At 39.2% G+C, this 72,089-nt stretch overlaps 1 protein-coding gene across 1 annotated transcript; it reads left to right on the top strand.

The window, feature by feature from the left end:
- The first annotated feature begins 25,357 nt into the window (after window positions 1-25,357).
- On the top strand, window positions 25,358-71,127 carry TAF1B (TATA-box binding protein associated factor, RNA polymerase I subunit B). The gene is made up of 15 exons (XM_041421995.1): window positions 25,358-25,398; window positions 26,115-26,213; window positions 26,689-26,776; window positions 28,606-28,703; window positions 29,000-29,095; window positions 29,697-29,829; window positions 33,203-33,359; window positions 39,534-39,633; window positions 59,249-59,396; window positions 61,462-61,639; window positions 61,939-61,985; window positions 64,736-64,826; window positions 65,271-65,341; window positions 67,238-67,463; window positions 70,503-71,127. The coding sequence occupies exons 1-15, from the start codon at window positions 25,381-25,383 to the stop codon at window positions 70,693-70,695; spliced, it is 1,743 nt and encodes a 580-aa protein (XP_041277929.1). The 5' UTR covers window positions 25,358-25,380; the 3' UTR covers window positions 70,696-71,127.
- The last annotated feature ends 962 nt before the right edge of the window (window positions 71,128-72,089 follow it).

Raw genomic sequence — 72,089 nt, 5'->3', positions numbered from 1 at the left:
CACAGAGGCTGCCGGGCAGATGGAATGATACATTGCTTGACTGGGCTGATGATCACATGGGTCATCAGCGTCTTTGAAAGCAGGTGAAACCCCACTTCACACGGCTGTGGGTCTAATTCAGCAACCCCCTGCGTTGTGACCACCTCCAATGTCCCCGGTGAGTCCTCCTGTGCCAAAGAAGTACAAGCAGGGACTTGTACACCTCATTGTGCTTTTTTGTGACAGAAAGTGGCCAGCAGGTTTAGAAACCTTTTCCCTCCTCCCCTGATCACCCTCCCGGCTCAGAGAATTGCTGGGAATTTCTGTTGGCTCCTCCTGCAGCAGTGTGCCTGCCCCGGGCTGCCTCTGTGCGCCGCGCTGCAGGGATGAGCACCTCCAGAGGGAGCGTTCGCCCCATCTTAAAACACCATCCGCACACGGGCAGCTGCTGGAAAACACGTGAAATGCTCTCACCAGAGCTTGTAAGTGCCAGGGCCCTGGCTGACTTTTGCATGTCACAGCGTGTAGAATTGGGGGTGAGAAATTGCTCTTTCCATGACGCCAGAAGGTAAAGCAGCCCAGGAGGGACTGTAGACACCTGGGTGCATTTACAGGTGGGTGACAGGAGTCCCCTCCCTGCTCACCAGTGACAGATTTCTCACTGTGTAACACATGAGTGGAGTTTTGAGCAGCAGCCGAGTCCTGAGGCAGAGTGTGAAACACCTGATACTTGGTTCTGTTGAGTGGGTGCTGAAGCACTTACAGACTTGAGATTTGCAGGTCCAAGAGGCAAAGCAATCCCTCCAGAGGAGGCACAGAGCTGCTCCACATAATTTCTTGGCATTTTGGGGCGACCTGCAGCTGGATTGCAGACAACCAGAACCCTGAGAGGTACCAGCAGGAGGGCAGAGCAGTTCTGCCACGTGTGAAAGCAGCTCCTCCTCAGCTGGCAGAAACTTGTTTGTATGTGGTGCTCACTTAGTCCCTCATACCACTGACACACTGTTATGTTTACAATGGTGCCTTACAGAGCTGTAAAACATGAACTTCAGCTTCTCACTTCAGATTGATTTACGTTCCAGGCATTTTGTACTTTAAGGCAAGCACATCAGGAAATTGTGATTCATGATTTTACTGTTTGGTCTCCGGTTGATATCATATCTTATTTTTGTACCTTTCTATATGGGGGAAAAAAGGAAGACAAGACTGAGATTGAGGTCTTCTGCAGCAGGTGAGCTGGAATTCTGCAATTGTCTTTGTAGCAAATTTCGTCTTTCAGCAAATTAAATTAAACTAGTGCAAGGGCAGGAGCATTCACTTCTAAAAGAGGAGAAAGTTCAATGTGATGCAGTAAATCATCCTTTGCTTTTCAATAATTGAGATCATATGTCCAGAAGAACAAAAAACACCAAAACTTTTATTGGTTTTCCCAAATTCATAAAGAAATTGTGCTATACTTTTAAATGTGACAGGGAAAATATAAGATTTTTGGACTGTTTTTTTTTTTTTTTTTCAAAAAAACAGGAAAGCCTTAATAAAACCTGAAGACCCACAATTTTGGTGATACACAACTAGTTCTACATCACTGAATTCCTTGATTAAACAAGACAGAAGATTCAAATAAAGTCTTTTCCCGTGTGGCATTTCCCTCTGCTCAACATTCACTCTTCAGAGATATCTACAAAATGTGAGACCATGCTAACTGTCAAACAGGTATGAAACAGAAGTGTAAAACCTTCTGGAAGTACATAGGCTAAAACTGAGTCATTGCAACACCCTCTAGTCTTATCCAATGTTGTCCCTTCGCTGCTGCCATCACTTTTGGGGTCAGGCAAGAAGTTACCCTATGGTGGTTTCTCTGTCTGCTTGCTGAAGAACAGAATGTTTCTGAATAGAAAGGCTTGCTGAGATGAAGGCCTGGGAATGTCAGATCTCTGGCTGCATTTATTTGCAAAGTAGCTAACAGCAATGAACAAAGTAGCCAGATTCTGATGATCCTTCTCCAACCCAACAAGAATTTTCAGGCTGGATCCTGCCGCCCCCATCCAGGGTCCAAAAAAGAGAAATCCAAACACAAGATTTCACCAATAGTTTTATTCTGGGGTAAGAAGTTGATTCCCTGCAAACTGAGGGGGATGGTGGCTGCTAAAGGTCTCATTTTGGACAGAAATTCTGGGGGAATGAGAGGCAGAGGAGCTGGGCAGGGAGTGCTCAGTGGCACCTTGATTCCTGGTAGGAAGAGAGAGCGTGGAGGAGGGTGATGGGGGATACAAAGCCCAGGTGCCCCAGGGTGTGGAGGGGAAGAAGGGAGTGACCAAAGCCAAAGATGTCTCCAGGCACAGAGGAAAGAGGCAGGGCTGGGATCTGCACAGTGAGCTCCAGCTCCCACAAGGGCAAAGGAGGAGTGGGACCTCACGGGGCATCCCTGTCACTCAAAGCTTCTGCTGCAAAGGAGCTGGGGGCAGTGGGGGCATCTGGCTTGCTTGCTTGCTTTCCTCTGGGACCCATCTCTTCCCCTGTGAAAGACAGAACCACAAGGTGATTTACTGGGTTTAGGAATCCCTGGAACATGAGAGCTGGGCACCTGCACAGGGCAGCATCACACCTCTCATAAGGGCTCTGTGAAACTCCTCAGGAGAAATGCATTAAAACATCCCTGGGGTATTGCCACAGAACTAATAGCACCCCCCCTTCTTTTCCCCATCATCTGCCCATCCACAAACCTTCCCTGATATTATTAAAAGAAGATAGGTCCTCCTTACAGTTTCAGATTAGGTTTTATAATTTAATTGGAAGTAATATCCTTCTACTAATAGAATCTGTTATAGCAGCCTTGTTCAAAAATATCAACCCCAAAAATGTGCTGTAGGAATTTCTATAAAAGTTCTGAGGTTTCTTCAATTACTTTTTAAAGAAATCCTGAAGTTCTCGTGGAGTGGGCACTTCCAGACAATTATGGAAAAATAATCACAATCTTGTAATTGAAAGTCAAAAAGCTCAGAGATGCTCATGAAACCCTCAGTTCTGCCTCTACAAATGGTGTGATTTCAGAGAACTTGAGAAGAAGCAAGTAAGATAGTCCTTATAGCAGAGTAGGAGCAGGAAATATTTAACTTTGGAAATTTATCAATTAACTTCCATTTTTACAAAAACTGGCCCTGATCATGTTGATAGTCTTTTTTAATGCCATACTAATGTATCAGATAATATTGATTTCCCAGCAGATTTGACCACATGTCCACTACACAGACATGTAAGTAAATCATAACCTACTTTCCCATCAACTCTGCTTCTACTTAGATTACTTCCTTCTCACCCATGCTGCACACAATAATTTTCAAAACAAAGTGAATAAACTAGCATAAGCATTTAAGTGCATTTCCACTGATTCCCATACTTAAATTAAACATGCAAATGCAAACATTAGAAGGAATGACTTATTCATGTTCTTAGGCAAAGCATACATATTAAATTAATGTATGTGTATCAAAGAAGACACTAAGTGCTGACTCTTGGAAAGCCTGTGTAAGAAACTGTACTACAGACTGTTCATTTAATATTTTTTATTGCTTAATATGAAACTTAGAAAGACTGACCGTATTGATTCTATCTTAAATATTTGTCAATATTTTCTCATTTAGACCAACCTCCTCATTTCCAAATACATATTTAATGAAGCATTATCGTAGTCTAAACCATTTTAAGAGTATATTTCACATTAACATCTATACAAGGGAACAACTTTGCTCTAGTATGTCAGATGGGAAGTTATCAGTAATACAAAGCAGCTAGGTAGGATTGCATGTACAAAGCCTCACCAATACAAAACCCCATATTTTTAAGAATGACAGAGGTTGGTTAATTTTTACTTTTTCTTTGAATCTTGTTTTTATTTGTTGCTCTAGGGAAAATTCCATGTACGTGCATTTTCAGATCTCTTAATGCCATAAGAGAAAACTGGGAGGGGAAATCATCCAGTGATGTTTTTTGTGAAGTTACTTCTTTTGTCTGCCAAAGAGGTGAAGGCTTAAGTGATCTGCAGTTTAAGTCTCAGAGTTCCTAGTTCCTAGCAAGAAAAGGTGAAAGCTTTTCAAGCTTATAAAACCAACAAACAGCTCAAGGACAGAGCAGGAAAGGATGGTTTTGGCACATTAAATTATTGGAAAGCTTTCACAGGAGGAAAATTGTCTTCAGTGAACTGAACTGCCTTTGTACATGGAGAATTAAAGTGCCAAGGTTAAGGCTGGAACAGACTCAAGTTATCTCACCCAGGTTAATAGGTAGGAAACACAAAATGGAATAAGTGAAGAAGAAGGAAAAAACCAACATAGCTAAGATAGGAATCTGCAGAGCAAGGAGAAAACACAAAGCTGTATTCACAAGATGGGTGGCCAGGTAAGAAAAAGGCAGTGGATCAACTTCACTTGCAAGGAAATTGAGAGAGGTTGGGGTGCAAGAGCTGATTGCCTGGACACTGTGCAATGAGCCCATGCAGCGAGGTGCAGGACAGAAACCAGGAATTTACAACACAGTGGGAAGTTCCTTCTGGCTGGACTACAGTATTGAGAGCAAGGCAGAACTCAGGTAGGGGTGACAGAAAAGCACTGTACATTACTGATGTGGTAGTGTGTGCAGAAGGAAAAGCATGATATAATAAAATTAATCAAGGTCAATTGGCTTCTTGAAAAGCACTATAAATCGTCATGCGACTACAGCAGTAGCAAAAATCCACTAAATCCTCTAGACAAAATGTGGCTGTGGTTATGGGACAGTGGAATGGTATTAGACAGTCAACAGAACTGTGGGAGACCTCCTGCTCCTGGAGATATATCAAAGCAGAATGATATCAATAATAAAACTGAGGCTACAGGTGATGACAGCTCCATTCTTCCCGATTCTGGGCTGCTGGCAGACATTTTTAAAAACATATTTCTTGAGTCAGTGCAAGTTCAAACAGAGCAAGGATGTTATTGAAGAGGTGGCTGTAGAAAATAGACCAGATGAAGCAGATCACAGCCCTTTCTGAACGGAAAGACAAAAACCCTGCGCTTTTCTGCCTTCTTGTGCTTGGCTTCTTTTAGTCTCAGAGGAGTGATGGAACACTGAGACTTGGCTGCAAAGGAGATCCTTGAAGTCAAAGATATATAACTGTGTCTGCATTTTGGGAAGGAGAAAAAACTCATGAAGAACTCCAGACCCAACTGGTGACAATCCAACCAGAAAGGGATATGAGGAGCAGGCAAAGAGCCTACAAGAAATGGGAAAAAAACAGGGCTGACTAACATGGAAAATTGTATCTTATAGCTCAGAAAGTGAGGGGGGAAAGAGAGAGCTGTCAAAAGCAGGGGTGTGTTACACCTTGCAAAGGAAATTAAAACACGTTGTAAATATCCTTAGTCATATAAACAAATAAAGCGCAAAAAGAGGAATTTGAGGCAGTTAAGCAGTAAAAATTGGGGGTTGGACTAAAAGATAAACCTAAATATGGGCCAAAAAATGAAATGAAAAAAAACTTTGCTTCAGTTTTCAATCAGCACAGTGACATGTCAAGATGGTGTGACTCAGGTGAATGAGAGAGCATCTGGAGCAGAAAAAAATCCAAGGGTTTGATATTTTTGGACGAAGAAATCCCACCTCTATCCAAAACCCTGGCACAACCAACACAGGAACCTGCCCAAACTAGTAAATCGATATGTTACCTCAGGAACAGATGTTGGGAGAAAAACAAGAGTATCTTCTATATTTTAGAAAGCATGAAAAGTTTTGATCTAGCTAGACACCAACTGTTATTTTCATTTCAACAGCTGGCAGAGATAGACAAAAGAATATAGTTTAGCACAGCTTAATCCAAGGTAGGTCTCTAACCTGCTCTATCTGTAATAAGCTTAATGGATTCTTAGCAGAGAAAATTCCCACTGTTTTTCTCATCCTAAGTAAAGTATTTCATACGGTGTCGCCTTAGAAACAACTAAATGAGGAATATATCAAAGGTAGGTGAAGAAATGGCTAGTATAGAAATAGGAGCTAAAAAACTATTGGGATAGAAGACAACTATTTAGGGTGCTACTAAAAAACTGATCTTGGAATCAACCTTTTTGTTTATTACTGAGCTCAGCAAAAACATGGCAATGCTAATGACAGTTGTCACTGACAAAGAGAGAAGAATCAAAATACAGCTCAGAAAAGCCTGAAGGGCTTTCAGAGTTAAAAGAATAAGTAAATGATGGAGTTTCAAGGACAGAGCCATACACAAAATTTTTTTTTTTTTTTTTTTTTTTTTTTTTTTGTGATTCTGCTGTAAGCTTGAAATTAATCTATTGCTGGGCAAGAAACTTTAATGGATTAGTTGACCACTGATGCCTTTAAGCCAGGTAACTATGGTGAGGAAAAATGCAAACTTGGCATTTGCGACCTTAGATTTCCCTAACAGCCAGTGACAAGAAATGAGACACTGCGACTTCCTATTATAAAATGAGAATGAACTGTGTAAGGAACTTACCTTAAACTAAGACTACAAAGTTTGAGTGTCTAAAGTTAGATTAGATGAACATCCCTGAGAAATATTTGGCATGAAAGTCCTGCTTCATGCAGTATTTCATCCTGTGTGGTATTGTTGACTTTTTCTTGAAGCGATTCATGGGAGGTAAGCAAGGCTGCAAAAGCCAGACACCTAAAGTTTCAATTATTTTTTAAAGGATTGAGTGTCTCAACCCTGTCTTTGAAACACTTCTGCTGTCTGCCTTTTGAAACCAGTGGTGGGGCTGGTGGTGAGCTCAGCCCCAGCAAAGTGCTGCTGTGGGTGGGGGCCCTCCTACAGTAACTTCCCCTGGGTGACAGTGATGGATTCGTGCCATGAACAGCAGCTGAATGCTCAGCAGAGACGTGGAGCCACACCACCAAGGTTGGGAGTCATGTTTTTTCTGCAGTTGGTGACCCCTATTGATGGCTGGATTGCAGAGATGAAGGTGCTGGACTTAGCTGAAGTCCAAGGAGGTGGGTCGGACACAAGCATAAATGGTCTCCATTTATTTTGTATCCTCTTTTTCCTAGAGAAAACTGAGGCAAAGAGGACACAAAATGGAGGTGATGCCAGCCTTCCTTATCCAATGCAATGGGCCCACTGGGTGTTGGGAGGTCATTTTGGGTTGCAGGAAAAACTGGGGTACATCATCCTCCTCTGCCATTAGCAAAGATTCTGGAGCTACAAGAGGAAAGGTCTGGGCACTACTGCAAAACAAAAAAAAATTGTTTCCAGGAGAAGGTTTATGGATGAGGAGGAAACAACCAGCATCCTCCAGTGGAAAGCAAGCATATGGGACGGCAAGTCAGCCACAGCTACTAGACTGAGAAGACAGAAAAGCTGTTTGGCATATACCACAGAGACTTGGGAATAAAGTCACCCTGCACCAAATTCCCCTGGCACAGTGCAAATCCCTCCTGCAGATTGTTTTGGGAGAGCCTGGCTCTCCACTGCGGTGCTGCGGCTGCTCTTGGAGCACCTGCCCTCGTGATTAGGTGCTAAATTCTGCCTTGAGATCTCTCATCAGCCCAACTGCGACCAACAGGGGTAATTAAATGCCGGAGGAAAAGATAAGGATCACTAATCAACTTGCAAATCGTCTAATCAAACCACGCTGTTCACATCCCACTGTTCCAGTGGATTTATAACTATAATTATCCTATTTTAATTTTTTTCCCAATCAATTTTACATGAGTATTTATTTTTGTGCACTAAACATATTGTCCTCCATAGACTCAAGGAGTTTTTTATAGTCGTGTTTCTTCAACAGCCACCTTGCGTGGCAACACTTAACCTTGATGCATATATAGACAGAGACAAAAAGCATTTCTAGGGTATGGCTCCTTGCAAAACTGAAGCATTTTTTGGTGTGTGTATATATATATATGTCTTTTATATTAATTATAATTAATATATATATTTACTTTTACTTAAATATGTATTTACTTTTCATAAGGGATTTGGGGGGAAATATGAATATTAGTAGATAATTTAGCTGCACTATAAGATATGACAGATTAAAAGATATATTATAAAAGATTGCACGAATTTTTTTTTAGAATGCCTTGATTTTCAGAACAACTATAACCCTCACATACTCAGTGGTTTAGTTAAATGCTGTGCAGGTCTTCCCTTTTCACATCAGCTAGACCTAATATATTGCAAGAACAGTGTTAATGAGGAGACCATTGGCATATACTTAGGTCACCTAATATTTTATATTTTAAGGTTTTTAAAAGAACTTTTGGAAAAGCTCTTTGTTTTTAATGTGGAACATCTCCAACAACATTGCAGCAGTTATGTGAGGTCTCTCTTAGACCTCTGAAAAATCTCTTTTGACCTGAAGATGCTGAAAAAAATCAAGGACCCTTTCCTGTTTTGTGTTCCCCAGGGCAGAGCCTTTTCTAGTCTCAGAGATGCCATTTCAGGTGGATGCTGTCAGGTGGGATAGTTAAAAATGGAGCTCCTTCCTTGTCACTTCCACTCTCCAGCTGTGAGAGCATCTTGGATTTGCAGAGAAAGTGAGGCAGGTATAGGCTTGGGCCCATATGTCTGCTGACTGACTCTTACAGCAGCGTGGTTTAATGACTTTTGATAGGATCTTGCAGATTACATGAGCTGTTGAATCCTGGCATGAGTTTTTTAGGTAAGCACTGAAATTCTTGGCAAGAAATTAAGAAGATTCAGTCAAAAATGGGATGGAAGCCAGTGAGTTTGTGAATTATCCTTGTAGAAAAATGTAGTCCTGTCCATTGTACTGAGCCAATGTGCTAAGGACAAAAATAGAATGAGAATTATTTCTATATTTATAGCTTGTCCAAAATAATATTAATGACAGAACATTTATCAGGCTTGCATTGTGTGTAAAGGCATGGAAAATTTTATTTGTTCTAAGCATATAGGTTTGGAGCAAAGGAAGGGAACTACTTTCCACAGCTATAAATGAGTCTTCACCTTTATGGAGCACTATTCGACCTGCTCTGACAATTCCCCCCATGAAAACCCTTGTATTGACCTAAGAGCTTCAACACCCAGCTAAGGCTTCTTCATTGCAATAAGCAAAGCAAGGGTCATCATTACAAATATCTGACACTCAGGAAATTACAGAGCTTTAGTAAAAAGAAAATAAATCCCATTTTTTAAATCAAGAAGCTTTTGTGATCGTTTGTGTTTCCATATGTGCCGATACTGTACACTGAGCCAAAAACATCTTTACATCCTCAATCTTAAAGCTGAAGAGGTAGCTGTAACACATCAAGCACAGCTCCGTGTTGCTACTGGAATAAAAGCTTCACCAAGCTGCCAAAAATAAAAATAAAATTAACCTCCACTCTAAAATATATTTCTGTATTCCAAATGGTAGTTAGAGATGACAAATAGCTGGCAAAGGCAGCAATTCATTCAATCAATAGATAAACTACACAAATTCCAGCAGAAGCCTGGATAATGCCATTATGGAAAAATAAAGCACAGTCACTGAGGCACCTCCTGCAGTCAATCATACCAACATATTTAAGGCAATTCTGCTCTTCATAAGTTCAAGGAACGTTGACTAGAAATAAAAGAATAAGTGGAAGACATACAAAACAGCAGCCTCTGCAATCCAGATTTTAGGACTTGACCGAGGGTTAACCCAGATCAGAGCTTATGGAACAGAGTTTCATGGCTGGGCTCCTCTGCTGCAGCTTTACAAGCAGTAAATTCAGAAACACAAAATAAATGTGGAGACTGTGCAGCCCATAGCTCCCTATCTGACTCACAGCCAGCAGAGATCCTGCTCCATGGGATTTACCATGTCTGGATTCAGCTGCCAGAGGAAGCTGAATATGTATGGAAAATGGGAGCAGGTAAACCTCCCCAGGGACCCTGGGAACCCCCAGGACTGGCTGCCAGGGTGCTGGGCACACTTGTACTGGCAGCTAAATCACACCAAGCTCCCAGATGGATAATGGGATTTTTAAATCTGCTCAAACAATAACAGTATGTAGCCCTGGACAGATTTAAAAGAAATATTTGTTTCTCTCTCTGCTTAGAAAGGAGTCTTCCAAGCTACCTAGTTTGGCAAAGTTTTTTTCCCTAGGAGAATGATCATAGTCCTTCCTTCATGTTTGCCTCAAGAAAACTATGTGTAAACTGGAAACCATCAAAAATCCTTACACTTCCAAACTCACAAAGCAAACCAGTGCAATAAGTAGAAATCTCAGACTGATAAAAACACTGGAAAGCCAAATATATTAAAGAAGTGGCTGCTTACAGTCCAGCATTGAAACAGCAGATACATGCCCACAGTATTTAAAATGTGTGACAAATTATCTACGGTCAGTCACTGCAGTACAATCCAGATAAACCAATGATGTGACATTGGGACAGTGGCATGAAAGCAATATTGGAATTCAACTAAAGAAAAAATTAAAAATTACAGTAGAGGATTGCATTTCCATTGATACTTCATTCATCAGTGACTGGGACAGCTACCTGCACCCCAGCAGGCAGCTATTTATGTGCCAGAAAGCTATTTTTATGCTAGAAAGCTGAACCCTTAGAAACACATAATTTGAAACCCCTGTTCCTACAGAAAGGTCTTTGTTAAGGACAAGCTATGAGATTTTCCAGAATGGGCATGTAAAGCTATACACACACCTCAAGAGAATTCTAAAATGTTTGGTCAAGTGCAAGTAACAAATTATCTGAGTACAACGAGACAAACAGGGTGCTCTGAAGACAGTGGCATTGCATCAGGTAGGAATTCAACCCAGTTTTGTTATTTAGAAATATGGATAATAGTTGATTACTCTAACCATTTGCTTAGGGGCTCAATTAATAAATATTTCTGCAGCTGTTTCTACTGAGTGTGGTTTATCGGTAGAATGTCAGTGGGTATGAATGATTTAATTTAAAATCATTATATATTTAATGGTGTATTCGAGGACAAATTAACCTGTATCCTGCAATATATGTTACTAATGTGATTTGTTGATTTTTTACTAGGAGGCATCCAGATACATACATTTACTGGAAATGCAAGAATTTGTTTATTTGATTTAACTGCCTCAGAATAAAAAGCAGAATTAATTTGAAAAGGCTTTGAAGAACACATCAGTACTTTGTGATCTATTAGGTGTACAATTTGATGTGAAAAAGATATTTTTAAAAACAATATGCCAAAAGCATATTTATTTGCATTGCTTGGATGTAACACAGGGTCATTTTCTATTGAAGAGTGTTCTGGGAGACCTCAGCTTGCATCTCTCTTGCCAGGTGCAGCTTCCATCTCCAGAAGAGGTTCACTTAGCAAATAACCCCTATGCCATAGCCCCCACAATGTCCTGGGATCTCTCTAAGGAGGTGATTCTAGCAGAAAGAAGGACATTGCCTTTGCCATTCCCATTGGCTAAGATTCTGGAAAAGATTTTGGCAAGACCTGGAAAGGAACTGGACTGTGTTTCAAGCAGTCTGGTTCCCTTGCCATCCTTACTACTTGAACCAACCAAAGGCAGCTGTGAAGGGAAGAACTGAAGCTCTCCTCCTGATTGAAATCTTGCATATTTTCTCCAAATGCTGCTTCTGCTCATCAGCCTATATTCCCCTGCTGAATGCTGTAATCTTACCTTAAGGAGACAGCATGATTTTTTTCTACCTAATTCATTGTCTCACCATAATACCAAGGTGCTTGTCTGCAGACTGGATCCATGTGAGATGACACAGCTCCAACCAGCAGTAAATGCAGGAGCTGTTGCATGCACATGGTTTAGTCACTCTACCAGTATTTCAGAAGTATGTGTATTTCTCCTCAGTGCTAAAATGCAAAGGTTCCACCACTGCTAATAATCCTAGGGCTGCACCTTTTTTTCCCAGCATGGAGAGTAATTTATGCATCTTATATTGCTTGTGGGAGTGAAACTAGAAGCAGGTGCCCAATACAGATCCTTCCTCACTGCTTCTCATTCTCTGAATTATTTTTTATTTTTCTTATTTTTTATAAGGCAAGGTCTCTGATATCTACTAAGCTTTTGCTTCAAGAGTATCACCAGCACTCCCACAGCTGCTATTTATCAAGGACACAGAAAACACTTGTATTTACAGCTCTCATGGCCACCAGCCAGCCTTGCAGCTCCACTCCATGGCTGGGCACAACCGCACAAGTTCTGCAAACCAGGGCTACATTTGAAAGCCTGAAAACTCCTTTGCACTATTTGTATTTGTTTCACCATATTTATTGTTTCTAACTTGGCAACCAACTATGTAAATGTGTAGAAGTATCGACTTTATTGGCTGGCAATCTGTGTTAAACAAGGCAACATAATGATACCAGCCTCGCTGCAATGCAGCAGCCAGACCTGACTTCTGTCACAGCATAGAGAGCTCCCCAGCTGCTTTATTCTTGAGAAACATTGAGAGGTGCTTTAAAAGTGTACAGTGTGTATCCATATTGATGCTTTATAAACTGTAATATGAGAAAAAGAACTACCAGTGTAGGGGATGGGAAAGGGGAACAGGGTTTCCTTGGGACAGGTTTGACAGCAGCTACTGCAGCAAGGGAAGGTGCATCAGCAATACCCTGTGCTGTAGCAAACCTCCACAGAATCTTCTAAGGGTGCTTAGAAAAGGAAATGGGAACTGATACGAAAATCTTTTCCACTTTTTCAGACAGGGAACTGCAAACTGTAGTTGTTTTTTGAACTGTCATAGGCCCTACACCATACACATGAATGCACACAATTATGGGGGTATGGGTATAGTGTTTCAGTGGCTCCTATCACTTTGGGAGTAAGGCAGATTTGTTTATCCCACTGCTCACTTCAGTGACCCAAATCAGTGGGCATGTAACCCAAATACAATCCAAATTATTGAAATTAGGAGCTTTATTATAGATGTTCCTAATAAGCTGAAACTAGAGGACTGGAATGTACTTCCTGCGTGGGTGCTATTGGCACCAAAGCCTACACTGCAGAAGCCCGAGTACAAGTGAATTTGGATAGAGCTATATCACAGAATAATAGAATGTCCTGAGTTGGAAGGCACCCCCAAGGGTCATTGAAGTCCAACTCCTGGTCCTGCAAAGGACAATCCAAGAGTCTCATCACATGCCCAAGTGCATTGTCCAAATAGTTCTTGAGCTCTGTTGGGCTTGGTGCTGTGACCACTTCCTTGGGGAGCCTGTTCCAGTGCCCAGCCACCCTGTAGGTGAAGAACATTTTCCTGATATCCAACCTAAGCCTCCCCTGACACAACTTCCTGCTGCTAATCGTGTGAGATCCTAAATACACCTGACACCTCAACACAGCTGGACAGATGCCTCCTGCCTCAGCAGCCTCCATGCCAGAGCACCCACCAGGTCTTCCCCAGCTCTGGGATACTGGTGGCTGTCACTGTTGCTTCTCAGCCACTAATTGCTTTTCCATTCAGCAGTACCTGAGATTAGATAAGAGATAAGGGTAAGAAGGAAACTGCAAAGCTGTTCTCAGAGGGTTCTGTAGCGAAAATCCTCAGTTAAGATATTGCCTCCTTCAGGTGCTTCACTCTGTATGTCTGGGGTTAAAAGGCTACTGATAAAACAGACTAGGACACAAAAGGAGTTAACACTCCTGAGAAGGGCAGGGAAGGTGAATGGAAAAGAAGACCCAGCTTGTCATATACATTCTGTAAACAACAGTTTCCTGCCTGATCATTGTGAACTGACCACAGCGACCACATCTCCAATGAACCTCATGCTCTGCTGATGATAAGCATCCCAGACAGAAAGAACGTGACATACCCTGCGGTTCAGTGACAATCAAATTGTGATTCATAAATTGAGAGTTTCAAAAAGAAGTAACAAACATGATTTTTTTATGTAGCTTTCTGCCTCAGAAAAAGACTGAAAAACATATTCTGTCTTTCCTGGTTCTAGTGGGAATGTTCCTCATGATACTATTCTGAGCTAGGCCCAGAGAATGTTTAAACTACATATAAACCCATCCTCAAGGACTGCTTCTTAATACAAGACATCCCCTCAATGTGATGTTTGAGTGGAGAGCTGTGACAATTGCAGCTACATATTAAATACTGAGATATATAAATAGTTGATTTTACTCCTTTTCACTCTCCTCATGTATTACTTTACCTTCCTTAATGATGAAATCTTTGGAGCCAGGAGTGCATAGCAGCATTTATGTGGAAAGCACTGGGCAAACCCAGGGAGAAGCAATGTAGTGGCTGTGCCAGCCTGGCAGACCCCAGCAGCATCTCCCCAGACACTGGGGAGTGCTCTGCTTTAGCTGGTCAGCACCTGCATGGGACACCCAGACCATTGATATCAGGGGGTGCTGTAAAGACCTGGATCATATTTTCCACCTTGTTTTTTTTTCATTAGCCAGAACGTGTATAAATTTTTGCTGTTCTTTCTCTTGGTGGTTACACTCTGCCCAAGGAGTGCTGGAGACACAAGGATGGAGAGTCCAAACATGAGTGCAGGACTCTGATCTGTGTGCCAGGTTGGAAGCTCTCTGCTACCCAGCAGAGAGCACTTTTTCCTTCACAAGGATAATTCTGGGCTAGACTGTTTTGTTTCCCTGTGTGCTACAGAGCCACTCCGCCATGTATGTTCTCCTGTGTGGGTGGAGATAATCTCTGTGCCGTTGCCAGCACATTCCTAACTCTTTTGAAGCTAAGGGTCACAAAAGAGCACTTTCTGTCATTGTCAGCCCATGCTTCAAAGTTATTTCAGATTTGCTTTGTGAATGGATTATTTTAACATACTTTACTATATAATTTTGTTGAAAGGACCTTCCTGCAAGCTTAGAAATAACAAAGCAAGCTAGTAAACCATGTGTTGTTTTTTCTCATGGGTTTGAGAATGAATAAGTGTGGAAAGTGGGCAGATTTTCACTTCAGATGTTATTTCTGCACCAGTTTCATGTATTCACCTTGCATATGCAGATCTTTTGTTTGACAGGGAAAAGGTTGCACTGGGCTGCAGTAGAGCCTAAAATATAAACAATTTCTCACTACCTTGGCAAAGTTTGAGGTATCTCAAAGACCGTCACCCAGGAATTTCAAAGGTCATGTGCCAGGCCCTAAGTATCAGGGAACTATCTCAAATTTCTTTGGAGAAGATTACGTCAATTTTGAAGATGTTTCCAAGACATTTTTGGGTGTAGATAAGGGAAAACTGTGGTAGCCCCTCATTTGGAATGTAGCTGCTGATACAGAAGTTCTCATCCTATGTCTATTTTCCTTTTCCATTCCCCTTTCATTTCCTTACCCCAGCACTGCCCAACACACCCATCCAGCCCCATGTGTGCTCCTTGGCCTGATCAGGGAGACCACAAAACTCCAGAGACGGGGGAAGAGAACACAGGCTCCCTTATTCCACCCTGCCAGGTCTGCGTTTGCACAGAAAGACAAGGAAGACAGTCAAAGGCAGCCTGAAACAGATGGGCTCTTCCAACTGAGCTCCTGTACCTGGGAGGTTTACCAAGCTGTGGCTCAGTGGGACTGACAGCCAGTGCAGCCTCCAGTATCCAGGCCAGCAGCACCACACAGGATGAGCCATTACCTAAAACTGAATGTTTTCACAGGAAAGTGAAAAATATTGAAATGTGTATGAGCTAGGGAAAAACATTTTGACAATTTGACATGTTTACAATTTTGAGCCAGACAACTATTTCACTGTGGATTAAAAAAAAAATTCCACAAAAGCTTTTATTACCTTTTTTTGTCACCATTTCCATTGTCCAGCAGAAGAAAATTTATGAAAAAGAGAAAAACATTTCCCTGTCACATCCCCCAATTTATGTTTTTCAACCTTTAGGTATCTACTTTGGCCTTATCTCTCTTTTCCCCATTTTCCTGCCTCTTGAGACAGAAATGCTGATCAGATGGGGTTTCCCTTCCAGACTGAGCCTTGTAGGACTTCTCCCATTTCAAAGATCAGCTCTAGTTCCAGCTAAATGCTATAAGCTACAGGGAAAAAAACCCAACCAGCTAACAAATGTTGGCGAGACCACAAAATACAGATTGTGTCTGTAGGAGGAATATATTCCCATGCTGGGGAAATACTGAATTTTCACAACACTGAAGCAGATAATCTGGAGGAGGATGGAATTTTTTTCCCTAGCACTCCCTTATACAAATAAACACCGCTGAGAAAACAAACTTGTTTAGGTGAGAGAGGTTGAATTAAACAGCGGTATCCATTTGTGGTCACCTAAAGCTGCTTCTATGCAGATTGCTTATCTGTGTTTACTGCTCTAAATTGCCTAAATGGTGTGAGCAATTCTGGGGATGGGTGGATGTTGTTTATGCAGTTGTTTAGGTTTGTTTGCCCTTGTCTTATGGATAAGGGATAGACGAAAATAAGATTCCTGGTCTGACTTTGAGATCTCCTTTTTCTTCCTTTCGGATAATTGTGAAGGATACTTAGAGTACATTAGAATTTTGAAATCAGTAAATTATCCCTTCCCCATCTTGTGTATACTCTTGAATTAGCATGCAGTGCCTTATGTGTGTGGCTAAAAAGTAGAAACAAAATAAAGATGGTGAAGGCACCAGTAATTTGGGCACGTGGCCTTTTTACCACACATTATATTCATGTGAGAAAGAAAATATCTCTTTAGCTACCATTAAAAAAAAATCCCTGAGTAAAATCAAGACCCAAATCCCTACTCCATGAGGCCACGTGATTCCCCACGCTACCTTCAGACTGTGAGCAGACCACTAAGCAAAGGTGACTTTATTACACAGAAATGTGCTGGATTTTCCTCTGGGCAAGGATGGGATTCCCAGAGCACTCTGTATGTTTGGGGATTTGCATCGCACCTTCCTGTTTTCAAAGTATCTTCTGAGTAAAACTCATTTAAATAGGTGCTGTAGGTAGGCAGCAGGGATAGGAAAAGAGAATTACTGCTTTTTAAAAGCTATATAGCCAAAGTAAAATGTTTTCTGTGTGTGGACTGAACCAAGAAGGGGAGGCTGTAAGGGAATTATTACTTAAAAGTTCTTCACCTACCAGGAGCAGAAAAGCAGGTATAAATAAATAAAAAATAAATAAGTAAACAAATAACAAAGACATGACAGGGAGCGAAATCCCTGATGCAATAGTAAGCTATGGCTCCAGAATAACGTGCTCCCGGGTTATGGCTGATCTGACTAAGACAACTCGTGGTGTGCAGATCTACAGATCCATCTCCAAGTGGTGACAGTGATACCTCTATTTCCCAAGGGTGAGCAAAGGCTAAATACAATCTTCTGGGATAATTGCTGCTGTATGCACTCACACACCTAACCTAGGTCAGTGTCCAAGCAGACATGAGCAAAACTCCATTGAAATGGGTGAGAAAATTTCCACTGTCTTTTTACAAGTTTTGTGTGGATCTTGAAACTTATACTTTAATGAAGAGCCAAACAGCTTTATGATTAAAAACAGAAAAACAACCACTGCAGGAAGACAATCAGTACTTTTAATGGCATTAAAAGGTCACCAGATGGACAACTTTCAATCACAATTAAACTGCTGTCCTCAAGTAGAAACAACACTGTTCAAAAACCATTAAGTTTTAAGATGAAACATAAAAAGCTGAAAATAACATGACTCATCCCTAGCTTTCTTCTTATTGCACAAAAGCACTTAAAATTTGGCTTCAGCACTTTTCTCCTAATTATAATGCATGGTCCCTTTGTCACTGTGAAATGCACCCGCTTAAGCTAAAAATTTCCTAGAACTGTACTGATAAAACAGGGCTGAAACACAATTTGCAGTACTCTAACAGATTCTCACAGAGTCTCAGGTGCATCCTGACTTTCTGCACTTTTGATGTCCCCATCATATAATTAATAATTAAAACAAAGATGTGCAGAAATAGATTTAGATTAGAAATTAGGATGAAATTCTTTCCTGTGAGGGTGTTGAGACACTGGAACAGGTTGCCCAGACAACCTGTGGATGTTGCATGACTAAAAGTGTTCATGGCCAGGTTAGATGGGGCTCTGAGCAAACTGACTTGGTGAAAGGTGTCCCTGCCCATAGCAGGGGGTTGGAACTGGATGGCCTTTAAAGTCTGTTCCAACCCAAACCATTCTGTGATTCTGTAATGATTCTATGATTCATCATTGAAAGGACAAAGCTTTCCTCTGTGACCTTTCTGTGTACCTACAGAAAAAAGTTGTTTTAAGTCTATTATGTAGTGGTGAGACAAAAAAAAAGAAAAAAAAGAACCATCACAGCTCTGTCCCTCAGTCATTAAGGTCTATTTAGTAACACCAGCATGACAAATACCCCACTGCACTGGTGAGCACAAAACAGCACTGAGCCTTGCTGAGACACAATATGTTCTAGGTCCCATAGCAAGCTGTAACTTACAGACTTAATCAAGTTTTGAATAGGGATGGTGACCTTTCCTTTCTTCAGAAAGAAAGGGACAGAAAAATAGATGGTGAGAAATAGAGGGCAAAAACCATTGGGGAAACGAGATTGTAAATCAAAGCATAGCTATGCCTCAACTTTAGTATATTTTCATTTTTATTAATAGCACCCACTACTATGTTTTATAGCCTACCCTTTAAAAATAGTTCACAAATTACAGGGGGTCCTATAAATTTAATTGCAATTTTTTTTAATATTGTAGTTAGAACAGAAAATTTATTTTTCTAAACTCTGCTCTTAAACTCCATGAACCTGCATATGTATTTACAATAAAAACGATCATAAAAGCTGTGTATTGTGGGTGGGGAATAGAAATTGAGAAACAATATTCTATTATTTATTTTAAGGGTGTATTAAATACTATTCTTGGTTTAATTTTCTTCACAGAAAATTCACTTTGCCAGAACCATGTCTAGTTTAGAAGAGCATTTATCAAACATCCTTTGTACCCTTGAATGTGCGTGTCGGTTTTGAAGAGTACAGCACCCTGGCTAGGGTGATCCTACTGGTTCTTCTGGATTCTCCTGAATGCTGTGATGTTCCCTTCTTGACAGAGACAACTTGAAAAGTGCAGGCTTGAGACGAAAGCTTGGGAACATTCTGAAAACAGGGACTGCATTCTACTTATTTCTATTTCTTCTAGATTTGGCTCCCCTTCACCTCTACTTATTATAATGTGGATTAATCTATCATAGTTTTTTTTGAACAAACATTGAAAACCTGCTCCCAGTGCTCCATGCATCCACGTACCATGGCCTCTTGGAAGCATGATGGAATGAAGTATGACAGGAAAAGTTGCAGACTTTTTTTGAGATTTCCATAGTTTTGAAACCAGAAGTTGTTGACTCCTTGCCATAGCCTTGTGGTGTCTTTTTATGAATTTTCTCCTACTACCACATGTCATCTTATAAGTGGTTACATTTAAATTACTGGGGAAAAAATTAATCCAGTCTGAAGCAACCATTAATGATACCCATAGATATCTCTTATTTACCAAAACAACATTTGAACAAAGGGGAAAACTGAACTCTATTAAGCATAAAGGATATGTTAGCTTTGTCTGTTAAGACTTGGTCTAAAAAGAATGACCTCTCAGGTTGCTTTCACATTCTACTTGCTTTGTACCGTGCTTTGGGATATTAGTCACTGTCTGGCTAACAGAGATTTTGAAAGTAGTATCCGTTCTGAAATTTAACTTAACTTCAAGCTCTACTGGTATGTAACTAATTTTAAAAGCTTCTGGAACCTAAAATTCACTCAGCAAAAAATGAGTAAAGCATGTAGGACAGTTGTATCATGATTCAATAACCAGAATGATTATCAGTAGACTACCAACCAATTGCCTCAGCACTGGCTTCTCTAGCACCTGGAGAATGACTTGAGCATAGAGTCCTGTTTTGTTTTGGTTTTGGGTGGGTTTTTTTTGTTTTTGTGGGTTGGTTTTGGCTTTGTTTTGAGTTTCTTCAGATACTTAAGGTCTACTACTCAGAGAGACTTTGAAAAATTTGTCCTTACATAAAATACATTTTTAAGTTATCATCTAATTAATGTGCTGAGGATAAAGTTGGTGCTTCATAAAGGTCTTGGAAAAGACCAAGAACATTTGAAAAGAAAAGCAAATACTTTTTTCTTGGGCAAGATTATATGCTGGTATCCACATATCAGTACTGACAAGCAGCTCAGAGTCTACCATGAGGAGTGATGGGAAAGAAATGGTAAATGAAACATTTCATAGTCCCTGCAGCAGACTGAGAGACTGAGAAGTAAAGACAACTCTACTTCTGTGAAGAAGTAAGTCTCACATAAGTTATCCCATTTTTGCTACTTCTCTAGTTATGGAGTATTCGAACTCTGGCAATCCTAATTCTCTATGTTAATAAATGACTGCAAAGGAAAATAAACCTGTGACAGAAATCTACACATAATTATTCCAAAAGTTATCAGCATTTTTGAGGGTTTAATTAATTATATGGTGAAAAATACCCTGTGAGCAACATCCCCCACACACCAAGGCTGTGTAGGTCATAGTGAGTACCTTACTTTGCTTCCCTGATTCTGCTGCTTTCTGCATTTTTCTGACAGTTTTACACTCCTACCTGCCACTGCCCACAAATACATTTCTTTGCCACTCAGTCTTAGTCAGCAGGGGAGTTCTGTGATGCACTGTGCACTAAATATGCACAGACATGTGCATGGTGCATGTTTCCCAGACTGACAATCTCCAGGATCACACTGGATCTGAATTTCTAACACTGAGCAGCTGTTCCCAGCCAAATAATTTGGAACCCCTTTGTGAATGCCAGCTCCACAAGGTGGCTCTCGATTCCTTTAAAAATACCACTGCTTTTGTGGATTAAATGTATCCCAGGATGATCTTAAGAACAATCATCATGGCTCTATGGATGCACAACGCCACAGTGGAAGCCAAGATCCCCCTTAGTATGTGGCATGTTTTTTCTTTCAGTAAAGCTGAAAAGTAGACAAAGTCTGACACTTCTGAAGTATTATAATTTGAAGGAAGGTTTCATGTCAATTGCTCAATAAAATCTGAAAAACAAGAAAATAAAAGTATTATAGATGCCTTTGTGAAATGGGACATTCAAATGCTCACTGCCTGCTGTGTTCCTGTGTGGCTTCTCTCCTAAAAGTGTCCTTCCCCCACTCCATACCTCCATAGGATCAGGTTAACATGGTCACCAGGTACTCAGGGGTACAGTCTCTGAGCATGGACAGCAGGATGGCAGTGTGCTGCTCCTCAGGAAAGACACCTTGCCTTTGAAGGCCAGGACACGCTATGAGGTATTTACTTGACTCCAGCCAGGACTTCAGCATCCCCAAGCTCCCAAATCCCTCTGTGGCTGGCCATGTGCTAGCATGGCCTCCCAGAGGTTTGCCTGCTAGAGCATCTCACCTGAATGAGAGGTCCTGCCCTGAGGTGTGTGTCTCCAAAGCCCCTGGCTGGGTGACCACACAGTTGATCACCAGCTCTCTGTGGCAGGGAGAGCCACAGCTGAAACTGGGGTGGGTCTGCGGCACCACTGTGAGGCGGGCTGGACTGCAGCACGTGTGCAAAGCACAGGCTGATGGTGTGAACCCCAAACTTAGTGCCCAAGACTGGATCAGTTTGCCCTCCCTCTTGGCTGCAATATTGCTGCTTTTGGTAATCAAGAATTCAAATTCCTGTTGCTTACATCCTAGGAAAATGTTAAGAAAACCTGAGTAAACTTTAGGAAAAAAGATTATTTACTTTCTGGTGATTTGTATGTTTGAGATCATATTTTCAGGTTTTCCGCAACGGGGATAGAAATTTATTTAAGTAATAAAAATTGAAAGCTGAAGCAGCATAACAAACACTATTGCAAGGCAATGCTGGGTGTGTCTGAGCTATAACGTTAAATTCATTCTTCTTGTCGCTTCCTTCAAAGCTGTGCTGAGCTCAGCCCCTCCCTGGTTATCCTTCCCTGCCGAGCTTGCTGTAACCCCCACGCCTTGCTGCTGTTCCCACCTTTGTCCTTGCACAACTTGCTGCACCTCCACTGCTGGCCCAGCTTCTCCCCCTGAGCCCTTCCACAGCGCGGTCTCTGAAGATCAGTTAGAGTGATCTGCTTCTCATTCTCCTAATTTCCCTCCTGTTTTCTGTCTGCCTTTAAACATGCGTTCTTCCACGGAGAGATGGTGCAAAGATGAAATTTTGCGTGTTAATAACTGCGTGTATTTTCTATAAACTTGAATCTGGTAGATCTGCCCCGTGTTCATGTGCACAATCTCTGGAGCAGCTGAGGCTGCTGTTCTGCTCTCTTTGTAGTAGGTGTCTGACAATGGGTAAAGACTCTAGGGAGAATCTCTGCTACAGAAGTTTGTATCCTGGAGCCAGCAATTCAATTGAACAATTTCATGAACAATAACCCAAAGGACAGGCCAAGGGACATGTCTTTCAGTTCAATATGTATTTTTTACATTTTCACATGCAGAAAGTCTGCAGTCAAGAACCAGAAATGTGAGAGCAGCAATGGAACTCAGTTCATTAAAAATTCAAATCAATGGAAACAACAGGACGTGTTATTTATCTAAGCCTTGAATCAATCTGACTACTATGCATAATGATCTTAATTAGAAAAGTGAGCCGAAGCAGGAAGACAGTCTGTCTCCTGGCTTTGAAATTATCATACCCCTATCAGTATGCTTGGGTAACTTGTAATTAGGGACAAAGGTTACACATAATTTTATATGCTGAAAAACCGGTTTTATACATGTCATTTCAAAAAATATTTAAGAAATAGTTATAAGACTTGGTAACCCTGTTATACTTAGATTTTTTTCTACCACATTAGTAGTCTGCACTAATTAATTGATGGACTTCAGAAATATCAATAGAAACTTTGCATTTATAGGGAGCCTGGACACTAATAAATAACTAGCACTATCAGCATCAGTCTTTGTAGAAGTTCCTTTCCAAAATTTGGTACATTTTCACATCTGTTTCACCTGCATGGAAAATGCAGCTTAGTGAAGCAGTGTGGGCTGTCCAGCAGTAGAGAGTAAGGACTTTCCTGTTCAAAAACTGCCATGTTGCACCAGTATGGCTACAATTATACCTACACAGCTCCTTGTGCAGTCCCCCACATCCTTCTTCTCTTCTTGCTTATCTTCAACTACTGCTGTTAAATAAGAAGTGATCAGGTTTTGACAAACTGGCAGTCCTGTGATGACATTTCCTTTAATATTTTATGGACCAGCTGTAAATAGAAAACAGAAGACCTAACTCTGAGGTCCTGCCTCATCAAAGCAGTCAGTTCCACACTCTATTTAAACAAATTCTTCAACTTAGTTAAATCCACTGGGCAGGCCCACTGCCTGCTCACAGTGTCGAGTCACACACGAGCACTGCTCTCAGCAGGAGCAATGCCTTATCATCTGCATTGGAACACACCTCTTCCTCTCTTATCACAGATACTGATGTGATTTTTTTTTAAGGTAGTATTTAATCTTAGAAATACATCAGAAAAAGATCAAACCCTCCCTGTCACACAAAATGGCCTTGCTTTCCCAGAACAGTATTTCCACAAACAAAAAATATGGAAATTAAAAACACAAGTAGGATCTGTTTCATCAAAGTATTAGCTACATTTCTGTGAGGTTGACAATCACCTTTTTAACATGGCAGGAATTACATGCGTAATTCTCTTTAATGGGTGTTACAAATGTTCAGCCCACACTGAAAAAAGATCACAGTTGGTATGAGTAATAACTTTTTTCTTAAACATAAACAGTTCCCCTCTAGCTCTCTACATATCCTCCAACATCAATGTAACCACAGCTGTCAAGGCAGCCTCACCTCTTTCTATGTATATTTTAACTTTAATTTTTTCCCATGCTTTTGCTTAGTGGACCTTTTTTTTTTTTTTTTTTTTTAAGGGCCTAAACCTGTTCTCCAATTTTGTGGGCAAATTCACTGCAATAACAGATCTTGGTGTTTAGACATCTTTAAACATTATTATTAGCATGCAAGAAATTAGAGACCTACATCAAGATCTGGAGGTTTGGGTGTTTTTTTTTAATTGAAAGTGGATTTCAGGTTGTAAGTTCCCTCATTCAAGGATCTCCGAACACTTTTACATAGTTAAATGAGTTTTTGTGGCCTTCTTTACAGGCAGCAGCAGCCCCCTTCTCACAGCTTTGGCACAGCCTTGGTGGTTGCCAGCTGGGGCCAGCGAGGCGATGCGAGGATGAGGATGCAGGAGCTCTGTGGAGAGGATGGCGACGGGCTGAGGCTCAGAGGGCACACATAGTCCTAGCCTTAAGCTTCACGTGTAGTCATAGTCCTAAGATGTGCCAGGGGAGGTTTAGCTTGGACATCAGGAAGAATTTATTCACAGAAGTGGTGATTAGGCTTTGGAATGGGCTGCCCAGGGATGTGGCAGTGTCACCATCCTTGGAGGTCTCTGAGAAGGACTGGACAAACACTGAGTGCCATGGTCTAGGTGACATGGTGGTGGAATTGATGATCTCAGGAGGTCCTCTCCCACCCAACTGATTCTGTGATGGAAAGTACCCTCCAGTCCTTGGGACACCCCACACCCCCTTGAAGCTGCTGTGTCCCCTCCGTGGCTGAAGCACAGAAGTCACAGAACGATGGAATATTAAAGGGTGGGAAGGGATCCCCCGATCACCGAGCCCAGCCCCCCTGCCATGGGCAGAGACACCCCCACCAGACCAGGCTGCCCAGGGCCCCCTCTGATGCCTTAAGTTCTAGCTTTCCTGTTTTCCAGATTCTGTACTTCACTAGTGTGTAACTCTGAACTTCATATAAAGTGTTAGCAAGTTCTCCTCACAGCTTAGTCAGACAAAACAATCCTTTTCCAGCATGAGAACCCATTGCAGCTTCGGGCCTGAAAGTTTAAACACGAGAGAATTGAGGAGAGCAAACTGGGAGGATGGGACTGCATAACCTGAAGCTGTAACTGGACAATTAACCCCAATATGTAAATGGACCAAAACTTATAAAAGTGTGATAACTTGTGACTTGGAGTCCATCTTGGGTCCATCGTGGGTGGAGCCATGGCCCAGCTCTTGTACTGCCCAGGGTGTATCCTTTGAAGGCCTTTTTAATAAATCCCTACTTTATTCCTTTAACACAGTCGAGTTTCTGTTCAGGGAGCCTCTCAAGGCATCAATCCATCAAGCCGGCCTTGAACACTTCCAAAGGTGCGGCATCTACAACCTCCCTGAGGAACCTGCTGCAGGGACTCACCACCCTCGCAGGAAGGAATTTCTTCCACCTATGTAATGTCTAACAGCTGGATCAGTGTCCCCTCAGTGAAGCACGCAATGACCCCTCAAAGCGCCCGTGCTCTCGGGTGCCCCGCTGTGCCCCCGAGGCCCGCGGCGGCCCGGAACGCAATCGCCGGGGCCGCGGTTTCCAGGCGGGCCGCGGTGCCGCCCGGCGCGGTTGCCATGGTGCGTTCCCGGCGCGGCCGCCATGGACGAGGAGGACACGGTGGGGCCTGCGGGCTTGGCTGGGCCGGGGGCGCTTCCCCGCCGGGCGGGCAGCGGGCTGCGGGGGGAGAGGGGGAGGAGTCGGCGGGCGCTGCCTGCCCCGGCCCGGTCCTGCCTTGCCCACACCGGGGCCCGGCGGCGGCGGGCGAGGCCGTGCCCGGCCCCTCGGCCCCGGCCGGGGATGTGCCGCCGGCCGCCCCTCAGCCGGGCCTGGCGGAGCTGCCTCTCCCCAGCACGCACGTGGGCGTTTCTGGAAACCACTCGGTTTTAATCTGTCGGTTTCCCTCTTCTCTCTCCCTCTCCGGTTTCTCCGGGAAGCACCGGCTCCTGCGGGCCTTCTCTCACCGCGTGTGTTTCGTTGCAGTTCTAGAAATTGATTTTTCTTTTCGCCTCCCACTCGAGTTTGTGTCTCCTTTTCAATTTCTGACGGGTGGCTTTATTTAAAGCCCTGCCACGTGCGTGCGAGGCGTGGGTCACCATTGCTGTCGTTCTGACGCTCACACGCGGAGCTGGCGCTTTCCAGCTGCAATTACGGGCTCAGAGCTACCTGCGGCTGATGGCAAGTGCGATCATCACTTGTTACCAGCCAGAGCTAACACAAAGGGTGTTAATCCTCTCCTCTATAAATAATCTCAGAAGCTGTGCAGTAGCTTAGCAATAATGCTATTTGTTTTACTTAAGCAATTGTGAAAATCTTCTGGCTTTTCTTTCTTTCAGAGAGATTTTAATGAGCGCTGTGCTCAGTGTTCAGAAGTGAACTGGGGTCTCACTGATGGAGGCAGATTTTATTGTAGATCTTGCCACAACGTTACTGAGGTAAAAAGATGAGTTACTGCCTTGGAAAAGGTTTATTCTGATGGTTTCTTGACTTTATATAAGACAAGTACTGAGTTTTCTTGTTGGCATTGAGGGCATTTCCTTTTTCATGCTTTAGCTGACACTATTTAAAACTAATGTTCCTTGAAATCACAACATTTAGAATGAGCCATCTTGGCCTGCTGTGTTCCTGTAGCAGTGGTGTCAGTATGCTCTCTAGGTGCCTTAGAAGCATTTTCTGGGTGTTGCTGCCTTTTGTGGAGTCCAAATCTAGGCAAACCCTGATGCATGTCACCTGTGTGTCCATGACAGTAATTGTCTATTTTTGAAATTTCTGAATGAAAAGTTCAGACTGTCTGATCTCCTGTTAGTTTAGGAAATTTGAGTGAATTCCTCCATTATGTTTTATGATGGGACCATCTGTGCAAGTTAGACCTGACTCTTTTTTTTGCTAAGTTGTATTCCTCTTTTGCAGAGAACTAGAGAAGTTGTAAACACTGATTTTATTACTAATTCAAGAGTCCAAACAATCTCCAAAGGTTTAAAAAAGCAGGAGAAAACCGGTATGTATGAGTTTCTGTCTGCATTTTGCAAAAGGGTGGCTGTTCAGCTGCTGTTCACCTAGGCCATTATGTCTTTGGTGGAGAATGAAAGCAGATAGGCAAGAAAGACTGTAGGAGTGGGAACAAAATGCACCTCCCTGATGCTGTCACAGCCTTCACAGATCACACTTGGTGGCTTCCTGAGCCACAGATGACCTCTGGTGAGCCCAGAGGTGGGAGTTTTTTGATTGAATGGAGCTATGTGCTGCTGCTGCTTTGACTTCTGGAGCAAATACTCACTGAAGCTACTGGAGGCACGAGTTTTTTGATTGAATGGAGCTATGTGCTGCTGCTGCTTTGACTTCTGGAGCAAATACTGAAGCTACTGGAGGCACACATGCAGTTGTGGTGATCCTTTGTTCCTTCCCTGTGATGGCTATCACAAAACCAGAGAGGTTGTTTTTCTTGGCAGGTGAGATGTGATGGAGGTCCAGCTCTAGATGTCAGTCTGGTCTGTGTTACAGGCACTTGGCCCTGCAGCTTACACACAAACTGCACAGAAGAGGTTTCATGCAGGCCCAGTAGCTGAACCAGTGCTGCATCTTTCATCCAGAGTCACTTTTTTACTTTTAATTTCATGAATATTCAGAACAGTGGTCATTACGTAGGAGGATCTGGGCCATAAGGATGTAGTGGTAAAGCTGCTGCTAGGGATGTGTGTATGCTGTGTTGGCTGGATACATCTCTTACTGTTGTGGCCACTTTCAGAAAACAAAACTGCATTAAAATGCCAAATAAAGCAAGGGGTTGTGTTTCTCTCTGATAAGCTCGTCTACCTTTGCTCTGCTGCAGAGGCAGTGGATTGCTACATTCCTTGGAAAAGAGCAATTGTGTGAAAGTGAAGGGAGGTGTGAAAAGGACCCTTCCACTTATCCTGTATTGCTTCCAAAGTCTGGACCACTCATGCTTTTCATTTATCCTGTTGAGAAGATCATTAACCAACCCCAGGCTTCTTAAGAAAGAAATCCTTGTCTTCACAATGCAGTCATGTTACACTGTATTCCATGGATGTTTAGGAGTAAGCTGTGTCTATTAGCTCACTGTTATCAGTTAAGAGCAGCATCATTAAATCAGGGCAGAAGCTTTGGGCAGATAACGTCAAAGACGGTGAGATGCAAGATGTGTTTCGGAACAAAAGCAGTGAAGAACAGGTGTGCAAGGAATGAAAAGGGAGTTGAGAAATGCAGAGACAATTTCTAAAACCAACTGCCTGTATAGAAAAGGTTACTAGTGAATGTAGAGAGGTAAGGGTGAAAAGTAATTGTAATGCAGCATGAAGAAATAGTGAGTAGATTGAAGCAGGCCCACTCCCTGTGAAATTCATGTTGTGCTAGGATTTGTTAGAAGTTGGGATATTCTTTTATTTAAACATGTATGATTCTGTGGGAGAGAATGGTAAAGCACCAAAGTGGTATTGGTTGTTTTTTGCCTGACTCACTAGTGTAATGTTCCAGTTTTCTGTGTCAGGGGTGGGAAAAGAATGTTCATATTTCATTTTTAATGGCAGGTTCTTGGTTATTTTTAAACTGGTAATTTTTGCTCCACTCAATTACAAATGCCACGCTAGACATTATAATGAATTATATTATTCTTGGGAAATGTGTGAAGTTCTTGCTCAGTAACTTCTTGTTTAAGGCTGTGAATAAATGGAAGTTAATGGAGTGTTCAGTGTAGCTGGTTTATGCACTAGGGTCTGAAATTATTAAATAGAAATATAGGGATAAGTGTGCATAAGGTTAAAGAAACCCAAAATAGTACAAACAAATGTAGCCCCTTTTTTCCCCCCTTAGATGGAGGCTGTGAATGGTATATTTGTGAAGGCTTTCAGCTTGTACTCAAGAAACAAGTGGAAGCTCTAGAAGCATTAGGAGTATGTCCACAAATGAAGGTATGTAGATGTCAGTGTGAATTGCACACTCTGTGTGTGTGTGTGTTACAAAAAATGGGATTTTAAAAGATCTTAATTTTTTAAGTGAATCACACAAGTCCCTGTTTAAAATCATTGAGCATATGAAATAAAAATTTGTTTCTCTGGTAATTTTAAAACCTATTTGATAAATCACAGTTAATAAAATTAGAGATGGAATATTATTCAGATTCCTGTGTTAGAAATTACGCTCTGTTCTCTCAGCAATTAATGATCTTGTAAACATTGTACCATTTGCCATCCTTTTTTTTTGTCAGGATGAAATTCTGTGCAATTTTTGGAGGTGTTACCTTCAGAAGAGCAAACAGGCATATTGCAAGAGACCAGCTGGGGAAACTGTCAAAGCATTATCAGTAAGTGAAAGCTCAAATTCTTGAGATGTTTGGTATCTTTTTAAAAGCAACAACAGAAATCTTCTTTGTTTAGGCGACATATCTTGCTGGTAATAATGTCACCTCAGTATGAAGGAGATCATATAGACAGGCTTGCACATGTCCATTTTATTGTTTTTTGGAGTTTTTTTGGAGTCTGTTTCAAGAGATTAATATTTCTGTGACTATTTGAAACTGCTTATTTAAAAGTTTTGCTTTGTCTTGACATAGATAATCAGTAAATACAAATGGCAGTGCCAAATGTATCATCAGCTGCCATCCTTTCCTGCCTGCTCTCTTGAAGTTACTCATGTGATCACGCTTTGATTCTGTGTTGCCAACTTTCTGGTCATTGTAGCAGATAGAAATGTAGTCACTAGAAGTTTTTTTATGCTGAGAAATCCTTGAAAAATACTTACTTTTTTTTTCCCCCCCACTTACTGGTAATTGGTGGAGTAAAATGTGAACAGTTTGGGTTTTAACTTCTGCTGTTAATTTTGCATCTGTCATGCTTTATGTGGCTTATTACGATCAAAACTGTAACTATGAGTAGCTAATACAAACATTTATTTACAAACCCCAGGTATGTGAGAGCAGTACTGATGTGGACAGTGATCCAGAGCGACCCAGCCTTCTGCACTTGCTGTCTCTCTCTGAAAGTGAGGGGGATCTGCAGACCGACTGCAGTTTTGCCTCATCAGTGAGCAAGGTCTCAGGTAGGAGCAGTGAGCTGAACTATCTGAAAACCAGTTTTTCTGTAGTTTTAAAATAGAAATAGATTTAAAGTGGATTTGTTTACAGTGAATTGGAGGAACTGGTTGGAAGTTGTAAAGTTTTCAGTCTTGTTTGACACTGTACTACTTTATATTCTGCCAGAAATAGAAGACTTCCTCCTCCAACCCCCACCCAAGGAGATAAAAGTTGAACAGGACCTGGAAATACAGTGGGAAATGCAGGAGGAAGTTCTGGTTTATAGCAAGTTTGCTCCATGTCTCCTGTTTGGAGTGGGAAAAAATTGCTGTTGTATCTGCCAAGCTAGATGTTCACAAACACAGCAGCTTTGAACCATATTTAACCAATTTTTTTGAGCTGTATTGAACCAATAGCAGATCTGTCTGTCATGACTTTGATGTTAAAAAACATGAGCTTGTTCTTTAAGGGGATGTATTTTTTTTTTCTATCCCATACATATATTTAGCTTTTTATTTTTTTTTCTTTGCATTATTTTGGTACTTCTATATCTTTTTTTTCCACAGTCTTTTTACTGCTTTCCCAATGACTCCTTCTATGAAAAATCATATTTTAGCATTCCATCAGTTTCGCTTTTCTGCTCAGAATAGCAGCAGGAGAATACCTACAGACTGCTGAACTTCTTCATTAAAATGTCATAGAGAATTGGAGTGTTAGGTTCTGCTGGGCAAGTGTAATGCCAGACAATGCTGCAATGCCTGATACTGGAAATGCATTGCCAGGCACATTTGAAAGCTTTTGCTTGTGTTTTAAACTTATGATTGTTTTCTTTCTTGCTTGCTTTATTCTTTGCTTGCTTTTCTCTTCTTTATCTGTCTCTGTGTTTCTTATTCATGTAGTATCCTTATGGCATGTTTCTGTTCTCCTGTGATATTGCCTCTCTGCCCTCAGAAGAATGCAGTCTTGTTTTTTCAAGCTTTTCTCTTTATATTGTAAAGTCTAGAAGTGGTAATAGAGTGAGAAATTTGATCAGCAGCAATTAGAAAACTCCAGACAGGGGAGGGAGGGGAAAAGGTATAAAAATGGTGATGCAAATTTTTTAAAATATTATATTAGAACCTTTCATCTTTATATATTAAAATGACAACATTTTGAGGTAAAGAGTCACTGTATGTTTGTGCATGCAGAATCTTGGATGTTATACAAATATAATACAGAAAGGAAAGAATTGAGTGAAGAATTTCTAGTGAAAGTAGTCCCTTGAATTTTCTTCCCCTTTTTAATGTCTAGGGTAACTCCTTTCTTCCTCAGTACGTGTGCCTTTTATAGGTCTGCTGCTTAAAGTTTTAGAACAGTAAGGTAGTCCTAACTAGGCCATAATTTATTGTCTTGGTTAGTTGTTTCAGAGATTGAATTCAGCTTCCAGTAGTCATCAATTTCACTAAAATCACTTGAAATAAGTTAAGAGTTCAGTGATACTTGAAGTGAATTTCAGTGAAATCAGACGAACATAGAAATAGTTTTGTCTATTGAAATTTAACATACGTAGGTGTGTTCTAGTCTATTGCAAACTCTTGTGAAGATTCATAAATATTTTCTTTGGGGTCGTTTCTGCTGAGCTGTTGTTGCTACAGACTAGAAACCTGAAACACCCTTCTTTCCTAAGAGGCTTGTCCAGACAGCATTTGGTTTTTTGTTGGTGTTTTTTTTTGTTATTTTTGTGTAGGGTTAATAGCAATTTCCACTGAGTATAGCACTGAGATATTGCTAGAGAAGCCTATAAAACTCTTAAATTATTAGCTGCATGTAACTGTGTGCTGTCATGCCATGCATAAGCTGGAAGAAATAAAAGGAAATTGTGTGCCATCATTAAGGCCACAAATATAATGAGGATTATTTTAAATAAATTGAGTTGAATGTGAAATTAACAATGAAGCTTCAGTCACGAAGCTGCCTTTAAGCACAAGTATCCATGTGAAAGGTGAAGCAGTTGACTCCAGGGATTAAAGCGATGCTCCCGTGTTGCTGCCGTTGCTGCCTGCCGCAGCTGTGCGTGCTGGGATGCGGTGCTCTGCACCAGGCGTTCGGGCCGGCTCGGAGAGCCTGCGCCGGGGCCCTGCGCCGGGGCCCTGTGCCGTGCCGTGCCGTGCCGGGGCCCTGTGCCGTGCCGTGCCGTGCCGTGCCCGCAGCGCCGGCTCCGGGGCCGGTAGGTGGCAGCGCAGCCCGGTTGGAGCGCGCTGTGCCGCTGTCCCGCTCCCGCGGGCGCTGTGTGTCCCGCGGGCGCTGTGTGTCCCGCGGGGGCTGTGTGTCCCGCTGGCCCTGCCGCCGCGCAGGTGTGCCTGTCGCCCGCCCGCGGAGCTGCCCGGCTCTCGGAAGGTCCGCGTTGTTTCCTGCGGCCTCTTTGCCCCGGCCCTGCAGCTCTCAGCTGGGAGCTGTGGATCCAGCTCTCGCAGTTCCTGGGTGAACGGGTGAACAGTTTGTGGGGAAGTGAAGTGAGGAAAATCTCTGCAGAGTCAATGCTGACATTTTGTGCCAGTGGGCTTTAAATACATTTTCCTTCATCCTGGCTGGGTCATGATGTAAGGAAGAGAGGCTTACAGGTTTTTGTTTTTGTTGTTTTTTTTTTTTTTTTAATTTTTTTATCCTCTTTTCCTGTACTCACAGGTTTCATTGCTGGAAAGGTTTCAAACTGATAAATCACTCTACTAAACAAAATCTTCTCTTTTCCCTGTTTCTCTTAGTTTTTAGTGATTCTGAGTAAGGAAGTAGAGAGGTTTGGGTGTTAATTTAATTGGGGTTTTTTTTCCCCACCCTCTTCACCATTTCCTACATTCTTGTTCTGAAGTTATTTCTTGGGCATTGAATTTATATACTTTTTTTAAAAAATACCTTTGTTTCTATAATTAGAGATTACAGGACAGATGGATTCAGGGCAGACTTTTAACATCGGTAACATTTCTGCAATGTAAATGACTTTTTCATTAAAGTCCTGTCTATGTTGAAGTTTAAAACTATGTTTTAATCCCAAACGCAGAGGCATTGATTTAAGTACATCAAATTTTCCCTTGTTTCCTCACAGTTCCTTTATCTCTCAAATGGAAAACAGTATTTCTGGCTCATAAATACTATTAGTTATATGTTATATAGGAATTAATGTCCTAGTCAAGTGGAATAGCATTTTGTGAAAAAGGTTTTCATCTCATATTGTGGTAGATTAATAAATTTGAGTTAAACTGTTTCAAAGAAAAGCACACAAGCAAAAAATTCAAGGCAATGATTTAAAATGTTACTAGTTGCTGAACAACTCTTGGATGCTCCTTTATCTTGTTTTTTGTACACATGGTTCATGTGTCTGTCATATAAATTGCTTTTTTTCTTTTCTTTTAACAAAAACCCAAGAAAGCACCTCTGTGTACTCTGGATCAGTAGATGGCAGCTTGTATTTAATGAAGAACCAAAAGGAGAAACTGAGGATGACGATGCCAATGACGCTTTCATTTTGTTACATGGCATTACTCTGGGTGAGAGAACCAATTACATTGTCCGAGCTCCTAAGGTATGAATAGTCTCTAGTGAGGAATTGTTACTTTTATAAGTAATAATAATTTTTTCAACAATGGGTCTGTACTTTTGCCCTCGTATGAATTTGCTCAGTAATAGTGAGAAGTTCTTTATATTTAGTTGGCTTGTATTTCCTTTGTCATAACCATTTGTGCAGCTGCTGTTGGAGGATATTCTCTGTTGATTGCAATGAATTTCAAAGACTGTAAGAAAGAAGGTTTTGGAGTTAGAGAAGTTTTTTATCCTTCTCGTTCAAAAATTCTTGAACTTGCTGGAGGTGTGTATGGCTACACTTCTGTGATATTTGCTGTTGTCAGCATGTCAGAATTAAATGAGTAAACATTCTCCAGGACTTACATCAGTGTCATCATGCAAACAATACCAGCAGTATACAGTGATCTGAAATGCAGCAAAGTAACTTCATGCAGTGGAGTTGAAATTAATATAAGAAGATCGTTTTGTCTTCATATCTTTGTATCTGTAATTATCGGAGTTCAGAATAATACCTTTTAATATGGTAGAAATAAATTGTTCTAATAATAGGGTTTGATGTTAAATGGAGACTGTCAGGCTACTGCTGACAATGCAGCTCCCTTCTCTCCCCTACAACAAGGCCAAGAACACTTTCCTCGTGGACTTTACTTCAGGAATGAAAAATAATTCATCAACTCTTTTGTTTGCAATAAATATTTTTAATCAGGCTGAAATAAGTTCAGAATTCCTAGATTTTCCTTGGAAAACCTTTTGTTTTCTGATACCCTTCCTTAACAACTGTTTAAATACTGGGTATTTCTAAACACTTGATGAAAAAATATTACCTGGCCAAAATATAAGGAATAGAAATACTCAAGTAAATACATTGGCCAACCAAATTGAAAGCTCAGACAAAATAAGGGAAAAACTGTTTTAAAATGCAATGCTTTAATTTTTATTTTTCAAATATGTAACCTGTGAGTTAAAAGGCAAGGCAGTGGGTACATTGTCCCCCAGCTGTGCTGCTTACAACTGGTGTAGCTGCTGAAAGTGTGATGAATGCAAGGGGCTTTTTCCCCCAGAGTGTGATGTTCCATGGTAGCTTCTCTCCTCTGGTGTGCCTCTGCACTTTTCTAGCTTTGTACAAGCTTTCCAAGAAGGATGGATATTCAAGGATCTTTTTTGCAAGTACTTTCCAAAAGGGGAGTTTTTTGTCTTGAAGTACAGTAGTTACTACTAGATAGTCAATTGCTATGCAAAGCAATTTAACAGTTTGATTTTACTCTAGGGGTGGCTGTTGCCTTCATTGATCAGAGTTGCACAAACCACTGCATATTTGCATAACTGGATATGCTATTGCATAAAAGGTGCTTGTAAACTTTTTGTTAAAATGCTATAATATTCAGAATTCAAACTAATACCCTGCAATACAAAAGTATTTATGAAGTAGATTAAGAAATAGTAGAACTCAAAAGTAGTGCTCAATAACAAGATTTTTACTGGCTACATTCTTCCTTAGGAAATTCTGTACGAGTCAGAACTACTATAACATACTCTGTAGTTTTGTGAGTGATTAGCAAATAAATAATGTAAAACCTGTCTGATAATGTTTGTATGTAGCAAAAATCCAGTTAATAAGTTACAATTTCTGAGACAGACCAACTGGTTCACACTAAAGAATTATTAGTTACCCCATTCTCTTTGGAGAGAAAAATTAGTAATTAAATATATGTTCTTTGGTTATTGTATCTTGGAAACTGTCTCTGGAAGCATTGTTGGCTCATACCAGGCAAAGACATCTTCACATGTTTCTGTCTTAGTACAATGGTGTGGTTGGAAGAAAACCCAACCAAACAACAACTGTTGAAGTCAGCTGTCAAGAGGGAAGATAGATAGTTTTGTTTGCATATGAATGGTAAGTTATTGTATTTGGCACTTTAAAAATTGGAGACTGCAGAAAAGATCCTGGAAAAAGAACCTGGAGACTATCCTTTGGACTAATATCTTTAAGAGATGAGCACATTTGAATGGATTTAGAGAAAACATGAAAGCAGTAAAAAGGTTAGAAAAAGATTTAAAAAATCAAGTAGCAAATATAGCACAGAAAGGCATAATCTAAGACTAATAATTGGAAATTGAAATAAGATTATTTGAATGAGAAGATATAATGTAATTGGATACAATTTAGGTGTGTAAGACTGTGTAAATCACAATGATTCAGTAACTTTAAATGCACTGAACATATGAACTGGATTAAGTACAGAAAGTGAAGTTTAAAAGAATGTTATTTGTATTGCAAAGTTTTACCATGATATGATAGTTATATAAGACTGTAATTACGTTATCATGCTTCCCTCCCTACCCTTAAGGTCTTGTCCTTTCAACAAGTTTGATGAAGAAGTAGAAAGAATTTTAAATGGCATGAACTACCATAAAATACTTGTTTTCTGACTTCTGAATATTTAAGTTTAAAAAATCAGACAATGTTCACATTTTTGCATGCATTAAGATACAAAATAACGACAGACTGAAGATGAAAACTATGCAGAGAAAGCATTAAGTATTCAGCATTACCTTTTAAGTCTTTGTAGGCAAATTGTTTTATTTAAACCAGATGAATTAGAGTTCTGTTTAAAGTTCTGCCTTGTTTTTTCCTCAGTTTGGTTTTCTCTGTACCCTGAAGTCAGCTGACTACCACTCCTCCCTTGTGATACATGCTTAGGCACTACGGTCGGGCAATCTGCCAGCTTTTAAAGGATTTACAACACCAAAAATATACTCCTCCTTGCTACTTGACACACTTAGCAGAAAAACACTACAATTACCTCCTCTGACAGGAACATTTTGATTTAAAAATAACGCTTTCAACAGCATTCTACTCATGTCTGTGCTACACATTAAATCCTTTTCCATTGCGAATAGTCTAACAGTATTCCATATGATGTATATTATTCATCTAAATAATAAAATAGTTGGGTTTTGGAAAAGGTTTCAAGGTGCTAGATTTTTGAGATTCTGAGAAATAATGCCTTTCAAATGAGGTTATACCTAGTTGTGCTGGCAAGACTAAACTTACAATCAGTTTGTGGCATTACTGTGGCTTTCACAAATGCATCACTTCCTTCTAGCATGCTGAGGACCTAGGATTTTTTTCATACTTGGGCCTTATTAATGTATGTTGCTGCTGTAATTAAAAGAACATGGACTGTGTACTGCATCTGCCAGTCAAGTTTTCAAGCACCTCCCTGATGGAACATAGTCCCTCAGGTGTTTTGGCCATCTGTCTGTTAAATGAAAGGTTTGGAGGAACAGCAGACAAAAGAAACTGTTCTGAAGTGCTATTCCAAATGTGGACTTCTGGATTAAGTGTTAAAACTTGCATCATCAGCACATTCTATTCACAACAGGGTATTTGTGCTGTACTTTTAGAGTGTAAAAACAACTTTTAACCTGAGAAAAAAGAGCATTCTTTCTTTTCTGCAGACAATAATTTTAAGCCAGAAAAGATATTATTTTTAAACAGTTGCAGTGCTTTGACTTGGAACAGCCAAATTAGTGAAACCTTTTTTTTTTAAATGTTTTGGTGGACACTGCTTGTCTCTTGCAGTGTAAGGATGTAGTTTCAGTATCAGTTTAACCTGCTCCAAGTTTTTGTTGCTGTGGTCTTGCATAAACATTCCTGTTTTTCTCTTGCCATGGATACTAGCATTCATGCAGTTTATGGTTTATTAGGTGAAAGAAGTAGATCTATAGAAGATAAATATTGTAAAAGAAAGGTTCACTGGACATTTTAGTGCAGGTTGGTGTGCTTCACTGCTGTCCCTTTCTGCCTCGTGCTGGCAGCAGTGTTCCTGCAGTCATCTGAGTCTGTTGGAGTGAAACTCTGAAGAGACTAATTCCCAATCTCATACTTTGGGAAGTCACACAAGTGCTTTTGTCAGCAGGGAGGAGTGTGCAGCAGGGGACTGAAGGAGGGTGGGATTTCCCATTTCAGAGGCCCAAGCTGTGAGGGTGGTTTGGCTACATCACCACTACACCACACCCCAAACAAGGTCCTGATTCTGTTCTCTTCCAGCTGCTGCTCTGCTGGCTCAGGCGTTTGCTGCTCTCAGTGTCTTGGTTCCAGGCCTTCATATCTGACAGCTAATGGTGTGATTATGCCTCAACATGTGTCAGCCAAAGCTTATCATCAGCTGAGCCAGTAATGCATTACTGTTGCTGAAAGGGGAAGGTCTTGCTTCCTTTTTTTCTTTACTCCTGCCTGTGTGATGCACCCCCTTCCCTCTGGTGGCTGTTTCACTTTTAGGGCCATCTGTGAGCCTCTTCACGGTTTGTTAGATGATGAAAGAAGCCTTGCTGGCAATAGGGTAACAGGTGGTTTTCCCCTGCTGTTGTGATTTACATTTGGGGAAGAGATGAGCAACAGCAGCTCATGGCTGGTTCACAAGGAGAGAGGTCCTGCTAGCTGTGTTGAGCTTTTAGTTTGGCTCAATCAACTTTGTGAAACCATACCTGAAGCTTATGTTCCTCAGTGTAGTGGATGGCTGAAAGGAGCTAAGGAACAGATGTGCCAGCTGCTCAGCAGGTCAGGCAGGGTGGTGACAACCAGCAGTGGGGGCTGCTTTGGAGAACAGCCTCACAGGAACCCAGTGCACATCTCCACTCAGGGTGGGGAAATGCTGTTTCTGCTGGTTGAGGAAAGGTTGAAATTTCCTTAGCAAAATGATCATTACACAATTTGATTAGAAAGGACTGTGCACCACCTGTTACTTCTTCACTTAAAAGGCTAATAAGCAGAGCTTTGGAACAAAGGCTGTTGGGCAATATGATTTTTCATGTTGCTGTTATTTTTCAGGAACCATTATAAATTATTCTGAGAGTTTCAGTCAAGAAATGCACTTTTTATTTTTATCCTGGGTTTGACTCATTTTTTTCAATCAAACTGAACATTTAGGTAAGACTGCTTAAAAAAAAAAGTAGACTGTAGCTGTAAACTTTGCAGTAACTAGCTTTTAAACAGAATTTTGGTCAACTTCAGTAGATACACACCACATTGATGAGGCACAGAACAGGGAGATAGCGGGTAGGCTTGTGAATTGCTGTAGGCTCAGAAGGAACATTAAATATTTGTAGACCAAGAAGTTACTAATCTATGTAGCAAGATCAGAGAGGTCCTGTGCAGATAACACTCATCAGCAGGGGAGAAAATTGTTTTCAGTCCTGATATCAGAGTCTTCTCTGTTTGTAATGTTGACTTACTCAGGTTTAATGTACTCTTTTAACAAAATTGGTTTGGAGAAGAGGATACGGAAAGGTGTTTCTAGCTTAGTCCTATGGGAGACTGCCAGTGTGCCTTAGTGTGGAATGGGTGTGTTGCCTTGTGAGGATGTGTGCTTGTTCAGTGCTTGCTTGTCCTATTGTGAGTGTCTGTTAAGATGATGGATAAGAGGAGGGGTTTGGTGTAGTGATGGCTTTTTATTGGTATCTGTTGTTAAGTCTCATCTTTTACATGTATGTGTGTGTGTGTGTATTCAAGAAAAATGTCAAATAATACTGTCAACCACTTACCAAAAGCAATTTTTAACAACAAAGATGCATTATTTGTGTGCAAATAAGAATTAAACTATTTTTATTTATTAGTATACAAAACAATTTCTATTCATCCTTCAGTAATACTGTTTTTGAAAAGTATCATAATAGAAATGTAAGTAATGTGGCTTCAGTTCTATGTGTCCACTCATCATTCTGTGATTTTCTTCCCTGTCACGTTACCTGATTCATACTCCTCCAGCATAAAGTCTGTGTTTTAAAAGGAAAATTTACTTAAAGCTTTAGAATTTTGAAAAAAAAAATTCATGCCATTCAAAGAAGGCTTAAAGCAGTTCAAGAAATGCAGTACTTGAAGAATGTGCCAAACAAACTCCATGTAAGCTTGCTGATTGTATGCTTACTGCCATAATGTTATCATTTGTCAATCACATCTGAGCTTGAACTTAAAAGCCTGTTAAATGATTGAACTGGTTTTTGTTCTGTGGAGCATTTCCAGTATGTAACTTCAGGTTGAATTGCTTAGGTAGCATAATACTGATGTTATTTCAAATCAGAAGTTGATTAATATACGTATAATATATAATAAACGTATGAATTTGTTATCTTATATATTATTTTGATTTGGTCTTTATTTTTTTAAATGCAGGTTTGTTGTTGAAGGGCATATTCCATATATGAATGTTTTCCAGTATTTTCCGGAGAAAATGAAGTTATGTGGACTTGATCTTAAGATCTTTTGTGTAGAGGTAATTTTTTTCTTAGAGAAAAAGTTAAAAAAACCCCCAACCAAAACCTAGTTATTTAGTGGTATTTTAATTATTTTGGTCAGTGTACTAATCAATTGATTAAATCTATTGTTATGTAATACGGTTCATGTTTCACAGTATTGGAGCCTGGCAGAAACTAGTGCACTCTGTGGCTTGGAGTGTTTTAATCTTTAACCAGTGTTATTAAACTGATTACCTAAGTTAGAATGAAATCAATAAATATTTGTGGAGAAAAGGGTACTCAGAACTTCTCTCAAAACACTCAGAAATAGGGTTTAGCTTCAAGTGTAAGGGCCATATTTTATCCCTTTTGGTGCTTATTTGAAATATCTCTTGAATTTTTTTGTAATTCTGTATTCTTTTAATAAAATGTGGTTTAGATGATATCCCTTGTTCTGTTCCTTGCTGTACTGATTGAAGTATATCAAACCTAAAATCTACATAAGGGAATACAGCTCGTCTAGGAAATTAATAGTAATGGACAGTCTTGAGTGAAATTTAATTTCCCTTATTTAAGAGTCTTATGTATTGTGGTAACAATTGCCAGTGACGTTTCTGTTGCAGATAAAAATGTATTACAAATTTTTGAAGTGTGCAAATAAAATCTTACCTTTAAGAGCAGAAAGCAGCAATTCTGCCAAGCCCTCACTGATGATGTTGCAAGTAACATTACCATTCTCCAATACGTGGCTTATATTCAGCAGGTCATGAGTTGTTCAGGAGTTGTGCCTTCAAGAAGTTTTAACATTTATATTATTTTTGGTTTTATGTTACTGCTTTCCTGTCTGGATAAATGAGAATTATGACCTCAACTTCAAAAAGCAGAAGATAAATTTAATACAAAACCTCTTGATTTCTTTATCTTAGATATTTCCTTAACAGAAAAGATGTTAGGTTGAAATATGAGTATAAACTTGATTTTAAGTCTTTGTCCTTCTTTGCCTCCATCTTCTGGATGAGTTTTTGTTTTATGAATTGCAACTCTAAAGCTTGTGCCATACCTGAAAGTGGAAGAACTGGTTTACCAAGAGGAGATGAGTTTCCTTCGGAGGATCTTACTGTTTCCTTTTAGGATAGGGCTGCTCCCTTCACTTCCAAAGCATAAGTAGATACTCCCACTAACCAAGTAATCTCTTAACTGTGTTTTCACTGAGATATATTGGTACAGTTCTGTAAGCTTACTGTGCCATTTGTTTTCCAGCCACTCAATTATTATTGTGGCTTCCTCTTTTTAGAAATATCTGCTCCTTACTCTACCTTCAGTGTTACTTTAGTAAGGCATCCTCAGTTGTATTTAGTTTTAATGATTTTTACTACATCATGAGGCTGATAACTGCAAAATCCTTACTAGCTCTTTCCTACACCTCATTTTCTTGCTGGAGCACTGAGATTACCAATGTCTTACTGTGTCTAGATTTGGCATCTGAGTTTTGAGAAATTCAAGAGATGAGGTTATTGTCCTGGAGCAGGAAATGAGATTGTGTAATACTCCATTCTGAAAATATAGCTTACATTCTTTTCTGCTTTGCTCTGGATAGAATATTTTGTAGACAATTATCTTAAAAACCTTTATGATATTATGGCTGTTATAACCAGGCATGTAAGTTGCTATAATGCCATTATTTGTTGCACTTCAAGTCTGGTGAATATAAGCTGCAAACATGTTCCAAAATATTTATAACTGACAGGACTATTCCATATGTCTCCTTTTTAATTTTGGATAGATTTTTAGTGCATTTAGTTGTGTCCAATGCAGCCCAAATTTGAATCAAGAAGTAATTTTGTTACAGTAACTTGAAGGATGTGATATCATACTAAATATTGCTTTATCAGTTAAGTACAGATGAAGCCTAACTTGATGAGGCTCAACTTGTATGTAAATATTCTAAGTGTCTTAAAGACTTTTTTTAGTAACAATTTCCCACATACCCAAAATATACTGAATTTGTACAAGGTTGGAATTGTTACAGGTGTTAGGAACATAAATGCAACATTATTATGAGGTGAGTCATCTACTTTCTGTGTAGTGGCATGTATACATGCACCAAGGGTTTTTTATGACTTGTCACTTAGTAGTAGTTTTCCATGTGCAAGGAATGGGACTAGTTTCAGGCTTCCCATCTGTGATAAATTTCTGTGTTGTGTAATTTAGAAATGGAGTCTGTGTCACTGACAGTTTTTCCCTGTGTTGCACACTGTTTAGCAGTTAGAGGTGATTGCAGTATCTGCTGCACAAGGAGAGATGAGAGCTGGAGGTTTATCACTGAGGAGGGAAGGCTGGGGATGATGTCAGTAATGTGTACAAATGTCTGTCAGGAGTGAGGATGGCGTTGGTCTTTCTTCTTGGTGTGTGCAGTGGAAGGACAGCAGACAACTGAAATACAGGGCACAAACTGGAAAACAGGAAATTCCATTTGAATATTAAACCTTTTCACTGTGTAAGGGTGATTGAGTGCTGGAACAGGGAACCCTGGGACACTGTGGAGTCCCTATCTTCAGAGGTGCACAAAACTTGATAGGACACAGTCCTGAGCAGCTTGCTGTAGTTGATCCTGCCTCAGCAGTGGTGTTGGACTCCATGTATGCTCTCCGGAGGTCCCTTCCAACCTCAAGTATGCCTTGTATTTGATTCACCTTTTCAGTATAGGTGGCAGATAGGCCCTTCATATTTTGGTAGTGGAACAGCTAACAAGAAGGGCATAATTCTTCGTTCTGCTAAGACTGAACTTTATTTAAAATACCTGCCACAAAGGTATGGTTGTGTCTGAACACTTCTGTCCAGAGGTCTGGGAGCTCTGGGCATGACTGTCTCATGAAGAGAAGAGAAGAGGAGCCTCCAGATCTCTGTATTATCTTTAATCATGATGTATAACTGTTAGACTGGTGTCAGGGCCTAGCTGGAGGTAAGTACTACTCAAAAGCGTTTTCAGAAGGATAAAAGTACTTTATAGAAGATCTTTAAGAAAAACAAGTTGTTTATCTTCCATATGTATTTATCTTTCCATTGCTCTGAGTCAGTTTTCTAAGCTTTTACTTAATTAATCGTCTTATTTATCCCTTCCTCTATTAAATCATGTGTATATTAGAAATTCGCTCTTAGAAAATAGGTTTTACCTGAAGTTACAGTGCGAGGGTTAACAGGGCAAACAGCAGCAGCAAGATGCTCCTGTTTTGTTCAGAAGTTCTAGCTTCCCAGTACAAGGAAGGAAGAGCAATATTTCCTTTTTCTAAAACAAGTATTCTTACTCCATTTGATTAAAATCTTTCTGTATGTATGAGGAAGAATAAGATATATAAGTTTTTGGTTTTGTTCTGTGCAGGAGGTCAAGGGTTTTTTCTTGTATTTGCAGATTGTTTAACTACAGTAGTTCTCTGCTCATCCTAAGGCTTGTGCCAGTAGCCAAGACATCTTTGAAAAGTGCATCTTTTCTCCTTTAGGTGGAAGTCAGCTTTGTTCCCTTTTTAATGCATATATGATATCTAGGATTTTAGGATATCTATTTCTTTTGAAACCCATTAGTATAGGAATTAAAATGTATTTGTAAATCATCAGTAGTATATATGAAGTTCACTGGATAATTTGTTTTCAGCTTGTATTATTTTATTGATATAATCTGTCTTCCAGCTGCACAAAAATTCCCTCTTTTATTTCTGCATGAAGTAGGGATATATCTTTAAAATACACATCCTCCACTTTGCTTTTAGGGATTTATCTTTATCCTTATACAAAACTGATTAAACCATCCCTTTTGCCTTGAAATATCAACAGCTTGTCTTTGCCTTAGGTCTGTCTTGCCATGCATTTTTGACTTGGGACTGTATACCCAATTATCTTTCAAGTATTTTTTTCTTGGGCTTAACAGTTGATTGTGCTTTGCTGCCTCAAATTTACCTTTAGCTTTCATTACTTTTATAAAACACACTGTTTTTCTGTGTATTTTACCTTTAACGCATTGTAAGTGGATTTTTTTTAATGTCCAAAAGTCCAGTGTCCAATGCTTCGTTTTGATTCTCACGTTCTTCATGCACACACAAATTTAAATATATGTGTATATATAGGTAAGCAGGTCACTCCCATGGATGTTGGGCAACGTGATTTACTGAAGTACTGAAGATAACAACCGTGTCACTTTGGAGTATGTGCTGTGTGCAACAGGATAGGTGTAGTCTCATAAGCATCTTTCAGATCCTGTTGTGCTAAAGAGCTTTGGAAATTATTGTCTCTGAATGCACAAGTATCTGGACTTGGCAAGGAGCATGATGTGTGACCTAGACAAGTTCCCTTCTCTCAATCTCTTCTCCAAATTTAAAAAAATCTTTAGGAAGAAACAAGTTAAGAATCTCTTTTTTTTCCCCCCAGGAATGGGGGCGCCGGGAGAAAGTTGATTTTGGTGGGTTAGTTGAATTCTGTTCAGACCTGTCTACCAAATTGTCCCTGAAGACAAAAGGAATGGGTATTTCCTGAATTGTCCTTGTTACTTCTTCTTCTTCTGCCCTGGGGTGTGGTCATGGAATGGCTTCTCTCTGTAAGCCTTTCTCCATTCCCCCTCCCCCTTCCCTTTCTCTTAGGTGGAAGTAGCTGCACAATTCTAAATCCATATGTTTTACAAGGCCACTGAATGTTTTAGTGTTGATGGTATCGTTGAAACACCTTGCTGCCTAGGTATCTTAAAAATACTTCCTTTTTTGTTCTGTAATTCAACTCCATCCTGTCTTTTTTCGTGGTTTTTGTTTGGTTTGTTTTTTATCATCCAGAGTATTGCTGCCTATAACAAGCAATGTACTTATTTAAAAAGATTTGACCTTTCCAGCATGATAAAATTGCCATCTATACTGCTTTTTAATTGTCTTAGTATAGCTTTTTTTTGTTTCTTTTTTACACATCCAACTTCCAAGTTACATTAACAGAAGCACTGTTTAGTTTGAATTCTGCTCTAGTTTGCCTATTTCTGTCCCTGGATGTCTTGATTCTTAAATTTCTCCTAGTGTTACTCCTCAGAATTTTCCGTGATACAGAAACACTTTCCAAACTTCCAGCTGAGAATGATGTTAGCATTCTTCTTTACCTTTGCCTGTGGAAAATTCTTGAATGCATCCTGCTAAAGCAGCAGAAATATACTCTGCTGGTAACAAATCACTGTGGTGGGCAAGAGAGGTGAATCATGAAACTCAAAATCACATGTCATGATTTTTTCCCTTTTATCCAACCTAACTGGAAAGTTTCTTGTTCTCACCTTCTTGCTGATACCTTGCTTCTTTCAGGTTTAATGGTTTATCATTCTACATTAAAATTATGTTTCTTTCTGTGTTGGGTTAGGCCAGTAGCTCTGGGCAGCTCCATTGTGTTCAGTTAAATAAGGACTTTTAATTAATGCTCCATTATGAACTGATGGTGGCTTTGATGGAAAATTGAACAGTTTGAAAACAAGTGTTTGCTGCTCTATAATTCATCCAAGGCTTTCCTTTCCCTAATGGTGACCTGTGATAGGTGTTGAAGTAGATGCTATGATGTATTTATAAAGTAGACTGGAAATTTTCAGCTCTTTTGAGAATATACTAGTTGAGCCTAAAGTGTTTTATTCTGTATGATGCTTTGGCTTTATTTTATTTGTGTTGGAGGAGTACATACGTTGCTCTTATGCATTTACACACACACACCTTCCCTAGCTTGGATTATTAAATTTCTTTCCTCTTTTATTTAGGAGTGAAAGGTTTCCCTGAAAAATTGAGAGATGATCATTCTTCTCTATTCCGCCTGGGAACTTCCCAACTCTTTCGTTTCTTCTTTTACAGTATTCTATAGTTTGTATTTTCTTTTTCTTCTTCTCTTCAATTGTTTTAAATGTTGCTTGGTTTTATTCTTGGCAGCACTTTGGTATCTATATTTCTCTAGCACTAATCCTTCTGTCACCCATCTTTCTGTGTCAGCTTCAATCTCACGTTTGTTGATGATAGAGATCTGATTTCTGAGATGAATTTGCTAGGCTGCCCCTTTGCTAGCAAATCAAGCATGCTTCTGTTTTGCTGCTTTGTTCTTCATGATGCTCTTTCCTGCAGAGCAGCTCTTGAGTTTTGATTAAAGTATGAGTTACGTTCTTCCAGTGAGACTTAATGGTAATTTTTATTTGGTTCCCCTTTAACTTTACTGTGAAAAAGGTTTTTCAGATCAGCTTCTTACGGGAGCTGGATCTTCAGTCCACTCTCTCCTCTTCTCTCCTGACCTTACAAAGGTTGCTTGACTGACAGGATATTTTTAGCTTCTGTTTTCCCCATTGCCATAGTATTAATATGTTCAGGATCTATGCCAAGCTAATCATTCTACAGTTCCTGAATCTCCCCTTTTACATTTTTTTAAATACTGCATATTAAAGTGGAGAGCCCTTTGATGTTTAGAATTTCTTAAGATTATTTAAAAAACAACATTTGTGTTTCAGAGAACTCCTCAGTTATTTCCTTGAAGCTTCTTGTGTGTAAATTATCTGGGCCTCTCCTTTGTGAAATACTCCATTTTATCAGATAGTGGTTTGCTTTTCTGCAGACATAATTTTTCCCTTCCTTACATGTGATTTTAATGCAATGGATTCATATTCTTTTTCCAGCTATAGCACAGTCTTGCTTTTCTTCCTATTTCATTACTTACCTATTTACCTGGCATTGAAATGCAGGATTTTTGGGTTGTTTTTGGGTTTTAAGTTTCCCTGCTGCTTACAGCTTAGCCACCTTTACATTGTGTTTCATTGCAGAATATCTGTAGTTTCTTGTATTTTTTTTTTCATCTAGGAGATTGTCTCTGAGCGCTGCAGTCAAATGCCCCCCCTATGCTTCAAAAGGGGGATATTTTTTAGTGGTTTTCCTTTTATCCAATTATCCCACAATAAAAAGAGGAATATGGCAGATCTGTCTGGGAGTGTAGTGACTTACCAGGACTGTATTTGCAAAGGTCTACTTGTGAACAAGTTTTAAACTCGGGACTTGTATCCTTGTGCAGTACTACCCAGTGTGGGACTTGTCTTTTACGGTATAAATGACAATCATTTATGTTACAATATGATTATATGTTCCAGAGTTTTACTATTGCAGATGGGTTAAAGATATGGAACCTCACATTTATATCCTTTCTGTCATTCTCTTCATTACAGGCAATATTACAATCAGGATATGGTTGTTAATACTTGTACCATATAAACACTTTGTGCCTTGTGACCGTCCAACAACTCAGCAGCTCAGTAAAACTGCTTTGAATTACATGGGGATGTGCCACAAAAATGTATGTGAATCAATTCAGCTTTGTTCAAGCATAGTAAAAGCCATTTTGTTTTGTAAATTTAGCTGAAAAGTTTAAGTAATTTAAGACGCCTCCTGATTTTGATTTCCCTGTGAATGTTGGGGGCAGAAGAACTGTCAGGTAGCCTGGAGGAAAACATAAAAATGGAGGGTTTCTCATGGATTAAGGAAAGACAGTTGCTCTGTGATTTGACAGTTACCTGCCGTGTACAGCCAAAAGCAGGAATTAGTTAGTCCTTAGCTTTCAAGCATAATGGCTCAATTTTAGAAAGAATTTGGCATTCAATCCCCAGTAATTTCTAATAATTTCTACCAGTTACAAAGTTTGAGAGGGTTCTTGTAAAATATGCTGCTAGGATTGGTTCAATAATTCATCTGTCTTCTGACCAGAAGTAGCTTCAGTATTATGGGTTTATGGAAAACTAATTCTTTGAATTTACAGTACCTAATAACACAAGGAAACTGGCACTCCTGTATCTGAGTGTATTGCTTGGCTTATTCACATTGGAAACACTGGTTTGCATTTTGGTTTAGATACCTTGAGCTGTTTTTGTTTTGTTTCCTGCAGTCAGAAGCATATCACAGATATTTTACTGTGTTTGAAGTGTATAAACTTTAGATAGGATCTTCCCTGGGAAGCTTTGAAAAGTAGCTGCTCTCTCACTTACTGAAAGTGTTTTCATTATGTCACATAAGTGTAGATAGCCAGGAAGGATAGCGATTAGCAGAGGGACTGTTATTAGAGTACTGATACTTCTCTCTTCTTACCTACACTCAGCTTTTCTGGAGGTCTGTGCAAGCTTGCAAAGCTTGAAAACAAAGCCTAAGGACTTTTTCATCATTCTTTTCAAACTGAAAGAATTAATAATCTTCTCACATAATAAAAGATCATTGGTGACCCTCATTGCACCACAGAGAAGAACGAGTTCTGTCCTTCAACCATGAAGTGCTCAGGGAAAAGCAGAGGGGGTGGTGTTACTTAGGAATGTCTGTAGAGTGTTCTGCTCATAGGTCGTGGCATAAATTCATATGAAACTGTAATATTGACCACTGAAGATCCTTGGAAATCTCACTATGACTGTTTTTAGCATCACTAAAAATATAGGTACTTGTCTTGCTCTTCAGGCCAATGTGTCCCTTCAGTTTTCTCCTGTAATTCCTTGATTTGTACCCTAAATTGGATGGAATGTGCATGAGTGCTTTCATACAGCAAATGATAGTTCATTCTTTGTGAATGTTTTATATCAAATATGCTATTTATGGTACTGTAATTTCATCAACTTAAAAGCAAAGGATTAGAATTTGCTTCATTACTGAGTTTGAGTATGTGAATAGAAGTTCATAAACCTGAGAGTATTTCTTAAGTGCTGGTGTTTCTTTAGTTGTGGGTGTGGATTTAGTCTCCTAATTATAGTACTCTTCTAGGAGGGACAGGTGAAGTGAATCACTGTTCTAAGGCTTTATGTTTCTTGTGCCGCTGTCTAAGGAGTGAAATTCATTGTATACTTTGGTATTGTGAATATTGTGTGAGGTCATTGTACTGAAATTGTTATTGTGGAAATTATTTATAATGTTTGGTGACTGTTTCAGTGTTGCTAATTTGGTAGATGATAACAATGCCATGCTAGTAACATGTTAAATAATTTCTAGTCTGAAGATGTTTTTTAAGTAAAATGGTCTGATGACCATTTTTGATGAATAAAACGTGTAGGAAAAAGTAAAATGCATATTGCTGATACATGCAAAGATTACTTACACAGGCAGAAGGAATTTTTAAAGAAGAATGATAATTTTGAAAAAAAAATCCAGTGTAAACAAATGTATACCTACAATTTCCTTAATTTTCATCATTCTATTCAGTCTTTGGTTTTTTTTCACTTTTCCTCGCTTTTTTTTTCCTTAATAAAATTCTGAATTCTGTGTAAGCAGTTTGGAATAAGTCAAAGATTCCCCTTGTTGCATCTACTGAGATATATAATCTTGGACCTTCATAGAATACAGATGGAGAAATACTGCTTGAAATTTCTCAGACTTCATTCTTGTCCAACAGCTAACATGAATATCTTTATTCTAGGTGGAAAAAAATAGTATTAAATAAAGAAAAATTGGTTTGCAGTGTTCTCAGAAAGCTGGTGTTATCAATGCTGCTATGTTCAGGTACCAGCCTTACTTTAAATACCTGTGTGATCTTAATGATACAGGTTTCTGTAATCTCTTTATGATGCAGTTTTTGAACATGCAGTTGTTTTAGACCAGCTATATTAGAGTTATTTTCTAATAACTCCTGACTTCTAATGAAGAATGGAGATGAAAAAAAATTTATGTTAATGTATGAATCTATAATGTACTGTATCTTAAATACTATATGGAGTTTTGATTGGGTGTTCTTGCTTTTCTTACCCTTCCTTTTGTTGCAGAAGAACTGAGAGGTACAGAGAGTTGCAACAAGGATTATCAAACAGGGACAATTTTCTTACAAGAAACAGTATTATCTACTTATCTTTCTTTCTTCTTTCAAAGAAGAGGTGACTAAGAGGAAGATGTGGTGATAGTTTGTAGAACATGTTCAGGAGGCAGTTGTTCAATGCCTCTTCCAATTCAAGGACTGGGAGGTGTCAGCAGAGGTTGCTGGTTTAGAGTTTCAGAATCAAGCAGCAGGAGATGTGGCTTTATGTTTTGTGGGTAACTGGTGAAACTCCTTGCCTTAAATGATGCTCTGGATGTTAAAAGGGCCAGATGCTGACTGTACAAATGTCACGGAGGAATAGAGTTCTGGAACAAAACAATAGCGAGATCCCACTGCTGAGTCAGCCACAAAAGGTATAAAGCTGGACAGATGTTTGGTAGTGTTGTGGCTTGCTTGGTTCTTAAATTCCTCCCTGCACATTTTGCTTGCTCGCTTCTGGGTGCAAGGCTAAATAGATTATTTTGATTGATGTGGTGCAGTCACTTTTTTTTTTTTTTGTTTGTTCTGGAGTTTCAGTTAGGTTTTCTGTTTGTGGGTTTTGTGTTCTGGGGAGACTTTTTTAAAGATCGTAAAACTCCATTTTTCATTAACTAGTTATCTTAGAACAACTCTTTTAAAGTCATAGTTGAAGCCTTTAAGTTAACTAAGTATGGTCTGATAAAGTTTCACATTTAGAGATCTCAGAGTGTTTCTTATTCAACTTGAAAAATGTTGAGGAATGATTAAATGGTAAAAGTATACAAAATAATTGCATGAAAGGGGAATGTCTTGCCTACACCAAAGAATTCTAAGCAAATTGCTTAAGCAAAACTTTGCTATTTGAAAAATAGCTTGTATTTTTCTAGTGACCTTTTGGTTTGTTTTGATGGAGGAACTGTAAAGGAATTGCTTGTCTAATAACTCACAATGTAAAATTCCTTACTGTTGAGTAGTAGTGATATCCTAACGCCAGAAGGAAGCAGGAACACTTGCAAGAAGACTGGCCTAGAAGTGTGGCAAGAAGAGAAACATGAAAAGCCATGTAAGAATAAATTAATTCTAGGTCATGGGGGAGCCATCCTGGGCTGACAGGGACCACATCTTCAGGGGTTTTGCACTTCACCCTTAATATTTCTGAACAGTCTTCAGTTCTGTACAGTCCTCTTTTGGCCCTGACAGCAAGTACAGGTCTTGATCTGTGAACAGGTTAATACTCTATCTTCATTTCTTTGAATACTGATCAAAGTTTTACAATTAGGCATATGAAATTTAGGAATTACTGAAGAAAACATGCATTCAGCTGAGACTGTGTAAGTGCTCTAGGGTGTAGTCATTACAATTTCATCTCATAGTGTATCTGAACCAAGATAGCGTCTTAGTTCAGCATGCAGGAAGTAGAGAGCTGCTCTGAATCTTTTCCTTTTCTTCATTTGATATGGAGTTCAAGCCTGCATTAGTACAAGCCATGTGAAACCAACTCAGTTGCAGAACATTTGGTCCTTTCTCCTCCTTTGATGCTGGTTGTTCCCCCTGGTCACAAGACTGCTGCTCCTGCTGGGCTGGGCCCTCACGGCTGGTGTTGTGCATCTGTCCCAAGGTGGAAAACTGGGACAAAGACACTTGCCTGAGGGACTGGGGTGGGTTTGTGCCACAATCATGAGGCAACTTGAGGATTTTCCAAATACTGTAAAATGGTACCTGTATTTTTTTTTTTTTTCCACAGTGGCTTTTTGAAAGGTTTTTGTATCACTTAATAATCTGCTAATGGCTAAAGCATGTGTCTTCAAGTCATCACACAGCTCTTAGGAAACTGCTGACATATGAATTGTCTAACACTCTTAAGTTTTGGTGGATTGCACATGTATATTTTAGTTTGGGTCTGATTCAGACAGAGTAATTCCTGACTGAATCTGTTCATGAGCTCATCAGTGCAGGTCAAAATATTTGCTGTTTTCTCCTGGAGAGTTTGGACTGGAATGTTAACAGCTTTCTGCTTCCCTGGAAAGCTTATCCATCAGACTGGCTTTTAGACGTGTTCCTTTATTTGCTGAAGTCTTCCTCTTGAAATATGCCAGGTCTAATGTGTAAGAGCCTCCTTTCCTGACTAAAATTTGAATGACCTTAATTGCTGTATGATTTTTTAAATTTCTGTTTTCAGTGGTAACTATTTAAAGAGCCCAAATTCAGACAGAAGCTGGTCATTCTTGCTTATTAAAAAAATCTTTTGAGAGGGATAAAATTCTATCTATACCAATTCTTCTAATCAACTATGCTGCACTTGCTTTCCCAAACAAGGAGGGATTCCTGCTTTGGTCTGCTGGTGTTTTGAGGTACCTTGTAATCTTAAGGTTTTTGGGTGTGGGTGTGTATCTATTGGAGGGGCTTTTTTTCTCTGCCTAACTGTGTAATTTTTTGTGCATTTTAGCAGGTGCATGCAGTACTTTTCAGGATAGAAAGTTGTGCAGAATGAAAAGAAGCAAGGGTGAGGCTTTTATTTGAAAGAAAAAAAGCTGAGGAGGAAGTTCACTGCTGAAAGGGTTATTGTAATCAAGTTTATCATGAGAGCTTGCTGTTGTGTAACAGAAACTCTAGCTTGTCCATACCTGTCTTTAAGCATTACTTAATGAAGAAAGAAAACAAACCTACCAAAGTATTTGAAATACAATAAAATTTGTTTCCCAACTCTTAGATTTCAATACATTATGACAGTTCAATTCCTTACTAGAATCCTCTATTTTTAGAAAGACTGCATTTTTTAGAAAAGTGATGAGTTTGCTTGTGAGAATGAGCAAGGTAACACTCAAACACATGTCTCTCGTGGTTTAATAATATTGAAACTCATTTATTCAAAAACCACTTTAACCAGGAATCATGTAGTGAAAAATATATCTTCCTCTGAAAGTAGCCCATTAAAAAGCCTGTTAGGCAGCCAATTTTTTTTTTTTTCCCTAGTAAAGGAGTACCTCTGTATTGGACGTTCAGTTGGCTTTTTTTCTTTGCATGTAGGTTGCTGGCTCATCCTCATGCTATCTTGAATTCTTCAGTAAAGACTTCCTGGATCAGTTTAATGCAGTCTAATACCCTAGCACCTATTTTTTTTTCCTCTCAAAAAGGCATAGGCTTTGTTTATTGAGTCATTTTCTAAAATTAATATTTTTGCTATATAAAGGCCCTTCTCACTTGCTCCACAGCAATGACCAGGAGTAATTTGGGATTTTAGGATGTAGTAGTTGTTGCAGCTGAAACAGTTATTAAAAGGAGAGATGAAGTGAGAGCCTGCCAGTGTGACTTCTATGATTTTCAAATGGTGTCTTCTTTTTTCTTCCCTTCTGCCCATTTCTTACCTGACAGATAACTTGGACAACCTGTATGCCTGTCTTTCAGGTGGACAAATTAATTTCCTTTTATTTCTTCCTTCTGCTTGATAGCAGGCTTGTAAAGGGGCAGCTTGCTTGTGTGCTTAGTCTCTTTGTTTTTTCTAATGGAAGAAGTTCCACAAGATGCATATTTCTTTGCAGTTACCTAAATGGAGTTATAGCAGTTTCACCTGTCTTCTTCTTGTCATTTGGTTCCCTTTTAATAATTCCAGGCACACCCTCTCACTGTTACATCAGCATTTGTATGTGATTCATGGATATCAGGGTTTGGAGAAATCTATCAACTCATTTAAATGCTATCCACTCATTTTAAATACTAATTTGGGTGTAAATGTCACAGTTAATGCAGTCCATGTAAAAATGAGTGTACTGAGTCAGACGTGGGGCTCTTGGAGTCTGTTCTCCTGTTTCAGATGTGACTGAGGAAAGGAGGCAGGAGCAGGGTGCAGGGGTTCCTCCCTGTCCACTTTCACACTCATCAGCAAATCACAAGCCTGGGGTGTTTCTATATGGCAGTGGTGACAGTGCTGACAATGCCATGGAATCTCAACATAGTGTGGGTTTGGGTTGAAAGAGGCCTTTAAAGAGTCTCTTGAAACATTGCCTGTGTCTTTTCTGTAAACCTTTTGCTCTGGCAAAGAAGGCTTTCCTGAAAAGACTGCACAGAATCTAACCATGTTACAAAGTTGACCACATTAGTTCTTTTCCAGCTAGGTTAAATGGCAAAAAAAGTTTCAGTATTTCCTATTTTTTCAAAGTTTGTATTCACCATAATACACAGTGTTAAAGTACCTTTAATTTGTGTTTGATGGCTATTACAATAGTTTGTGGCCGTTCCAGGTGTGATGGTGGTTGTGCCTGAGAGGTAGATAGAAGTCAGGCAAGGGGGAAAACCAATGTCATTTAAAACTAAATTGGCAGTATTTGTTGGTGTAGGTTTATATGGGAGGTAGCTAGATTAGTAGTACTGTAAAAATATACAAAAAACATGAAAAAAAATTAGTGACCATGTTAATGATCTAGTATGTAATGATTGGTCCACAAGGTAATTTCATTCAGTTTTAAACACTAATTTGGGTGTAAATTTCACAGTTAATACAGTTATTGTCTCTACTGTCAAGTGTTTTATGCAATCTGCATGCACTGTGGCTGCTGTCATCCCACATCAGACTCACGCTGCAGATGACCAGATATATCTGAACCAGTTGAGCAGCAGAAGCAAAGTAAGGTGAGCCAGGTGCCATAGAGAACTTGACTGCTCTGCTCATTGTTGGTACCTGATTTTACCTCATGTAAATGTAAAGCCAGCTTAGGTTCCTGGGAATGTGTGTTTCAATCCAGGCAGCATTCAAAGATCTTTACACACACTAGGGCAGCCATTTGGTTTATTATTTTTACAATAAATATCTTTTATTTTATGGGCATACCCTGTTTTACACAATGTTTGAACCAAAATTCTGGATTGTGTTGCAAAAAAATCCTCCAGCCCTCATAACTTGTTGTTTTCCAGACCTACAAGTTAAATGGCTTTATTAATCCATTTCCTGGTAAAATTAGTACACTCTTTTTCAAACTCAGTCAAAGTTGAATTTGTGATCTTAAAAAGAATGAAGCCTTGCATATCCAACTCTAAAAATTAGAAGATTCCCTGAGATTTACAAAAAGCTGACAATGAAAAAATGAGTCAGACCTTATTAGGTTCCAGTATTAAAGGGTCATTAAAGAAATCCCTTAGGAAAAATGTTCTTTGTGGAATATAAGCAGCACAGAGTAGGTAGAACTTCAGAGAATGTGCAGGCATGGGGAAAAAAGGGTCCCAGGATGGAAATGCACAAGTAGAAGGATGATAAGGAAGGGAATTGTGCTGCAAAAAAAAGTACTCAACAGGAAAGAAGGATGGAAGGGAAAAATACAAAAAGAAGAATTTAGAATAAGTGTATAATTACTTCTTTTCAGAAATAATAGAACATTATCATTGTAACATAAGCTGTGTTGTGAATATGTAAGTAATGGGATATTGTCGTGGCACGGGTGAAGGAAATGGAAATGGCTTACACAGTTATCCAAGGAGAGAATCAGGCCACATTGAAAACAAGAAACTATGGAGCTTGCACATTGTTCTAGAAAGCCAGCCAGTGCATACTGTTTTCTGCTTGTTTATCAGCAATATTCTGATATTGTCCAAACAAGTAGGAGAGGCTGCAATCTTGGCTTACTCAAAACAATTACCTGTTACTGTGATCTGATTATCATGCTAATAGTTTGGCTCCTCTGCTCCTGAAAACCAGTTTGTTGTTTTCTAATACAGGTGAAAAATGCCATGTAACTTCGAAAGATAAAGACAACTGATTTAAATAGTTTAATGAATATTTATCCTTATGAAAATCTTGTTATAGACACTTTTTCACTGACTCAACAATGTATATTTTGTTCTCCTGTGCTCAGGGGCAGGGGAAAGTACTCTCAAGTAGTACTAATCTTCTATACTGCTTTCAAGAGTGGCCTTATTTGTCACATGTGGGAATAAGAGGCAAAGATTTTAAAAACAAAGCTTAAGAAAAGGTCTTGGCAACCTCTGTAGCCCATCTGGACAAGTTACAGACTCTGTCAGTGTTGTTGATCAGACTTGAAGGAATCCCAGCTTGCGAAACACCTGAAAAGGCTAGCAGGTGGAATAGCTTTAAAAGGGTTTTTTGTCAGTCTTCCTGGAATTATTAGGTGCCTTAAGGGTTTGTAACTTGAGTTTTATATGTGGTTTTTATTGTGTTTCCCAGGTTCCCAAAACAAGGTGAGAGCTTAGTAACTTCATGTGGTGATAGACAGGGGAGTTGTCCTAATATACAGCACAGAAATACATCTTGAATTTTTTAATTTATGATTGGATAAGTGAAAGTTATACTTGGAGGGTGTGTGGCATATGATATAACACTGTCCTCTATTGTCCAAGTACTCCTCCCTTGGGGTTTAATCATGGGTTGCTGGAGGCAGAGTTTTTTAACTGAAGGAGGGAGGCCCTGGCTGTGGGTCTTGCTTTCCTAGTGGATGTGCTGGTTGGCTTCCAGGGCAACTTGTTTTATCAGGTTCTTTTTCTTTGTTCTTTTTTTCTTTTCTTTTTTTTTTTTTTTTTTCTTTTTTACAGGGATACATAGCTGAGTAGAAGGTGGTAACTTATTAATTTTGAGGCTGCTTGTTTACTGCATCTTTCTTTCTCTTAAAACTGTCTCAACATTTGCTGTGTTGGTTGTGTGGAATTTGGGAGTTCTTTCTCTTTTAACCCTCCTGGTATGTTTGAAATTTTGCAGAAGAAAAGATTTTCTGTGTGAACTCACAGCTATTTCAGAGTTAAACAGAGTATGAACAGGGCATACAGTGACTGGTGAAAACAGCCAGTGCTTGGTTGCTGCAGAAATCCTTCAGTGTCCTTAGCCCTGACCTTTCTGCCTTCAGCCCTGTGCTGTGTCCCAGGCAGGTGTGATCTGGTGCTGGATGCAGCTTTCCAGTTCCAGAGGTGACTGTGCTGTGGAAGCAGGGGTTCAGTTCAGCCTCAGCATCGTGGCACGGCGCTGGGACTACTACAGGGAATGTTTTTGAGCTTAGGGTTTAAACCCTGGGAAACAGCAGCTGATTTGGTTGATCTTTATCTTCTATTAGGATGCACATTCCAAGTGTGTTCAGATCTCTTATGAACACACATCAACAAAGAACAGTTTTTGTCTGCTAACACTGTTTTTAAAATAAGCCAAGTGCTAGCTCTCAGTCTTAATTTTTATTTGGAGTTTTTATACCACTTGTTGGCCTTCAGTAAAGGGAAAGCATTGGTTGTCATTGCAAAACAGAGCATTCTCTAGCCATTTTGAAAAAGAACCGAATTTCTGTAAATTGCAAACAAAAGCTTTGAACCAAAAGCAGATATTGGGCAGAGGGAAAAAGTTTATTCACCAATACATAGGATAGGAAAGCTGTCTCCTTGCCCTGGTACAGGGAGAGAAGCTCAGGTAAAAGGTGATAAAGGTGTCTATTGGAGTCCTCCAGTTAAGATCTATATTCCTTAAAGTAGCTGGGTGTCAGATGAGACTTTGGAGAGCTCCACTGGTGATAGTTTAATGTTTGAGAATGGGAATGCTTCAAATTACTAAATTCCCAGCATCTTAATTTATTTTCACCTGTGATGTATTATTAAGAAGCTACTAATTCAACTGCTTTTCATTAGGATAAAGCATATTTCCTTGCTATCTAATAATGAATAGTATTTATCTAATGTTCTTATTTGAATTATGTGGGACTTTAATTTTTCTCCCAGTACACTCAAGAGAGGTTACATATGATTCAGGTTTTGTTCCAAGATTGGTCTGGTATTCAATTTAGCACTGCTTTTTAGAAGGAATGGGAAGTGCTGTGAGCCTGGTCTTCTGCAGAGCTCTGGTAGTGCAAGTTTTTCTTGTTTCTCAAGATAGTCCTGGAGCAGTCTAAGCCAATTTTAACACTGTTTAGAAACTATAATGAACATGATACAACTTCCTAACTGTTACAAAAAGTTACATGTGTAATAGTAGGTGACAGCAGAATTATTAATTTGCCTAAGCATGTGTTCTTGCAAGTCTGAACTGCAGTCTGAGGGGAGATAATTTTAAAAAAGACAGTGTAATGTTGGTAATCACTCAAAACAAAAATTGAGCATTAGCTACAGAGCTTATATTAAAATAGATGAAGACAAATTATTGAATAAAACTACATTAGGTCACATCATGTCTTGTTGTAAACATGGTTACTCTGTTTGTAATGTGAACCAAAAAAAGAGCAGAAACCTGCATTCACTCTCGTTCAAGAAAGTTTTGAAGCTGTGCACAAAGTGTAAAGCCCTGCTAAGTTTCTTTTAAAGGAAGGTTCCATATGTAAAAATTGACTTTATAAAATATGAATACATGTTAAAGTGCTCTTCTGAATTAGAAAAATCCTGGCTAAGGCAGAAAAATCGTTCCTTTTTATACATTTAAAATGGTAAAGTAGTCTGGACAACTGAAATTGCTGCTTTTAGAGGTAAATTCAAGTAATCATTTTAACTACAGAAAATTAAGAATATTTAATGAAACAGCTCAGGAATTGTGAAATGAGGGTCAAACCTTAGATCCATACTTACGCAAACTTGAGGTCCTGCTGAGTTCATTATGAATAAACATGTCAAAATCTTTCTGCAAGTTACATTCTCCTGTAGCAGTAAACCTCAGTACAAATTGTGAGAACTTTCTCATGCAGCCAGTGGTTTCAAAAAGAGAATTTCAGATTTATAGTCACTAATAAATATGCAAATATGGATTTATTTTTTTTAAACTAAATAACATGAAAGATTCTGTGAAAGGGCTGTAGACAATGTGGGCCTGGTGCTAAATGGGAATATGGTCACGAAGACCAAGGGGAAGGCTAAAGTGATGGTTGGGGGTTTTTTGCCTCAGTTTTTGAAAAGCAGTTTAGGGAATATGTGAAGGAAGTGGATGTATGAAGGTTCATGGGCTGTGATGAGATGCTGCACAAGTGTTAAGGCAGCTGGCTGGTGTCACTGCTAGGTCACTGTCACTAAGTTTTGAGCAGTTCTGGGGACTGCACAAGTCCTCAGGGGCGGGGAGATACCTCGGGAGTGCTGGGTGCTGCTCTGGGCTGCCCAGTACAAGGGAGACATGGATGCAGGGGAGTGAGTCCTGTAAAGGGCCATGGAGATGGGGCAGTGGGGCCTGACAAGAGAGGGGAGCTGAGAGCACTGTGACTCTTCATCCTGGAGCTGGAGGATGTTCAGGGCAGGTATGATGTGGTACCTGCAGGAGGCTGCAAAGGAGGAAAACCAGATGCTCCTTAGTGGTATTCAGTGACTGGATGAGAAGAAATGGACACAAATTGAAATACAAGAAGTTCCATTTAAGCATAAGGGAAAACAAAACCTTTTTTCCTTTGTTCATTGGAGTTGGTGAAACATTGGAGCAGATTTCCCACAACCCTTGGAAGCTGCCATTTGTGGTGATGCTCAGGATCTGACTGGATGTGGTCCTGGGCAGCCTGATTGAGCTGACCTAGCTTGGACCCAGTGTCTCAAGCAGTCCCTGCCAGCCTCCACCTTCTGTGTTCTCTGACCTCTTAATTCTTCAGACAGTTCACCCTCAATTGCATCTCTATTGTTTTCTTCCCAAAGCTCTCAGTTTTAGAGCACCTGGACACATAATGAGCGTTTCACAATAAAGGTGGGGAGGTGGTGGGAGAGATCTGAAGCAACTTCTTGTTTGTTTCTTATGTATTTCATGGGATTTAATAGTAGCAATTTCTCTCTGTAGTACTGTAATCTGGCTCCATTCTTGCATGTGTGTTTAGTCATAGTGTGCTAAAAGCATCTGTATAAATAATCCTGTATTAAACAATTCAGGATTTAACATCAATAATTTTAAAATAGTTAACAAATATGGTAACAGAGCAAATGTATAACCCCTCTAATCCTGTCTTTCAGTCGTGGCCTGTATATGAAGAAGTATTCAATAAAATGCATGAGCTTGCAGCATTTTTAGACCTGCCTCGTTTTCCAGAAATAACAGAAAGCTGCTTTCTTCATCCAGACATGCTGTGCATGAAGTACTTGATGGAAGCTAATTTACCTGGTAAATATTTTCCCTAGCCTGAACTGATAAAATTTTTTGTGGTTTATTAAACTCTAGCAAAAAGGCTTAAATTACTACTTCAAAGTGCCTGCTCTTTTCCTTCTAATTTATTCCCATTTCAGTTTGAACTAAAAGATATTCTTTCTATAGAAAGCACCTTCCTCAAACATTTAGAGTACATGTTATGGGCCCAGATACGCAGGGTCACTCTGATGTTGGCTCTGTAAGGCTGTGGAGTGGATACTTCATTTTAAATCTTTCAGTGTCCATGTGAACTAAGAGGCAGCTGTTGAATTCATGTGATATATTAACTTTAGCTAAATGATGTGGTTGGGACCTGATTGCTTAGCTCTGAAATTCTCACATGTAATAATGGCTGTATATTCTTTAACAAAGAATATATTTTGTGTATTATATAATATTGTATATTACTATTTATTTTAATATTAATTGATTGTGTGTGACAGATCAGCTTCTGTCTCACTTGATTTATATTTTAGTTCTGAAATCATACATAGCATAAGTATTGATTTTTTTTGTCTATCCTAAAATGAAGTCTTGAATATTGACTTGTCAAAGAAAGACCAGTATGTCCTAGTATGTGAACTCTGTTAGGTTACCATATCTTCTGTCAAATACCATTGTGACTGAAGATGAGTTACACAGACAAGTGGCCTGTAAATTTTTTTTCTCAAAACATTCCAACAGTTCATAGTAGGGGAGGGAGTTATTGTGTTACTTTGCAATTAGTTACAATGAATAAAAGTGTTTGGTTTTTCTGTTTATTCACAGTTGAATGAAGGGAAGATAACCAACAGGTTTAGGGTTAAAATTCTGGAGTAGTAATTCTGGTGTTGTAGTTTTATGCCAGTGTTGTGATCTCACAGAGGATTACATTATTTTACAGATTGTGAAGTATCAATTGAATCAAAAAAAAGGCTGAAAATTTGTCGTTTTCATATCTTTTACACAGAAATGTAAAGCTAAGTACTCTTTGAAAATTACTGCAGAAGAGGAATATATTGTCCTTTTCTGGGCAACTAAGATTTTTATCATGTATAAGTACTTTTTAAAAAATTGAAAAGGGCTGCTGCTGTTGTCTGACAGCTCCTCAAAAAAGGCAGTGAATTGGGAGTGTTAAAGGACACTACATGCCAACGAAGAAACTATTCTATGTATCTGAAATAAAACTAGATATGCTTCTAGTACTTAAAGAAAATTTAGTTTCCACTTTTTTTTTTGACTTTTACTGTTATGTGCGAGAGGATTAAAAACAAGTTCCTATGGAACTCTTTGTAGGCAGCAGGAGGATATAAGTACAGCTGGATTAAGGTTGTACTTAGTCATACATTGCTAACCTTTGTGGAATCTGATGGTGATGTAATCAACTCCTGTATTTCTTGCTGAACAGGAAAGGTGAGAAATTTGGGGGATTTGTATCTGTGAAAAATAAGCAGAGTAATAAGAGCCTGTATAGATAGGCTGCTGTGGATCTTGGAGCTGCAGCTGGATCTCCCTGGCACAGCCCGCGCGTGGAGAGCTCGGCCGCCTCTGCCGGGGGAGCAGCCAGTGCTGCCCTGCCACCAGCAAGCTGCTCTCCATGCCCAGCCAGCTTCTGTACAGCCAGCCCTGCTCCTCCTCTGGGCAGGGCTGATTCCTGCCACGGGTGTTCAGTCACCATGCAGGAAAAAAGTTTGTGACAAGTTTTTTTGCTTTTGGGGATTTTTTAAAAAATATGTTTATGTGGATTTGCAATAGGCTTTCCCACAAGAATGTTCAGGATGGTCTCACTATGTTATTCAAGTAACATCAAAGCACTATAAAATACGTGACTTTTTTATTCTCCACGTGAATATATAAGTCACAAGTGTTTTCCATGTAAGCACGGTGAAGGTTGCCTAGTATTTTTTAAAGTATCCAAAAATACTCTTCAGCCCGAAAAATATGGCTGTCAAATGGTCCTAAAAGACCTAAGCAGTGTTTTCCTCAAATGGCCAACATATTTGCACTGTAAAAATATTTCTAGCTTGTCTTAACATTTTATATTTTTATTTTTGTTAATCAGATGAATTGCATAATTGGACTTGTCGAGTGGTGAAAAAGATTGGTATTGGAGAAGTGGATTTTCTGACTCTAGTGCCTGGAAATAAGTCAACAAGAAAAGTGAAATATGATGTTCTTGCTGCAGCAGTTATTGTAGTTGTGCTCAAATTATTGTTTTTATTAGATGATCACTATGAATGGTAAGTGTACAGACAAATCTGTAGCAACCCTCAAATTTCAAATAGTGCAAATGTTTGTTTCCAATCGTTCTTTGAGTTAAATTTATACTACTGGAATTTCATTTAAGTTCAGTAGCTTAAACCATATACTTGAAGGCATTTTAGACATGAAATATTGGTTACTTTTAAAATTCATTGGGTTTTATCTGATACTTGGAATAAAATTAGGATGTCATTTTTGTCCATTGTATTTGAACTTCATGTGAAAAGTGCAGTATTTGGATCTACGAAACAGCCTGATTTTTAAAATTTTTTTACAGGATACTTTCAGAGTTTGCTGAAGAAAGAAATAAAAATAACACAGAAGGTATATAAATGTTCTAGTAAAAGCAGTGTTATGATTTTACAAATGAAACAGTTTTGCAGTCAGGGTTAGAAAGACTTTTCTTATTGATCATGAAAATGTGTTTTTGTCGTTCATAAAGGGCAAATTTTATTCAGAGAAAAGAGTAGATCCTGTTCATGTAAAATGGCCTCAGTGTACATGCACAATTCTTACTCTTTGGGAGGGGGAGTTTGGTAGACATTTTGCTGGGTGCCTCTCTGCTTCTGCTTGTGCATGTTTGCCTCTTGGTTTGGAGTTTTATGTGTGGTAGGTGGAGATGAATGGATATGCCGTGAAAAGGGAGCACACTTTGATCGTAAATAGCAGATACTTACTAGGGGCATCAAACCACATTTATGATAAAATCCAAACTTGTTTAGTCTTGTTAAATAAAATGTCTTAGTGTGTAACATATTTCAGATGTAATCTAGTTTCTTAGTCCAAATAATCCTGAGAGAGTGTGGAAAAGCTAGCAGCAATTAAGATGGAGAAGATAATGGTGTGAACATGGTTCTTTGAGGGCAGAAAGACCAAATCAAAGATTAGAAATCTTCAGGAAGATGTTCCATGGCCTGATCCAAATCACAGTTGAAGATAAGATCCAAGATGTGTTGCAGTGGTTTATCTGTTAGGCCTTTTATCCAGTTTTGGGTCATTTTGACCCTTCTGATGCTTTGTTTAAAATTTTGGTCCATAATAAAATTAAGGTGTTAGTCATGTGTGAGCTCAATTACTGCTGTAACTAGAGACAGTCATCACTGTTAACTAAAACTGGTAATTTTCACATTCAGGTGGATACACAAACTTATGGTGGATTTTTTATTTTCCTTTTTACTTCCCTTGAAAACTTGAAGTACATGATAGTGACAGGAGTGGGGAGTTGTGCAACTGCTTTACAAGCTGAGGCTTATTAATGTCTTAATGGGGTTTCTCCCTTATTAACAAGTCTCATTGCCCTTGGGAATTAACAGCTCATTCTTTGCCCACTTTTTTACTTTAAAATCTGCTGGTGCAAATGATCCATGTGCTCTGTTTTGTTGTCCCTGTGCTTAAGATGTCAGGGTGATGGTGAGCAGCTGCACAGAGGAGCTGATGTGAGAATTTCTGTTAGACGACTGATCAGTGCCAGAGCTCAAAACTGCCTCTGGCATTTTCCCAAAGTTAGAGTGCTTAAATGAATAATGATTAATAGCAAGTTTTAAAGATTCAATTTATGTTGACTCCATTCTCAACTATCCATTCTCTAGTTCATTTTTTTAAAATTAAAAAATAGTATTTCAGCTCCTACATTTCTTCAAGTCAGATGGGAAGCAGTACAATAGATAGTTATATTTACCTGCTGTGTGTGCTCTGTGAACTACACACATCCACAGTATGGGTTTTGTTCAAATAAAAGGTGATTGAGGTCTATATAGATGTATGTGTGTATACAGAGCTGTGTATTTTCAAGTCAGCTCAGCTACATGAATGTCAGACCAGCAGTACTGGCCAGGTAAAGGGTTATTACAGTGTAGCATCATGTCTCTGACAGTGGGTTTGCATGTGATAGATGCTTAATAATTCATATAAAGTTTAATACAAATTTCTACCACCTCCCACACTGCTCTCCCAGCAATTTAGGAGTATTTACTTAAACCTGGGGGTTTAAGGAGCTGATAAAAGAAGTTGTATCCAGACCTTTGAATTTCAAGGACTGCTGAGGGGTCTTTGTTCCTTTCATGTGTCTCTTGCTTTTTGAGACCATCTATGTTTTTAGAATCTAGACATTCTGAGGCAGGATAATACAAACAGAAGAAATGCAAATAATACAAAAGGTATATAAGTTTGATTGTAAGAACAGTGCATTCGCCTTCAGGAGAGTTTGAACAGCTGGCTGGCAAAGCTGAGCATGACGCAAGCATCGCATGCAGTGCAGCTCGGGCCATGGGGAAATGCAAAGTCTGGTTCATTCACAATGCAGATATTCCACCCACAGGGAATAAGAGTTGATTATTTTTAAATATATAAATCTACACCATATTTCTGTTTGGAATTCTTATCCTTACTGTACCCAGTTGGTCTGCTTCAGTCTTGTGCCTCTTTGGAGGATCATTGATAAAGGTGCTACTGAATGTCCTATGTCTTTGTGTTTTCGCATGTGCTGGTAAATACTTGTTCACATATCAACAAGTGAAGTTCCTGTGCTCCAAACCATGAGGGGCTGATATGAAGTGAAGACCATTTTCTAGTTTATCTTCCCAACCCTGTAAGATTTCATGGGTAGTGGAATATACAGTGGGGAGCTGATGAAACTATGTGAAATTTTGCATGTGATCTTCTTTAGGCTTTATTTGTTTAAACTTAAGCTTGATGCATAGTTTCATTAATCCCTTGAATTCAACTTCGAAACAGTTGAAGGCCACTCCACACAGTGAAGAACTAGTTGATTTGGTAGAGAGGAGGTAGTTTCTAGGTTTACCTTTCCAGAAAAGAGGGTAAAGGTTTGACTTGTGCTAAATCAATGAAATCTAAGATACGGGGCTTCTTTGCACTTCCTATAACATGCTGTTCTTTCACTCCATTTCTGCATTTCTCTTTCTTACAGAATTATTAGGTCAAGTGTGTTTTCTTTAAGCACATTGCGTTCAGGGTAGTTTGTGTACAGGTGCAAGATGCATGGTCTAACTGCTTGGCAACCATCTCTGTCATTTCTTTCATTTCTTCCCAAACTAAAGTGTATATGTTTTATTCAGGGGGCCCATATTTTGAGTTCAAGAAATGGTATGAGGTGGTAAAACATTCCTTGGATGTGGAGCAAAAGAAACTGGATGAAGAAAAAGCCAAGTAAGAGATTTTTAAGTACTTCTTTTTTAAGGTAGACAGTTCTGCGTGAACTCCTGATCCCTACAGAAATAAAAAAAAGTTAGAAATTTGTTCCACATATCCATTCACCAAGTTTGAGTGAATAGAATGAATGAATCACTGTCTTAATTTTCTATTTATACTCATAAGCTTTATCCAGGTTATTTATTAAATGCTCACTTACTGTGAAAAATAGCTTATACAATTAACTGATTACAGCAGATCTAGGCTAACATGCCTTGGTTTGCCTGCTCAGAAAAATATTTCCTTTATATGTTGGAGGGGCAGTGGCTTTTAATAGCACTAAACATTAGGTTATTTTGATTTTAATTTAAAACTTTGGCAGTATTTATAATAAGTTATTCTTCATTTATTCATTTGGTCCAGCTTTCTTTTTTTAACAATTCTTACGTCTCTTACTGGTAGGTATCTGTGGAGATGTGAAAAGCCATTGTTTTATTCAGTCAAGAATAAATCTAAAGCTCTGAAGAGAAGACGTGAGTAAACTTTGCTTCTTCCCAGTAACAGAAATCTGCTCCAACTTTTCCCGTCATAGATCTTCAGCTGTGACTGATAACATTTACATCTTAAAATATTTTGTCTCCTCTCTTTCATCTCTGGGTACAATTAATGTAGTACTGTTTTACAACTTGTGGCTGGAAGTTTTCAAACATGCACAGCTGAAACTGCCTTTGCCAGTCTTCCCAACAACCTACTGAACCATGTCTCAGAATGAGAGCTCTTATCCTCATCTTCTCTAGTTTGCCTTTTTATCACTGTTCCTCCTGAGTTGTCAAGTCTTCCATAGCTTTCCTGTCTGTTTCCTCCTTTAGTTTCTTGAATGCTTTGGTATGAATATCCCAGTGTGTCCTTCAGTAGGTCTTGCATGTCCCTCTTCTCTCCCACTCCTTCTTGCAATCCTCTACAGAAAGCAAGGAGGGCTTTACTTGCATAGCCAGCTGCATGTGGTCAGAATGCAGGTACAGCTGCTGAATTTTAGTAGCTCTGGAAGTACTTGTGAGCAGTTTCTGGGGTTTGTGTTGACATAAAAGCAAAGAAACAAGTTTTCTGCAGAAATAAGGAAAACCAGATTTTTATTCAGCCAGATTAGATCTGGAGTTCTTCATTCTACTTTTTATGTTATCCAGAAAGCAGCAGGTATTTGGAGATATTAAGTATGGCAAATGGTATTTTTCCTTTTATGTGTTCTTTCAGTTTTTGGAAGTGACTGGTTCAGGGACTTCTAAACAAGTTGTATAATCCTATTTGGTTTGAATTACAAATGTTGGATTTCTCCTTCAAGAATGCGGTGTGGGTTTAAGTACTTACTCTTCAAAATCCTGTTGGGGTGATCCTGCAGTCAAGTAATGTTCCATGGAAAACCATGTTAAGATGTATTTATTTCAAGGTGATTATTTACTCAGATGCCCTTTAATTCCTGCATTTATAGGAAAAGAGATTCCTCTTCTGGCTCTGCTTCTCTTGGAGCTAGAGGAGGACCACTTAGATTACAGAGCTTAATCATAATGTTGTGAGCAGGAATATCACATAATTGCAGCTGGGCAGGATCCATCTTAAAACAAAGGTACCATGTCAAGAGAGTGCTATAGAACACTTACATACCAGGTACAGATTTTCAGAAAGCTTCCTAAACCTTTGATTTTGATAGTAGACTTTAGTGTCATCTTGAAAGATAAACTTCCCAGTCCTTGGATTAGTCCTTGGATTTTAGGAGGTTTTTTCCTGTGGCTTTTTTTTTCTTCAATACATTAATGAGTTTATTTAAATACAGCTCATAAAAAGAAGTGAAAGCTACAACAAAGTTTTTTGACCTGCTTTTTATCCTAGAGAAACGAGGCATAGGCAGTCACACAATGTGTGCTGATCTATCATGATACTTCTTTGCCTTCTGAGCCTGAGTAACTTAGCAAAGTTTGTTGTACATTCACTAGCAGCAGACAAACATGGAATGGGGTTTTTTTGTTGTTGGGGTTTTTTACCAGTTAAAATTTGCACCATGAAATGCTTAACCTTCAATCCATGTATGTATGAATGTGCTTTCTATGAGCATAAAAATCCCGGGAGTATCAAATGGATTTTACAGGTTTTACTTGCAGGAATGTTTTAGAGTGCCCCACTAACTAATATCATTAGGTATAAAAGACATGGCATTTTGAATTATGTTTCAAAATGTTTCACTAAAGCCTGTAAAGAGAGTGGTAGAGATAGAGACTTCCAGGATTTCTCAGTCTTTCAAGCAGAGGTTAAAAAGAAAAAAAAAAAGAATTTTAAAAAGCACAAATGCCCCAATTTCTTCTTGTATTAATCACTTCTAAACAGTATTCTGATGCTTAATACTTTCGCATTTGTTTCTTTTGTTTCTCTTTGCACAGAAATGGTTGTGAACTTACAAAATCAGTTTGGCAAGCTAGCTGGTTCAGTGCAACGTGCTGAAAAGCCAAATCCTTCAAGTTTTCAGTTAAGTTGGTCTGAAGAAAACACAGATGGGAGTTGTTTTCACGGGCATAGCCTGAAGGGAATTTTGCAAGAAAAAGGTGGTTTACTGACAGCCATGAACCCTGACTATTGGCTGTGTACAGTTAAACTATGTAATGAGAAGTAAGTATTCACATTTTGCTAAATACATTTCGGAAAGTTCTCCTGAAAGTAAAGTCCTATACATATATTTTTGCAGATGACAAATGCAGGGTGTGTGCACAGCTATGTGCTCACATACAGTTACAGTCATTTCTAAAAGGGTGTGTGAGGAATGGATAGTCTTGGACTGTGAGTAGACAAACTGTAACATGAAGAGTGATCAAAGTGAGCTTATGAGAAGAGAGGAGATGAGACAAAATCAACAACTAGAGTCACATGGCAAGAGTAGCAGCTAGGTGCAAATGCTCACTTCATTTCTTTCCAGTGTTTTATAAAGTATTTGTGATGCAGCTTTCCCGAGAATGGAAAAACAGTCTCATTCCTCTCCTCCCTGGCCTCTAAAAAAGCATAGGAAATTAATTTTCTAAATCACTATACTGATTTTTGATGGCCTTAATCACAATGACTTCTGGGTCATATACCATACTTTGGTTCTGCGATTGGTTGTGTTATGAAACCCTAATCCAGAAGAGGAATGTACTGGTGAATATCAGTGAAGATCAACTCTGTAGCTGGCTTGGAGTCTCCTGAATTTCTCATGTATGCTATTGGAAAGTGGGGTTTTTTTTGAAAGAATGTTTGGTTACATTCATGTGAAAGGAGATTTCATTTGTCTGTTGAGTAACATGTGAAATCTTTGTCTGGTATGTAATTTGAAATGGTTTTCAGAGATCAATAGCCCCTATGCAGTCTTAGCAATATGGTCCTGATTTGAAAGCATTACATTCCCTTTGAAAATAGCTGGGTTTTACCAGCATGCAGTCTTCTCTGTCCTTCGGTGGATTTATTTGCTTATCTTTATTTTCCTTTTCACATTACTTTTCACATACCCACAGTGACATAAATGGGTTGGAATAATGTAAGCACAGTGTTACATTACAAGAGGTTTGGTTATATGGATTCATTCTTTGTATGAATAAGAACCTTTTTTTTTTTTTAAAGGGAGTAGAGGTAATAATCCTTTTACCACAGATTTGCGTAAATCTTATGTACACATTGAATGAGTGGATATTTCGGTGTATGTTTGTGTGAATAATCTTCCATGCAAAGCCTGTTTTTAAACCTATATTTTCATATGTAATGTATTAAAATGTTAATGGCAAACTGTCATAGCCTTCATGAAACAAGATTTGAATTTAAATTCTTACCGGTTAAATTTCCCATTATATCATTTGCAATGCAAGTAGTTAAGTATACATATGGCACTCACTTAACATTGGAAAACAACATCTACTCTCTCAGATATGAGGGTTTATCCTCTGTGTATGTAGAATAGAACGAAAAAAAATCTTACAAATTCTCTTTATCTAAAAATCAGCAGGCCTAACAGGACTGCTATAATGCTTTATTCCTGGGACTAAAGTATGATTACAGTGTCAGCAAAGCTGAGATCAGTCAAATGATTAGTGAAATGCTTTTACATTTTATTTTAAAACTTTGTTTTAAACTGGATTCTAAACTGATTTGCTGTTCTATTTACTATTTTCTATAATTCTGTTATTCTATTTATTATATTCTATCTAAACTATTTGCTATTACACCTAAGTCTTTAGGTGACAGGAGTTGTACTCAATGTTCATAAAGGTCTTTTCCAAGCTAAAGGACTATGTAATTCTATGCATGATAAGGTACTACAGTGTGTGAAAAATGTTGTAATGCTTTTGTGGGGTGTGAGGTAGGGCAGAGGATGGGATGCATGGCATGAGAGACCTCGTTCCAGGCTTCCAGTGTGCCAGATTTGGGGAGGCTTTGAACAGACTGCGCTCCCTGGAGTGCGGCTTGCCTGGCACTCAGGATGGGTCTGGCTGTTCCTCCAGTTTGAGGGAAAATGTAAATGTTTGCTGGGCCAGAGGGAGTGAGCAAATCACTTTATAGTCTAGTAATTAGCACACTTACCTGTAAATAGGGACAGACAGATCCCAGTCGTTGTTCTGGTGAATATTTAAGACAGCTGCTCTGAATCAGACACAAGGAACATTTTAAACTGCTTCTCCACATCCCAAGGCAATACCTAGGAAGTTAGAAGATGTATAGGGTTTATAGGTGAATATAGCACCTGAACCCCCATATCAGTGTACAGTGTTTTTATTTAAAAATTGAAACTTTGTAGTATTTTATACTAAATTTGAGCCTTATCCAGTTTGGTGTTTTTCCAGCCTAAGTTGGTGAACTTAATGTTTACAGAGCTATCTCTGCAGCTCGTCCTCTGTGTCATCTTTTGTTCGGTCTGACACTTGTTACCAGCAAGTCTAGTTTGCTATTTTTATTATATACTTCATCAATAAAATCACCTCATCATTTTCATTAACATTTTGACCACAAAAGCTACCAAATAATGAAGCAGAAGGCTGCTACAGCACTAATTACTTTCTGTTGACCTCATGAGTGTTTGCTCCAATGTTTCCTATGTTACTCCATTGACTTAATTTAGCTTTTCTCTCTTGTTTCTAGACATGTAATTTGTATTTAGCACACAAAGGCAATGGACAATAAATGAATGGGTTATTAACCCATGACATAGTGTCAGGAAGATGAGAGGGGAACCCTATGGAGAGAGAAGAACAGAGTAAAGAGCCTGAAGTCTCAGAATTGGATAGTCTTAGAAATTTAAAACATAGGGTGAGGTAGTCATTTTAATACTTTGCTTCATTTGCTGAAAGCTGGAAGAACAAACAGTGATTCCATTTAGTCCTGAAAGGCAAAAAATGTATTCTTTGCCTGGCTGAGTAAGATCCTGATTCATAGTGCAAGAAGCTATAGTGGATTTTTCTTCTTAGGGTGTTTGCACCAGCTCTGAAGATACCTTGGTTCAGTCCTGTACTTCATGGTTTTGCAGGAGTGGATCACTTCACAGAATCAACACTGTAAACTAGAATTGTCATTTATGTTGTTGGTAAAGTGTAAAGTTTGTCTCTAATTGCAGTTTAATATATAAATGCTAGCTAAATACTAAATGCACTTGTAATTTAGGGCTTTTGTTTTCTCCCCATTTCTTTTCAGATTGTGTGGTCATCTGGCTCATTACAAAGAAGTGGAGTTTCCCCAGAGTTACCATTTTGTACTAGGGTTGTTCTCTTTTCTTCTGAGGATTCAACCCTCTTATATCCATGATGAGGTGTGTATGATAGAACACAAACTTTTTAATAAAAAACTCTATAAAAAACTAAAATACAACACAGTGCTAAGGAAGTAAAAAAGGCCTAAAACCTCCAGTATTAAAACCATGTAAATTATTTGGTTGGATCCCAAACCATGGTATTCCATCTAAACTTAAACTTATACATTCTTTTGTCTCATGAACATTTTTTGTAATGATAGGAGTGCTGAGATCCACTATTGTACTTTAGTTTTAGTGTCATTTTATCTGTAATTTAAGTCACTGATACCGGGAAAGGAAACTGCCAAGGAAACTGTTCATGACCATTTATTTCATTAATTTGCATCAGAGCCAACACGAAGCTGTGAAATTACCATTTTTTTGGACACTATTGTACATATTTTGAGTGTACTGGACATGATGTTAGCATGACATTGTGAGATTTTGCAATTAAAATATCTATTTTTTTACCTACCATTGTATGACAGTAAATATATTTCTAGAAAATAATGTTTATTTTGTTTTTAAATACAATGTTAACAAATAAAAGAAGCAGTTGGTTAATATTGTCATTGCAGTGAGTTTTTTCTTTATTATTTCTAAACAGCATTCCAGTTCTTCTGGAACAACTCTGGCACTGTTTTCTACATTTCCTTGCATACTCTATATTTCCCAGTCTCTTGTTGTGCCTGAGACTCTCATTTAGGTTAACACCTTTCAGGTCCAAGTTCCACTTCAGGCTTCACATATTTTGTAGATACTTTTGTATCTAGTGTAAAATCTGATCCTATTTCTTGTGCAGCGCTAACTGCCAGGTCCTCCTGTCATTGTTTTTTGCAAGGCTACTGTTAAAGCCTTGAATTTCTTCTGACCACTTTATAATGCAGCATCTTCAGCAGCTGGCCATTCCACCAGTTCCTCGTGCTCAATCTTATTTATGCACCATGTTTGTGTACTGTCCCAGACGACATGTAAATGAAGTTGGGTGCTGCCACTACATGAAAGACACCCTAACAATATACATACATGTGTTGAACCTAGATGCTGTGTAGATACCCAGATGAATAATGCTGCTTTCAGCTGCATGAAATTAAATTCATCATTTCCAACCATCAGTACAGAGCACAGAACTTACCAAATCTGTTTGATCAAAACCAACAGCTATTTCTGAGCATTATTATAACTAAGAAAAATGGTGCCTGCAGACTTGACAAAGAGTAATGACTTCCTCCCTGAGCAAGGGCTTCAGTGAGATGTAATCTGGGAGGGTAATCGGTTCAGTGAGAAGATTGCGAAGGGTTTAAACCATGAAGTTGTTTAAAAATTGAGAACAGGTGAACGATAGGAGAGGTGATGTGCCCTACCTGTCTGGAGCAAGTGATAAAGTGGTATTTCACATACAAGCAAGGCAGACAGGACTATTAAAAGTAAGTTTTAATAGTTAGATGGAAATGCTGGCAAACCGGGAGGCTTTGCTGACTCAGTAGACG

The sequence above is a fragment of the Onychostruthus taczanowskii genome, unplaced genomic scaffold (assembly GCF_017590055.1).
Source record: "Onychostruthus taczanowskii isolate IOZ18803 unplaced genomic scaffold, ASM1759005v1 scaffold11, whole genome shotgun sequence".
In the NCBI taxonomy this organism is placed as follows: Eukaryota; Metazoa; Chordata; class Aves; order Passeriformes; family Passeridae; genus Onychostruthus; species Onychostruthus taczanowskii.
This window is presented reverse-complemented; position numbering and strand designations above follow the sequence as displayed.

Coding starts and splice junctions, on each gene's coding strand:
- TAF1B (XM_041421995.1), top strand. Junction 26,777..28,605: donor AAAAAAGCAGGAGAAAACCG/GTATGTATGAGT, acceptor TTCCCCCCTTAG/ATGGAGGCTGTGAATGGTAT. Junction 39,634..59,248: donor TTAAGATCTTTTGTGTAGAG/GTAATTTTTTTC, acceptor CCTGTCTTTCAG/TCGTGGCCTGTATATGAAGA.